We start from the raw sequence: 72,089 nt of genomic DNA on the forward strand, positions 1-72,089 counted from the left end.
TATACAAATTGACTAGCCGCGACGAACAGCATTTTGTGCGTATTTCCGTCAATAATTAAATAAAATAAACGAAGGAATTAGCAGACAAGATAACAAGGTTTGTACAAACAGCTTTTTAAAAATAATTCCTGGTTCCAACTGGCTAAAGTAGAATATAAATGTAATGTTTACTCCACAAAGGGGAGGGGGCTGGCGACTGTCCCTCCTCGCCCCACCCCCTAACCGCCGCTACTCTTTGTAGACACGCCAAGGATGCAGAAAAGGAAATGTAATAACTTATTAATTTATACAGGTGTAAACATTCCACTTGATGGAAGAGTTGCTTGTATGAAACAAAAACTAATACTGTTCGGTGAAGTACGTGTGTAGAAGGCATACGTCTGTTTGGAGCTTTTGTTGCATTCCGACCAGATTCTCCAGATGAAAATAATGTCTGTGTATTCACCGCTGCTGATCACACTATCCATTGCCGATATGCAGACAGCAAATATAGTGCGGCTGTACCATACACCAGCCTAGAACTATGCGGTCGAAAACGATGTTTACTAATGCAAGGAGTAACCTGCCCGCTGGCAGTAGTGTCCCTGTGAAAATCAGTTGGTAGACATCCCATTCACCATTTGTGCATGCGGGACATTTATAAGTAGAAAGTACGGCGTTCGAGAGCCACCTGGTATATAAGAAAACATAAAGGTCCAATAATACTGCTGGCCTTCAGCCTACCAAGCGAAGTTCTGTAGACTACGGGATGACATGTTGTGAGCACTACAAATCTTCTCGACCGTTATTTTTGGCTTTCTAGATCAAAGCCGTTATCTCACCGTCAGATAGCTCCTCAATTGTTACCACATATTTGTAGGCCGAGTGGATATCGAACCATCTCTCAAGCCCAGGTAAATATCCCTAACCTTGCCGGGAATTGATCCGGTGCCTTCATTCGAGGGGTAGTCTCGCTTGTGGGAATGGCTATGATACAACAGATATAATCTGATTAATTGAGTATGTCAACACAAGTTCTCTCCTGGTCTTAGTTGTGGTTGGAATTATTTTTAAAGAACAATGGGATTATGAGCATCTCATAACATTAAGGGTTAAGTAAGAGTTAAAGTTCCTCTTAGAAGGAGGTTATAGCATAAATACATTGAAGATTCATTGAAGGAGGGAAGTAAGGAGCTTAGGACAAGTTACTCATCTGAAGTTACGTTACTGCCGAACTGTTTCATATCTTGCGAGGCCCTGTGGTATGTTATTTGATCTGTTTATGATATTCCTGATATTTCTCTTTGCAAACACATTTAAAAAGTCCTTCATTATTTATTAAAGGTACAATACTCAAAAGTATATTTAAATAGAGTCAGATGATAATCGGATTCACAGTACGAATAAACCCCTGCTGATCACTCAACTTAAAATTGTAACGCCTTACTAAATGCATTATTGTGTGTGAAAGTTATCAAATAAAACAGATTATAAAAAATCAATGTTATTTGGAGATTTTCAGACCACATTCAGTACTGATTTTAAATATATTTTAAGTATATTAGTTTACATTGCAGGGTGCTGTTCCACATTTTTAATATACTGCTTAAGTTGTATAGTCGCTTTCCTACTGCTTTTCTCAACAGAAGGCACCATTAGTTTTATAATAATAATAATAATAATAATAATAATAATAATATTGAAGATATGACATCTTATTATTTTTTACAATTGACTTTACGTCGCACCGACACAGATAGGTCTTATGGCAACGATGGGACAGGAAAGGCCTGGAAAAGAAGCGGCCGTAACCTTAATTAAGGTACAGCTCCAGCATTTTCCTGGCGTGAAAATGGAAAACCACGGAAAATCATCTAAAGGACTGCCAACAATGAGGTTTGAACCCACTATCTCCCGAATATTGGATACTAGCCGCACTTACGCGACTGCAGCTATCGAGCTCGGTGATATAACATCTATAGTCGATCTGACGTCAGACACAATGGTTAGTCCTCGACCCTCACACGCTGACCGAAAGCTGACTTACCGTAAGGTAGATCCATCGCGGCAACATTATATTGAATTCAACACCAGAGAGTATGTTGTCACTTCATGAAGTTGCCGCAGCTCTCAATAAGATTGCCGACTTACTTGATGCTATTGAATATTCTTAGGGCCTTCCATAGTACGATCAGATCTGGCACTTAATGCTTGTGTTCAACTCATGCGATTACCACAGAGCATCCCACTGACAAGGGAACTGTTTGGATTTAACCTGACATATTTCAGTGATACTTGGGTGAATGGTTAATTAACATATTCCAGTTTTGTTTTTTTGTTTTTGCTAGGGGCTTTACGTCGCACCGACACAGATAGGTCTTATGGCGACGATGGGATAGGAAAGGCCTAGGAGTTGGAGGGAAGCGGCCGTGGCCTTAATTAAGATACAGCCCCAGCATTTGCATGGTGTGAAAATGGGAAACCACGGAAAACCATCTTCAGGGCTGCCGATAGTGGGATTCGAACCTACTATCTCCCGGATGCAAGCTCACAGCCGCTTGCCTCTACGCGCACGGCCAACTCGCCCGGTATCCCAGCTTTAATGGTAATAAGTATGTTGTAATTTTGGCGGTGGTCTTATAAGTAATTGCTTAAAAAAAACTGTTTGTTTCGGAGCAGTTAGCTGAAGACCTAGTGACCCTACGTATATACTGTAGAAATATATCAATACTTACATTAAACACGTCGTAAAACAATTGAAATTTTGACAAAACGATCAAAATTTCACACCCTAGACACCGATTCTGCTAACGGGAATATTAAAGTAATATATTAAAATATTAGGGTTTTAATATTTCTTTATCATTTATAGTGGAAGGCAAAATATTATGTATCATAAAATTTTGGTATGCCTTTTCTGGCGAGATTTAGTATTTACAGTGCACTATGTCTTCTGGTATGGGCCAGAATAAACTTGTTACTTTCATTGATCTGTCTCAGTTTCATCCGACCGAGGTATGAGCGATGCTAGTAATACCATTCCTTATGCAACCGGTTCCTGTTATGAATGGTGTGAATATATCGCTCAAAGGGTTTGTTGGTGCATACATTTCAGTGGGACTGGCAGACTGATATGTAATAGGAACGTCCGGCTCGGTGAGGAAAGCAACGGGAAACTACCTCACTCCTCATTTACCTAGTATCTATGACAGCTGTTGGAGTAGCTATGGAGGATCAAACCAGCCTTCGGGCTGAATAGCCAACATACACACAAGATCTTGGTCATCTACTGTATACGTACTTGATATTAATACAGTATTTTATCAGCACTAATGACTAAACTGCCGGCCCCGTTGTGTACAGGTAGCGTGCCTGCCTCTTACCCGGGTTCGATTCCCGGCCAGGTCAGGGATTTTTACCTGGACCTGAGGGCTGGTTCGAGGTCCACTCAGCCTACGTGATTAGAATTGAGGAGCTATCTGACGGTGAGGTAGCGGCCCCGGTCTAGAAAGCCAAGAATAACGGCCGGGAGGATTCGTCGTGCTGACCACATGACACCTCGTAATCTGCAGGCCTTAGGGCTGAGCAGCGGTCGCTTGGTAGGCCAAGGCCCTTCAAGGGCTGTAGTCCCATGGGTTTTTTATGACTAAACTGATGGATTCAGAATTACACATTTTGTCACACTGTGAGTAGAATATCTAACAATGGCAGGCGTGCAGCGATGCTCTGATGTCTTATTCCTACCACGTTTCATTGCGTCCGATGTCTCGATACACTGCGTTCCATTTAAAACTGAAGCAGGAAAACAAACTATTGCTTAAGTGCGTAAATATTATTTTATGGCAGAAAATTTATTATTATTAAGTTTATGACATTTAAATAATCGTTACCAAGTTTAATTAAAATCCGCCAGCCCAAACTATTCCGTTGTCAGCACCAGTGTCAGCTATAATGTTTCTAAGATTACCGCCCTCGGCGTCACAGTTTGTTTGCCGTCTTTCTGTTCCGAAGATATTACAATCGATACCGGCTGAAATCGATGTTACTTGAGGAACACAATTCTGTATAGTTCGCTTCCGGGCAATGAAAGTAATCGTTCAGGATATAATTGCGACAACTCAACGTCTCTTAAAGTCTATAGCAATTGAATGTATATTAATATCAACATCACGGGCTGACTAGCCGAACCGGAGGTAGGCTTACCAGGAAAGACGTGGTTTTGATTCCCTGTCAGGAATTCAATATTTTAGAAACGATATTTCTACTCCTCGATATGCACGTACACTGATGGCGCGGGATCGATTTCTGGGCAGGTCAAGGGTTTATACATGGATCTGAGGGCTGGATAGAGGTCCACTCAGCATAGGTGGGAACAACGAGGCGGTGTCTGAAGGTGGGAAAGCGCGCTCGGTGCAGAAAGCTAAGAATAATGGCTGAAAAGATTCGTCACGCTCATCATGCGTTAGTTCATAATCTGGAGGCGTTCAGGCTGAGCAGCGGTCACATGGTAGGCCAAGACCATCAAGCCTGCAGCGCCATTGACTTGAATTTTGTTTTGCTTGTTTTGTGTTGTTTTGTTTTGTTTGGTAGTGTAGCCCTTGTAGGAATAACTCTCTCCGATGAGGGTAGGTGGTATATGTCCTGGGAAGTAAACTGATGATGATTTCAGTTTTGATTAAGAGGTGAACTTTGGGGAGTAAACAGTGTGTTACTGAAGAGTAGGGAAGCGTAATGTGTGTGAGTTGCAAGAAGGTTAGATACAAAACAAATACTCACATGAATTAACTATACATGGCTAAAATTCCTCAACTGGTCTCGGAAGCGAACACGGTACTCTGTAGTCTGAAGTTCGGAACCTTGACACAGAAGCAATTGATCGAATTACTTGTTATTCAAAGGAGTGAAAATGAAAGCAGTCTGCTTGGAATGAGAAGGTCTGACTTTGAATGAGTCGTTGATATTGAATATTATTTATTCGTCCCCCACCATACTGATGTAAGAATCACAATGACAGAGAGGAAATATCAGGAACAAAGGATTGGTAAATATTACTAACCAAGATTGCATTGGAGTTCCTAAGGCATCACAAATGATTGGGGAGGGAAAAGAGTGAGGAAGGGCGTACGAAAAATATGTGCCAGTATTGTTAAACATTTTGAAAACAGAACATTCAATAGATTGTTGAACTCGAGGACGTTACTCATGGCCTATCGGCTACCTACAATCTGTTGTACCACGTCTCACCATTTCATAAGGTAAAATACTCTAGTCAGGTAGCCCAGAAAGCTGTCCGTAAACCATTATTCATTCTCAATCGGATCTGAAGATCAGAACACTAAGAATATCTTTAGTATCTGGAGGATTCGTACACTCAATACATGTCTTCAATTTGGAACATGAATGGGAAAAGGAATGGTCAAGCAAGGCACTTTTACAAAGGCATACTACAAAACAGAAAAATACTATTTTTACAAAGGCATCCTACAAAACAGAAAAATACTACACTTCCGAGATTCTATCTAAAAACTCCATTATGGACACTGCACTGCCTCAGCATCATATGGACAGTCATATACTCTTGGCTAAAGAACCTTGACTGTCAATTACAAGAACTGATGGGCCAGTGATTATCATGAACTGCTTTTCTATAATACATCAATAGTGGCACTCATTTCCATTTTAACGTGCATAGCATTATCATAGGCACATCCTAAATAATGAATAATACTTTATCTACCACATAATAGCACTGCAAAATATTCTACTTTCTAAATATATCATTATCGGTATTGAAAGATTTTCTGGCTATATTATATTTTATACCTAGATCTAGGTCTAAATTTTGCAGAAAAAAGAATTTTATTGTACCATATAAAGCCATTTTTCTCATATCAAGTGAGGTTTTGATTATAATTTATACACACTTCTGCATACACTAGTTCATTATAAGGGATTCCTTCAAAATTAGCACTTTTGACATAATAACGAGCAGTTCGAACTAACATCACTATGTAGTGATGGTAGAAGTCGGTTTTGGCTCCACCTGTATGACGACCGGTGCTAGCTGTACTTCCTCCTTATCTTGTGGTGTTGAGGTGAGCTCCTCCCCCTCGTTGGCTCTACCCTCCTTGGCTGACGAGTGCTCTTCAGTGTCATCGTAGTCTCGGTCCATGGACGACTGGATCTCTTGATAGTCCTCGTACTTTGTTACATTCTCCGATTCATCCACGTCGTAGTTGATGGTGTCCGGAATGTACCTAGAAAAGATGACAATTTGTATAATTTTGAGGCATACTTTCAGCAACTTAAGATTTTACGATTGGAAAGTCACTCGAAAGTCAAACCAACTCGAGGTAGATTAACCTCCTTTAAGGACTCTTATATAGAAGATATTAACACGTATTGTTAAACATTTCTGCCGCTAGGACATTTGCAGGTAATTAATGGCGTGTGACCTCCGAAGAGTCCTGGTGCAGGTCTTTCGAGTTGACGCCGTACAGGCGACCTGCGCGTCTGTTAGAGTGGGGTCCCACCTGTAATGAATTCTAATACTGAACACTGCACATGCACCCAGCCTCCGAGCAATTGGAATTACCCAATGAAGGTTAAGATACCCGACCCCACCGAGAGTCGAATCCATGACCCTCTGGACCAAAGGCCAGTAGACTAACCAGTTAGGCATGGAGCCAGACGTTTGCAAGTGAAAGTCAAGTACAAACAATTTAGATGATTTTTAGATATTTCATGCTCTGTATTTAAATGTTCGAAGGATGAAATATTTGGAGCTAAAAGGTTACATTCATTGCAGCTAAATATGACTAATGGCCCATGTCCTCACAACATTGTTTATTTTTTGTTAAGATCTCAAGTTTATTACAGAGAACATCATCGCAAACTCTGTAGCTATCATCCACCATCACATTTATGTGAATAAATAAGTTGGGGAAAACAATTTAGCATGTTTTATCAAATACGGTATAAAACAACAGATGTTCAATGCAGACTGAATATTAGTATACTGTGTTTTTTGCCAACTAGATGAAAATCTAGCAGTACGTTTGTAAATAAAAGTTCTCCCTCTCTTAGCTGTTAGTGATGAACCGTTAAATGTTAGTGCTCTCAACGTATATAATAAGGCATTCTTTGTTTGAATTGCCGATGATAGATTATTTTCTCTCAGAGATCACGCTTGGATAGAGAAATAACCTACATGGACACAGGAAATCATTACAAAAGTGGATAAAGTAAGAAAGACCATCTCTATGCAGGCCATGAAGGGCCTTAGAGGAATGAAAGGTACACTAACGTAACCTCGGCAAGGGAAGGGATAGAGTGGTCTGGTCTATGGCCAGTCGCCTTTGCTCCAAACATATCCATTGCAGACTGAGTGAATATTAGGGCTATGTCTGTCTCCAGAAGTGAAACTATAGTTTTAACATTTTTCAACTTCCTGTCGGAGAATCAAACCTACCTTTAGGCAGCCTCAATACAGTGAAGAAGAAGGGAAATATTGCTGTTGTTATCGTTTTGACACCTTGATTATCAGCCCTTTGTATTCATTGTATGTAGCTGCCTCCATGGGTCTGAGATGGACAGTTTGGCTTATGATCTGAACTTCGCGGATTCGATCCCAGTCAAGGTATTCGATATTTGAATGCAAAACTATTGACATCTTACGTCAAATGGCAAGTGATGTACATCTCCATCTCTCCAACCCTCCATCACAGATCCATGGAGGCATGGGCTGCATAGAGAGGGCCTTTCTTACTTTACCACTTTTGTAATGATTTCCTGTGTCCGTGTAGGTTATTTCTCTATCCAAGCGTGATCTCTGAGAGAAAATAATCTATCATCGACAATTCAAACAAAGAATGCATTATGTACGTGTGAATACGTTCGTGAGAGGATGTGTGCTTTCTTATTCATAACTAATAATATTTGTTTAAACGAGGTTCAAAAAATGTTTTACTCAAAAGAGACGCTTGCAAATATTGTTTGCACTTTTAAGCGCGTAATTATAACTCCTCCTGTATTATTTTCTGTTTGAATGTCCAGAAAAATATGTAAGAGTGTAATACAGTAGTATAAAAATCACTATTTCTTTCTTCGTTTAGTTGTGCTTGCTTGTTTTATACATTTAATTCAATTTTCTACATTTGTTTCATATTTTGAGAGGTAATAAACGTGTTGTTGTTACTTTATATTAAGAGCTCAGTGACGGAAATATCTGTCTGATAACGTTTATGACCGTGGTGTTCGTAATATTCATGACAGATGTATATACCTTTATTAACTATGGATGGGTTTGGAAAGAATGAGCTCTAGTATTTTCGTTGGAGATTATCTTCGAATTCACCTAGAATTAAAGTTAGGAAAGATAAAAGAAAGCTTTAGGGTGTGGAGCAGTTGGACTCAAACCCACATTTCTTCTCCGTTGTCTTCATTAGACTGGAGATAGAATCATGTTTCAGCCCGCAGTACCTCATGACAGTACCAGGTTTTGGACTTTGGTCAATTAGATGGAGAACGAATGTCATAACCTCAAGACTTCCAATTATACTTACACGTGTGAATACGTTCGTGAGAGGATGTGTGTTTTCTTCTTCATAACTAATAATACTTGTTTCAACGAGGTTCAGAAAATGTTTTATTCAAAAGAGTCGCATGCAAATATTGTTTGCACTTTCTAGCGCGTAATTATAACTTCTCCTGTATTATTTTCTGTTTGGCATAAAGGACTTTCCGACGGATAAGTATTTCTGAAATCCTTTCTCAGTTTAAAGTTAATTAGCATGCATGCTGTTTACTTACACACGTTCTCTTAGGCTAGTTTTACACACAAACCACTGATAAATGCCACTTTACATTACAGGAAGCATAATTACAAATAATTCACACCTACTTATTCACCTGCTGCTCTGGAGTTCCACGCAATTTAAAAAAAAACTAGTCAGCTATTAACTCATTACCATCACGTAAATGGTTTCCTTAAAATTATATAAATTACATTACAAACATTGGTCCAGGACAGTGAAAGAAAATATGTTGCATGAAGGGTGAAACGATAATAGGCATAAAGTCAATAACATTTTTCAAATTTAATTCCCGTGAATCACTTTTCCACGTGTTTTATAACATTTTAAGTTGCCTAAATAATAATAATAAGAAGAAGAAGAAGAGAAGAAGAAGAAAATTTGCAACTACTATCGGCCTCAAGAGACGCCTCACTGGCAGAATGTAGTTCTCATTAAGAAGTTATTTAACATAAAAAGTGTAAGAATTAGAATACAAGTAATTATTTTATTAACGTCCCTTCAGATGTTGTAGATTTTAGGAGACGTCGCAGTGGCACGAAGCTTTAACGAGCAGTAAAACAGTGACTTGGAGGTGCCGATTTAAAAATACTTAAATAATATCTAACTCAGCCGGCATCGAACCCGCTTCTTGGGAACATTCAATGTATCGGTTTATTCTCATGTGTACACTTTATTATCATCCGGGAGATAGTGAGTTCAAACCCCATTGTTGGCAGGACTGAAGATGATTTTCCGTGGTTTCCCATTTTCATATCAGGCAAATGCTGGGGCTGTACTTTAAACTAACACCATGGCCAATTCCTTCCCATCCCTATACCATCGTTACCATTAGACTAATCTGTGTCGGCGTGACGTAAAGCAAATTGTATAAAATATTGTCATTCGACTGCGGCATGATTTCACCTCGTAGCCTGCAGTACAGAAGTTGTAAGCCGATGTAGCTATGTGTGTAAAATAAGATACCTTTGACTGTTGATACTGAAAAAATTAAGGCCATCTCTCTGCATCCATCCAAATTCGTTGGGAATGCGAACTCCTGGACTTGGAGGTTGAAAGTTCTGTACAAGCGTTTCTGAAGGTTTTCTAACTGTATTTGTAAAGGATAATCTCTTGGGCCGGAAGAAACTACAATTGTAAGACTTAGTATCTGGAATACATGTCTAATTTCTGGATTTCTGAAATGTGAAATGAACACTTGAGAAATTGTATCAAGCCGACAGCATCACCTTTTTCCCAAAACAACTTTAGTATTCTGGTAATTGAGGTTTTCTCCCACGAGATACCCAGTATTTCCCTTACTCAGGATGTGTGGGTGGTTATCTCGTACTTCGCTTTAAAACCCAGTCACCACCACCGCCACCACATTTCTCATGATTACTCGAGGAGTACCATTTTCCATTGCATGTCTCACTGTGCTTTTGCGGTCATTTTAGAACATGTTTGAGAAATAATTACGAGCAGTTATGAGCTCATCGCATGACCTGCGCTCTAATCATCTTGTACAGAGTGTTATGGAGTTAAGTACAAATATTTTTCCTGCTGGTTATTTGTAGGGCCTTATTTTATTTGTTTAGCGTATGGCCCATACAACCAAGCTGAGTACAGAAATAAATTATATACATATTTACATACAAGAAAACAACGAACAAGAAAAGACTCCTTACAAGTGAATGCCAAGATCATTGATCTCCTGTATTGCTTCTAGAGTTGGCATCAGAAAATCCACTTTGCTTGCTGTGTATGCCCGCGTTTCACACTCTCTGACAATATGGTGTATGGGTTGTCGTGCAGCTCCGCAGTCACACGCGGGTGTCGGCAACTTGTTCCATTTAAAACAACATGTCTCTGCTTCTGCCATGGCCTGTTCTTACTCTGTTCAGAGCAGACCATGTTTTACGTGGTAGCTGGAATCCATTTGGAAGTTGATGTTGCTCACGTCCGTAGGTTTAACCTCAAAATACCCTACACCTGACACCTGGGTGGTGCTAAACGAGCAACAATATATTTGGCAGCCAGTGAAATGAAATGTCGTATGGCTTTTTTAGTATCGGGATATCCCAAAACGGGTTTGGCTCGCCAGGTGCAGGACTTTCTATTTGACGCCCATAGGCTACCTGCTCGTCGTGATGAGGATGAAATGATGATGAAGACAACACATACACCCAGCCCCTTGCCATTGGAATTAACCAATTAAGGTTAAAATCCCCGACCCGGCCGGGAATCGAACCCGGGAACCCCTGAACCGAAGGCCAGTGCGCTGACCGTTCAGCCAACGAGTCCGACTTTGGCAGCCAGTCTATCACTGCGATCTCCTGGCAATTACATACAATGACATATCAAACACGTCACAAGATCTCTTCTAATAGCTCCCTAACAAGAAACATTGGACCAACCATTCGACTTCTCCAACTAAATGTCGAAAGTGTCCGCAAAGCAAAGTGTGACTATCTATATAAACTTTTATTGGAAAACAACATTGATATCTCATAATTTTATTTATGATTTTGATTAGTATGTGGTTAAGTGGAAGAGAGGGCCTCGAGCCCTAACTTCGCCACTGAACAAAGGCATTAATAAATAAATAAATCAATAAATATTGTCACCATTCAGGAAACGCATGTAGAGCCTTGAATACACATGACATGAAAATAATATAATAATAATGATAATAATAATAATAATAATAATAATAATAATAATAATAATAATAATAATCGTATGGCCTCAGCTACCGTGCGCAGACATTTCAATTTGACGCCATCTGGCTGTCTGCTCGTCAATTTTGACGTTCCGTTTTACTCCAAGCCCACTAGACGGCAGACCGAGTAAACCGAAACCCTCTTGGGCGTCTATGACTGAGATTTAATGAATTTTGTCGGGTAAACACCAAATGTGTCACCAGAGATCTTTTACATGCCGACATCGTACGAAATGAAGTGTCGAATGGACTTGTTTCCGCCCTTCAAATATCCGACTACCTATGCCGGGTTTGAACCCGTTATCTTGGGATCCGGAGGCCGACAATCTACCACTGATCCCCAGAGGCAGCTGACATGAAAATAATGTCCTAGTTCAAAAATTTAAAAAAATATTGATTTAATGTTTGTAATCAGGTAGTATTTAATAATGAATGCCTTGTTGCCATGCATTAGGTCTACAGTATTTTCCAGTGTAAACCGTTCGCTTCTTGCATGTAGAACGTTTTCATATAACTTACGCATGCATTCTACGTGAAAATGCAATGCCGTGATGTACTTAGAATTACTTCTTGCACATTACGTATGCATACAACCTGAAACCGCACTAAAGCGATGTGTACAGTTGCAGTGCAGTGTTGTACTCACAATTAATTGCTTCTTACATGTTACTGGTGAATACAGCTTGGCATGACGGGTCGTATAAACTGAGGGGCAAACCAACATCGGACTCTACTCTAAGATCCTCCTTCGGACAATCCATTCACTATTAAAAAAAATAGTTTACGAACTGCGAACATTCAGTCATCTTATGTTCAACTATCATCATTTATCTGCGTTTAGGGCTGTCACTCACATGCCAGATTCTCTATCAGTTGTTTATCTGACCTTTTCTTAAATTATTTCGAAGAACTTGGAAATTCGTCGAACATTTCCCTTAATAAATCATTTCAGTCCCTAATTCCTCTTCCTGTGAATGAGTATTTTCCCCAATTTGTCCCCTTGAATTCCAGTTTTATCTTCATATCGTGATCTTTCAAACACTACCTTCCGTAAGGTTATTTGCACTTATCTCCTAAACACTCTGTATAGCTCAACTCGTCGAATTTTGTACGCTTTGTTTAATGGTTGGAGTCGTGCAGCAACTAGAGGCCTGCATAAACTGATTTAGACTCGCTTCGAGTTCGACCGATCAGCAAACAAATGCAACAGTTGTACTCAGCCAAACATTTCATAGCGGACCGGTCTTGCCTCTGAGTATACTATCGGTTAAGAAACAACACCGTGCAGCTAACAAAATGCAGGCAAAATTCAGTGGTTTATAGTCACGTAACTAGCATGGACAAATACGTACAGATTGCGATCGATTTTTCTCTTACTTAGAAATTATAAGAAAATCAATACACCATATTTTACAGCTGTATATCGTCGTTTCCGGGACAAAACCTCATATGTGAAATATTTTAGCTTAGAACTTTGGCTGGTAAGGTTCTGTCATTTAAGGTGCAATATTGTGTGACTATTGTCAAGGCATTCTCGCTCTTCAAAATGTATGTGCTGCGGGACAGTATATCTTCAAAAATATTATCACATAGGTTTTGCCCCGGCAACGACGATATGTTTCTTTTCTTGTGGTGTAAAATCAACTTGTTGTCATTTTGGTTCTTAAGAGACGATACATGAATCTGCCATTAGCAACTCTTTACTGTAAGATTAATGCTTTGACTGGCGGAATCCATTCTTGTTCTAATCAGTGGTTCTCAAACTGTGGCGGGTGTATCGCTAGGGATATACCTGAGACTTAACGGGATACGCGAGCACCATTCAAGGGAAAATTTGAAGAAAACTTAAAATGGCCCATGGAAATAAATTCAAAGAAAGTTAAATATGTTACTTTATCGTGATCGTGCCGTCAATTTTGTGATCTGTTTTTCAATAACGTATCTATGTAAGAGAGGGGTTTCATCCATGATGTAACTAAAAACTAGGTACGGTACCACAGAAAGTTAAATTTGGAACTATACCTCGCTCGGACTACTACACATCAGAGAACTGTGTTACACCATGCAGGAACACCCATCCCACTGAAATGTTGATGATTCGTAATTTTTGAATTCATGAATTAAGATTGAAAACTATTCATTTCTATTGTTTTTGATATCGAGGCTAACATGTAGTGTTTTGTCGAAATTCTCTGTGAGATTTTGTCATTGCATAAAACTTGATAGGGCCGATGACCTCGATGTTAGGCCCCTTTAAACAACAAGCATCATCATCATCAGCATCAAAACTTGATACTGCCACAATATCTTAAATTTATCGTGATCTGTTATAAAAGTGAATTTCGTTGCAGATTCTTGTATTATTTACGATGTGAATTCAATAGAACGGTTTTTAATCAAGTAAAGCTGCCTTGAAATTCGATAGGTATTCATAATTTTTAAACCTATCAGTTAGGGATTCCCATTTTCGTGGAGGTACATTAAATTTTTTGTCATGAGTAAGGGGCACATACTTATACGTAGCAGATTCGGAGCCGCTGTTCTAAATGATTCAAATAATTTAATTCTCTATTATTATTATTATTATTATTATTATTATTATTATTATTATTATTATTATTATTATTATTATTATTATTATTATTATTATTATTATTACAATTTCAAATTGTGGACATGGGGTGTTTTGGTTAACCGTGCACATAGTGCAGGAGAGGGTTGTAATAACCTGCGTCATTGTAATGTCTGTTCTGACGTACATATTTGTGATATTAATTTCAGTTCGAATTAGAAAGACAATTATGTCTGTTTGTTAGGCACATACTGGCCGACTTTTCTTTTAAATTATATTAAAGAACTTAAACCAGTTCTGGGACATCAATATTATGCCCAGTGAATGAGAAATTATCATATTAGACCATGGTGGTGACCATTTACAGAATAACGTACACTGACTGACAGAGCAAATGCAACACCAAGAAGGAGTGGTCAGAACTTTATGCCAATTGCAGGGTAGACTGACGTCACTGTGGTATGCTCATGATGTGAAATGCGCCGCTGTGCTGCGCACGTAGCGAACGATAAATGGGACACGGCGTTGGCGAATGGCCCACTTCGTACCGTGATTTCTCAGCCGACAGTCATTGTAGAACGTGCTGTCGTGTGCCACAGGACACGGGTATAGCTAAGAATGCCAGGCCGCCGTAAACGGAGGCATTTCCAGCAGATAGACGACTTTACGAGGGGTATGGTGATCGGGCTGAGAAGAGCAGGTTGGTCGCTTCGTCAAATCGCAGCCGATACCCATAGGGATGTGTCCACGGTGCAGCGCCTGTGGCGAAGATGGTTGGCGCAGGGACATGTGGCACGTGCGAGGGGTCCAGGCGCAGCCCGAGTGACGTCAGCACGCGAGGATCGGCGCATCCGCCGCCAAGCGGTGGCAGCCCCGCACGCCACGTCAACCGCCATTCTTCAGCATGTGCAAGACACCCTGGCTGTTCCAATATCGACCAGAACAATTTCCCGTCGATTGGTTGAAGGAGGCCTGCACTCCCGGCGTCCGCTCATCCGCTCAGAAGACTACCATTGACTCCACAGCATAGACGTGCACGCCTGGCATGGTGCCGGGCTAGAGCGACTTGGATGAGGGAATGGCGCAACGTCGTGTTCTCCGATGAGTCACGCTTCTGTTCTGTCAGTGATAGTCACCGCAGACGAGTGTGGCGTCGGCGTGGAGAAAGGTCAAATCCGGCAGTAACTGTGGAGCGCCGTACCGCTAGACAACGCGGCATCATGGTTTGGGGCGCTATTGCGTATGATTCCACCTCACCTCTAGTGCGTATTCAAGGCACGTTAAATGCCCACCGCTACGTGCAGCATGTGCTGCGGCCGGTGGCACTCTCGTACCTTCTGGGGCTGCCCAATGCTCTGTTTCAGCAGGATAAGGCCCGCCCACACACTGCTCGCATCTCCCAACAGGCTCTACGAGGTGTACAGATGCTTCCGTGGCCAGCGTACTCTCCGGATCTCTCACCAATCGAACACGTGTGGGATCTCGTTGGACGCCGTTTGCAAACTCTGCCCCAGCCTCGTACGGACGACCAACTGTGGCAAATGGTTGACAGAGAATGGAGAACCATCCCCCAGGACACCATCCGCACTCTTATTGACTCTGTACCTCGACGTGTTTCTGCGTGCATCACCGCTCGCGGTGGTCCTACATCCTACTGAGTCGATGCCGTGCGCATTGTGTAACCTGCATATCGGTTTGAAATAAACATCAACTATTCGTCCGTGCCGTCTCTGTTTTTTCCCCAACTTTCACCCCCTTTCGAACCACTCCTCCTTGGTGTTGCATTGTCACTGTCAGTCAGTGTACAAAAACAAAAATAGATAGAACACTTTGTAGAGTAGACGAGCTTAATATTAAGCAAATCTGAAATTAGCCATAAATGTTAGAGCTAGAGGTTATAGGATCAGATTAAAAAGTAGAGTTTTGAATTTTTTATGTGACTCAAATCAGATATTCTATTAGTTCATAGAAATCTGACCGCATGGCCTAGGATTTACATACTTGTTTCCCAACTGGATGGTCCTTGGTTTGAGGGACTAGAACGGTGTCCATTCAGGGAACAAATGGAAATAGCCTAAAAATTACTCTCTCCCAATCGCTCTTTACTAGAGCTCCTGATTAATGTCCCGTCCTTCTCAATCTTAAACCGAATTAATTATAAATCTACTCATCAGCGAACACATTCTAACCACACGCGATATCAGAAAGGTTTCGCAGAAATTTAGCTGACCGGAATGTCAATGTGCCATGCGTGGAATAACATAAGAAATCTTTCATAAAACATTGTACTGAAACTCTTGTTAGTGTTTGTACCATCTAGAAAACTAGCGAATCTGCAGTTAAGATCGAGATTTTACTATCTGTAGAAAATTTATCTTATGGAATATTCTTTCACCAGCAGCTCGTTCTGAATGGCTAACACATAAAAAAATTATTAAATGTAAAAGTGACAATTTGGATTTTCGCTAGCTTGCCAAAAGGGGCAATGATATATGGCATTTGACATGCGTATACCTCAGAAATGTTACTGAACAGGTTATCTCAGTACGTTTCGGTACTGGCAGTTATAGTCTGTTCTCGGCAGACAGGGTTCGAATCCTCAATCGGCCATCATGGAAATAGTTTTCCGTGGTTTTCAATTTCAACTCCAACCAAATTCCGGGATGGTACCTTTCTAAAGGCCACAGCTGTTTCCGTCCCATTCCTATCCAGTACAATTGTACCTACACCCACAGACAATACCCTCACACAGCGGTACATGTAGCTCGTCCCCATGAAGTGTACCGGGGAAAGCAGCTGTAGATGTGGCGAGCCGAACATGTCCTCGGACACTCCCGGCACTAAGGCCCGGTTTCGTCAACACATGTTAAATATATACTAACAAGTAGTTAGTTAATACGGAGTTAAAAATGTAACATCTTGTTAGGTTTCTTGCGTTTCATCAAACTTTTCTTGTGAAATGTTAACTAATTGACTGTTAACTCTCCCAATATTGCTAACTGGTGCGAATGAAGGAGGCAATGGTTCGAACATGTTTTACAGCGCGCTCCGATGCGCTTTTGTTTGAGTACAGCTGTAAAATATGGCGCGTGAAGTGAAACGGAATCGTAGTTCTAATTTTTCCTCCTTCGAAAAAGAGTTGTTAATTGAATTAGTTAGTAAATATTTATAAGTTATTGAGTGCAAGCGCACAGATGGCTTGACGATAAAAGAAAAGGACGAGGTGGGGGAGAGAAAGTCCGCGAGGGTCTCAATGGGGTTAACAGATACTTTCTTAGCGGGTATCCACTGTCACCTAACAAAATCACTTCGTTAATTGTCCCCACTTCAAATTGTGCTCCGATATGGGAGTTATTAAATATTGTATTGTCGTGTGCAGAACCAGACCACCTAGCAAGTATATCCCTGATTTGGAGTTTAGACTCACTAATCACCTGAACATTAGCAGAGAAATATCCCTTCCGATTACGATATATTTCGGCCCAATTGCCTCCAGGTGATTGGATTCTTGCATAAGTGCAATCTATTGCATCTAGAACAAACACCAGGAAAACGGCTTATTTCATAGAAGTCGCGGATAATTTGCTGATGCTCTTCTACTGAAGGGAATGTTATATACCACCTTCTCATGGATGCAATTGCTGCAGACACTCGACAAACAACTCTACTAAGTGGCTTTATAAATTTCAGCATTGTCTCCGACCATAATGTGAAAAGAAAACAGTAGCAAAAAAATCGTAATATTATCAGTACCTGCAACATTGGAGAAAGAGGTAAGTTTCTCTTCGTAGGATATTTCAACCTCACTCGAATTTCGTCAACAATCTTAGCAACGACTATTTTCGACAACCTGTATCTATGAAGAAATTCTGCATCCGTCAAATTTTCAAAGTCATTACGTCGCTGAACTCTTCTTGGATCAGGACTATTGTGTAAATATCTAAATAGAGCAATTCCGCATCTAAAGGGAGATTCACAGCAGCCATTTTGGAAGAGGTTACTAAATGCTAATGTTAGCCATTTAACATAGGAAAAAGGTGATGTTAACTTTAATACGCAGTTTAACATATGTTAACGTAACAGTTGTTGATGAAACGCAAATTTTCTTAAATCGTATGTTAAAATGATTTAACACCTTGTTAAGTATTAAAATGTGTTGGTGAAACCGGGCCTAAAAACCATATAGTATATATACCACCAGTTTCCAACCATGATCGCGTCTCCTTTCCCATATGCCCTTCCTCTTTCATCCGATCATGGTTGCCGTTTCACAGACACCCTCCAGTCCTTCTAGATTTTCGTTTTCTTGTTCAATACACCTTGTTATCACTTACCACCCTAATCTTTGAAACTTCAATTACACATTCCTCTCATCTGGGCGTGCCCTTGAGCTCGCAAGTTCGTAGAATGAAGGAATCGGCAAAAGAAAAAAGAAGGGCCACGAAGGCATGAAAATGAAAGACTCCCTCGGTCTCTTAAACCTAATACCGACTGGGTTGGAAGAGAAAAACAGTGACCAAGAGAGGACAGACATGAAAGATGAAAGCGAGGATTCTGACACAAACTGGTCACTCAGCTTGCCAACTCACGTTTCCCAGCTGAAAGCCCCTGGTCCCACTTTAAGCCACCTCTTACGACAGTCAGGGAATATCGTGGATGTATTCTACCGCCCCTACCCACACAGGGTCATTTAGAACATGTGGCCGAAAAGTCAGCCTTCCTTTCCTAATGGCATCCGTTATATTTCTCGCCTTGTTAGAACGTTATCGTTCATTCTGAGCTTGCATGTTCCTTCCGTTTTAATTTTGTCCCAAAATATTTCTCGCCATCGTTCATTCCAGCTTCTCGAGTCCTCGCATGGGGTCTTATTTCTCAAGCTCAGTGTTTCTGACCCTCGGTCTTACAACGGACTGATAGGGACTGATTGGCTCACCAGGATAGTGATTTCTTGTTGTACACCACGAGAAGCTTAATGTAAGCTAATTTCCGTTTAGCTGGTCGCTCAACCACACCTTGTTTCTCACGTTCAGCCGGCCTCCTCGATCCTTTGAATATCACCCTTGTTGTTATTACCTATTTATATTAAATTTAGTTATTTTATATTTTAACTGTACATGAACCCACGTCGAGAAGTCAGAGGAAAACGCCCCTATCTTAACAACAGGTAAATATCAATCAATCAATCAATCAATCAATCAATCAATCAATCAATCAATCAATCAATCAATCAATCAATCAATCAATCAATCAATCAATCAATCAATCAATCGATCAATCAATCAATCAATCAATCAATCAATCAATCAATCAATCAATATTGTTCTGCATTTAGGGCAGTCGCCCAGGTGGCAGATTCCCTATCTGTTGTTTTCCTAGCCTTTTCTTAAATGATCTCAAAGAAATTGAAAATTTATTAAACATCTTCCTTGGTAAGTTATTCCAATCCCTAACTCTCCTACCTATAAACGAATATTTGCCCCACCTTTATCTGCATATTGTGATCTTTCCTACTTTTAAAGACATCACTCAAACATATTCGTCTACTGATGTCATTCCTCGCCATCTCTCCACTGACAGGTCGGAACATACCACTTAGTCGAGCAGCTCGTCTCCTTTCTCCCAAGTCTTCCCAGCCCAAACTTTGCAACATTTTTGTAACGCTACTGTTTTGTCAGAAAACACCCAGAACAAATCGAGCTGCTTTTCTTTGGATTTTTTCCAGTTCTTGAATCAAGTAATCCTGGTAAGGGTCCCATACACTGGAACCATACTCTATTTGGGATTTTCCCAGACACTTATATGCCCTCTCCTTTACATCCTTACTACAACTCCTAAATACCCTCATAACCATGTGCAGAGATCTGTACCCTTTATTAACAATCATATTTATGTAATCACCCCAATGAAGATCTTTCCTTATATTAACATCCAGGTACTTACAATGATCCCCAAAAGGAACTTTCACCACATCAACGCATTAATTAAAACTGAGAGGAGTTTTCCTATTTGTGAAACTCACAACCTGACTTTTAACCTCGTTTATCACCATACCATTGCCTGCTGTCCATCTCACAACATTATCGAGGTCATTTTGCAGTTGCTCACAATCGTCTAACTTATTATTATTATTATACTTTATACAGAATAACATCACCTGCAAACAGCCTTATCTCTGATACCACTTCTTTACACATATCATTGATATATATAAGAAACCATAAAGGTCCAATAATAGACTCCACCCAATTAAAATTAAACAAATCTAAATAAAGGTCGAGTACAAAGCATGCTTATTGAGTGGAATAAATATTTCTAACTAACGTGTGTTTTTGCCCTTCCATGTTTCATTAAGCATCCAACTTATCCCGCGATCTTTCGAGAACTATAAAGTAAACTACAATGACTCCATAAAATTTATCGAATTGGGCTGGTTTAATATTTAATAAATTTCTTTCCATAGCTATATAGAAAATTTGTCAAGAAATTTTAATCTGATCACCTACAATCCATCGCCCTTACTTTTTAACTGTACCACAGTCAGTGTATGTACAGTATGTATGCCTACCCCATAGACCCCTTTCTCGAACGGGGTCAGGGATTGTACCGTACTCAGCGAATTCAATCAATAATTGGCTTGTACTCAAAGGAAGCTTTATTAATGTATACCTTCCATCATTACCACCGTCATCATGATAGTCCTCAACAGCTTCTGTGCCTTCTTCCGTTTCTTCCACACCCTCGTCATCCTGCAGCGCCAATTGGTTCCTTGCGGTGGGTGGCAAAACCGCTAGGTTGGTTTGAATGTGCTGCGGCGTGGTGATGAGCAGCAGAACTGTTTCGTGAGGCGCTGCGGTAGTTGCGGGAAGGAGATTAACCAACAACAGCAAGCCTGTCACCTGGATAAAGTTTAAGATATTGTCAATAGATGTCAGAAGTCAACGTTCATGCTACAGACAAGTTGTGATCAAGCGGGAAGATTGTTATCATGGGCAGATAATAAGACAATACTCATCCAAATCTAAGTTAAATTCTCCTTACTGTGGATTTTGCCGGAGTTATTTTCCTATAGCCAACACTAGCCTTCAAGTAGGTTATGCAAGTGGTATAACAATCCCAGGCCTACGGATTTGAACTGCCAGCAATTAATAACTTACATCCTCGTTCACTTATTCTTGCATTCTTGAACTACTGTTGTGGCTATCGGTTTATATAATATCGCTATTAACCTCATATTTCATTTTATTTTATTTATTAACGTATTTCATATAACGTATGGTATTTCACATTCATCATCATCATCATCTGTTTACCCTCCAGGTTCGGTTTTTCCCTCGGACTCAGCGAGGGATCTCACCTCTATCGCCTCAAGGGCAGTGTCCTGGAGCTTCAGACTCTTGGTCGTGGGATACAACTGGGGAGAATGACTAGTACCTCGCCCAGGCGGCCTCACCTGCTATGCTGAACACGGACCTTGTGGAGGGATGGGAAGAGCGGATGGGATAGGCAAGGAAGAGGGAAGGAAGCGACCGTGGCCTTAAGTTAGGTACCATCCCGGCATTCGCCTGGAGGAGAAGTGGGAAACGACGGAAAACCACTTCCAGGATGGCTGAGGTGGGAATCGAACCCACCTCTACTCAGTTGACCTCCCGAGGCTGAGTGGACCCCGTTCCAGAACTCGTACCACTTTTCAAATTTCGTGGCAGAGCCGGGAATCGAACCCGGACCTCCGGGGGTGGCAGCTAATCACGCTAACCACTACACCACAGAGGCGGACGTATTTCACATTACTAAATTTATTTCAATGAAATTTAACTGGGTGATGAATTAAACAATACTCCGTTCTCATTTCATTTTTTTTAACGTAAAAGAAGTCTGGGTTCACACAGATCATGGTAGTCTACTTATTTCATTGTAACATCAAAGTTTTAAATCTGCTTGATTATGATGTCCGCCTCTGTGGTGTAGTGGTTAGCGTGATTAGCTGCCACCCCCCGGAGGCCCGGGTTCGATTCCCGGCTCTGCCACGAAATTTGAAAAGTGGTATGAGGGCTGGAACGGGGTCCACTCAGCCTCGGGAGGTCAACTGAGTAGAGGTGGGTTCGATTCCCACCTCGGCCATCCTGGAAGTGGTTTTCCGTGGTTTCCCACTTCTCCTCCAGGCGAATGCCGGGATGGTACCTAACTTAAGGCCACGGCCGCTTCCTTCCCCTTTCCTTGCCTATACCTTCCAATCTTCCCATCCCTCCACAAGACCCCTGTTCAGCATAGGAGGTGAGGCAGCCTGGGCGAGTTACTGGTCATTCTCCCCAATTGTATCCCCCGACCAAGAGTCTGAAGCTCCAGGACACTGCCCTTGAGGCGGTAGAGGTGGGATCCCTCGCTGAGTCCGAGGGAAAAGCCGAACCTGGAGGGTAAACAGATGATGATGATGATAATGATGATGATGATGATGATGATGATGATGATGATGATACCGAGAAAAAAGTAATCTACAGCCAGAAATCATAATAAGCTGGGCGTATGCAGGCCTTATTGGATACGAATAATTTCTAAAGTTTGAGTAAGGGAACAAGTTGCCTTTGCTGGCGAGATATAGTGTTTGCAGTGCACTATGTCTTCTGGTATGGTCCAGAATAAATTCGTTACTTTCATTGACCGGTCTCAGTCTCATCCTTGGCTTTGACAATATGACAGTGACCGAACTATGAGCGATGCTAGTAATACCATTCCTTATGCAGCCCGGTGAGGAAAGCAACGGGAAATTACTTCACTCCTCATTTCCCTAGTATTCCTCTTCAGTGACGCCTAGGCTATCTATGACAGCCTTTGGTGGAGCTGTCTAGGATCAAACCAGCCTTCAGGCTGAATACCCAACATACATACACAAGAGCACAAGTTCACATAAAACTGTAAAATTCAGTGTCCGGCTCCATGGCTAAATGGTTAGCGTATTGGCCTTTGGTCAAAGGAGTCCTGGGTTCGATGCCCGGCGAGGTCGGGAATTTTTACCATAATTCGTTCATTTCTCATCATCACGACACGCAGGTCGCCTACGAGCCAAACTTGTCCTCGGACACTCCCGGCACTAGAATCCATACGCCATTTAATTGTAGCATTCAGCATTGTAGATATAAAAGGTTCAATTTCTCACTGTTTGATTTGTGCAACAAATACGATAGTTGTCCACTGAGGACTAAGGTAGTGGTTGTAGTGGTGTATGTTAAGGATAATATCAAGAAAAATACTATGTAAGAAATCGGTCTGTAACAAATAGAACACAGGAAAAAATCTCAAATGGGTGAAATGGTAAAAAGAAAACTCAGTTTTGAGACTTAGGATTTGTAGCGTTTTGATCTGAATCTGGATTCTCAGTAAGTCGATGCAAGACGGAAAAAATAAGGACTGCATCGGTTATACAGTCCATCAAGTTTTATCAGAGAGCAAAGTATTAAACTTCACATTGAAAGTAATTTTCTAAAATATGGTGATAAAACTCAAAGTAATGTCGTTCGTTCTGTAATAAAAGGTGAAGTTTTCAAAATATAAGTGATTAATTTTCAACGTAAACATATAGGCCTTGTGGCTTTTATCAAGGTAATAATTTCCACGTAAAACTATAGCTAATTGTGATGAAATCTTGACAAGAGGAAATTTCAGAAGAGTAAGAAGAAATATGATATTCCGCATTCGCTTGAAACTACAGGGGATACGGAAGAAATTAGAAAATTCCTATTTTAATTTTGTCTTATTAATTTAAAAGTGTTGTTCTTCTAGAATAGTTGTATTTTAATCGTAACTTTATAGAGGTAGATTTATGACTTACGAACTTCTCGTACGGGCCGCCAGAAACATGTAAACAACGCTGAAGTGACCATCTATCTCAATTTAGTCCAGATAGCCCTCGATCTCACTTCCGACATATTTATCGAAACTATACCGGGACGCCAAAAGTCCCGATCTTTGTATTAAATATATCCTTTCCCGTTTAATAAATTTGTATTGTTATCATCTTCAATTAAGGTGACCAACCTCCTGGTAAACACGGGACAGTCCCGATTTCGAGAGTAAAGTCCCGTGTACAGAGTATCCCTTTCCAGGGGTGCTTAAAGTCCAAATGATTAGTTTTCATAAGAGTTTTATCATTTGCTGGGGTAAGCTATTAACACTTTAGGACCAGCTGACGAAGCCTGTCATCGCAACTGACGATATATCGCCCCCACTAACCTAGGACGTGTTTTAAAGTAAATAATTTATCAAAATATCTTGTTTTTCGTATCATGTGAAAAGAGATATTTGCCTCAACATTTTGTAAAAGAAAAGTCGTATCGAAATCTTGATGACAATCGAGGAGTGTCTGCTCAAAAGGTGCTATTTCCACCTTAAGAAAGTTGTGGAAAGAGCGCAAGAGACGTAAAAAATTGGAATATGGAACGTACCTATAATCGGGTTTGCCATAACTTTTAAGGAATTACAACTTCCTGGTCTGGATTGCTCACTGCAATGGATGATATTCAACTAATAAATTATGGACAAAATACTGATTTTTGGAAGTGGAAATAGCACCTTTTGAGCAAACACTCCTCGGTCTATATTATGGATTTATGAAAGGAGAACCACAAAATATGCCTTGGTCTTTTTCACCACACTATTTGGTAAATAGCTGATCATTCCTTTTAAATATATCAGTGTTATCTCCATCGCAAATCCCGGTCTTCACGTAAAAGGGAAGTCGGCAAAAGAGTGGAATGGGGAGGGGCGGGATTAATCAGTCATTGGCCGGGCTGAGTGGCTCAGACGGTTAAGGCGCTGGCCTTCTAAATCCAACTTGGCATGTTCCATCCTGGCTCAGTCCGGTGGTATTTGAAGGTGCTCAAATACGACAGCCTCGTGTCGGTAGATTTACTGGCACGTAAAAGAACTCCTGCGAGACTAAATTCCGGCACCTCGGCGTCTCGGAAGACCGTAAAAGTAGTTAGTGGGACGTAAAGCAAATAACATTATTATTATTATTATTATTATTATTATTATTATTATTATTATTATTATTAATATTAATCAGTCATTGTTGCCTCGCTCTCTATCCTTATAATTTTAAATTAGACCCTAATACTTCGTGTCGAAGTCTGCATATTGTAGCAAGTGATAAGTATGAAACTATGCTAATTTTATTTGATATGGCTAAAATAAACCACAATTTAAATCTATGAATTAGCAAAGATTATTATTATTATTATTATTATTATTATTGTTATTATTATTATTATTATTATTATCCTTGATTTGTTTTCTGAATACTAATGACAGGCCGTTGTCCCGGGTTGGCCTTTGGAAAAGTTGGTCATCGTACCCTGAATATTTTGTCATACTTCATTACTTTTAGTAATGTTTGCTATTATACTTACATGTGCACCTATTCAGTGTCAACGTTGAATCTTAAACATTCGCTTATTATATCATAGTAGGGTTATTATTTCTGCCACTGAAGATTGGCAGTGGACACAATTGTACTTCATGTGCTTAACAATATTGATACAATGAAAATAAAAATCAAAGTCACCTCCGTATAGGCCATGAAGGCCCTTGGAGGAATGGAAGGTAAAGGCTTCCACCATTGTTAACGTCGGCACGAGATGGGGTAGAGTGGTTAGCTCTACGCTCGGCCGCCTTTGCCCCGTGGAATTAACCTGGTACTCACTTTTTGGTGTAGGCTGAGTGAACCTCAGGGCCATATGCACCTCCGGTAGTGGAAATCTCATTTCTTAAATTTTACGACTTCCTGACGGGGATTTGAACCCACGTCTTTCCGGGCGGGCCGAGCGCGCCTTTACCGCCTCGGCCAGGCAGCCCCTGATACAATGATCGAACTCAATACAATAACAATAAAAATATGGAAAAATAATAGTTCTTACCAACACATTAGTAGCCTCCGTGGCTCAGACGGCAGCGCGTCGCCTTCTCACCGCTGGATACCGTGGTTCAAATCCCGGTCACTCCATGTGAGATTTGTGCTGGACAAAGCGGAGGCGGGACAGGTTTTTCTCCGGGTACTCCGGTTTTTCCTGTCATCTTTCATTCCAGCAACACTCTCCATTATCATTTCATTGCATCTATCAGTCATTAATAATCACCTTGGGAGTGGCGACCCCATTGTAATAATAGCCTATATATGTTTCATTCATTACATCCCTGACCCGGTCTAAGACTGGAAAACAGGTTGTAGGTTTTCATTTTCATCAACACATTACTTCTACTGAAAACGCTTCGTGGTATTTGCATGGAACTCTTCAGGGAGACACTTCCTGACACCCTGAACAACGTTTTGTAACAGCGAGTAGTATTGGTTTTTAAAATGTGTACCATGGAGGTAAATGGAACTATGTCACAAACATGGAATTTTATAGTGGAGCTGGAAGGAAGTTTCTTTTCTTTGTTTTATTTATTTGCATTTTTAATGCAAGGATTTCCAAATTTCTTCCACATAATAACACAAATAGTTTACCTACGTCCTTTTAACACCCACTTCTTAAATTTTGATTTTGATCTTCACACTGAAAATAATCGAGAAATTGGAGAATGAAACAAAACAATCACAGAACACAACGTTATAAAATATATTATAAAATGTATAAAATCATATATCGGTAATATAATGCAGTTGGTGAATTTTAACTCTGATATAAACAGTAGAAAACAAAATTATCAAAGCACCATATCTATATTTGGCTAGAATTATGAAAATGATTGAAGTACAATAGATATACAATTGATCAAGTTTTAGTCACTTATTTTTTAGCATAAACGTGCTGAGTTTCATTACAAAGGTCCATGGGTGCCCGCAGGATCTTTTCCAGGGGGGGGGGGGGCACATTAACAATTTTCTTGAATATAAAAACCAATATAACGTCAGCAAAATTAAATTGTTTATAGAAACTTCCAGTTATAACATATGCTAGATGACTGTCAGTAATTTCAATTTATGAAATAATCTGGTATGATATTAAACAATTGAACATCAACATCTTTAGAATTCCAGGGGGGGTCAAGTGCCCCCCTTGCCCCCCCTTGCGGGCGCCCATGCAAAGGTCGCTGTTATTGCGGATGTTATTTCTATTATGGACAAAAAAAGAATGTTTTATAAAAAATAATGCAAACAGATGAAAAAACGTTCCTCGCACTGAAAATCGTCGAGAAAGTGGACAGTGAAATAAAACAGTCACAGAATATAAGATTACAAACATTATATAAAACAATAAAACATCATGACATATGGCCTCCGAGGAGGCCTGGTACAGGTCCAACACAGGAGACCTGCGCGACTGTGAGGACGTGGCCCTACTTATGACGAATTATAGGCTAATGCCGAAGACGGCCCCCGCGCCATTGGAATTAACCAATGAAGATTAACATCCCAAACGACTCAGCACGGTTCTTCGACTTATCTTCATAGGTTTCCAAGAAGTAGATTTACGAAGACAAGTGAGAAAAGCTGTTACATTTACACATATTCGGGGTGCAATGTCTGAGGAATACAGTCCTACTTCTTCACCAAGATACCACCCAATTTACAGAAGCCTACAAAATACAAACTTCGTGACAGATTTTTCAGCTGAAGATGGCGAACGTTGAAATGTTCAATTTTGTGCAATGTGCCATCAAGTACAGTATTAAAATCTGACATAGTAAGACAACAAAGATGTTTAAGTTTCATTGTCAAATCGTGTAGTCTATTATCCATATTTGATTGCATGAATAGTTCCGTAGAAATTAAGGGATTCGCGCAGGACAGGGTGACATGGACAGCTGCATGAAACCAGTCTATGTATTGATGACCCAATCAACGAGGAACTTTGCTGCTTGGTTTCCATTTGGTCGTAATTTTAAAACTGACACGTCTTGCTTTGTCTTTCAGTATTCTATTGTAATTAACTAGCATGTGCCTGCGGCTTTGCCCGCGCTTATTAATTCAACCTTTAGATGTTTCTAAACCATTGATTTAAAAGCAAAATTTTTTAAAAAAATTATTCACATCGTTTTGACGTAAATTGCATGAAGTACATTGATGGAAGGTACAAATAATATTAAAACAATATAAAATGCCATGTTACATAATAAAAAATCTATTTTCTCCTTATAGAGCTTCCGAATAAACTCTATTAGTGTACTTCCATTTGGAGCTAAGATGTGTAGTGTGTTTCCCTTTCTAACTCTTGACCAACTCACGTACAGTTGACCGCGGGAGAAGTACAGTGCCCGAAGATGGAGTCCTAAAGCTGTACGCCATTGTTCTTGTGCCTTATTGATGCATAACGAAACTCAAACAAATGGGGAACTGCAGACACCTAAACTGAAACGATATATCCGAAGGAATGATTTGCATCCCAGGAATGAATGCTCCTTCGCTCGTGCCATGTCCAGTCAATAATATTGGGCATCAGTTTCTTGACTGAGAGTCGTGTTCCGTTGCAGTGGGAAGCAGGATTTATATTCCTGAGAAAGATAATCGGTGCCACAATCATCCGCTCCAAGGTGTTCGAGGGTACTCCAGGTCACTCCAACTTTTTAGTGATAGATTTACACCCTAGTGCTGAAGCGGTCGACCTCGGCAATCTTCGAGATTCGTCCTGGCAATCTTTGAAACACAAACTATGAATCGCTTATTCATCGCTGTGCGACGTCTGGCGTACACTTTACGTACTGGTACTGTTGTTATTTACACAGCAAAGCCAAACTATAGAATTCATTCTAGGAATAAAATTCGCATCGAGAAATGTTATATAATGTGTGCGTGACACAGTTGTTAGCTTAAAATAACAAAGGTTTAAAAAATTCATATCGATCGATCATACTATCGATTCAATTCAGATTTCATTTCCATTCATTTGGCAGTACTAACTGAACCGGATGTGCTCCCTCCTTACTCCTCAAACCCGTACCAAAATCTGTCGCTAAAAAGTGCGCAGATAGTACATCGTTCGGTAGACTTGTAAATTTTTAGGAATCAATAATTCTTGTAAAAGTTGCATGTTGCTGACGTTGACAGCTTCACTTCTTGGTGCAAGAGTTGCTCTTTGACACAGCCATGCGTATTTGGTGAAATGCTGCAGCCACGAATGTTAAAATTTCAGATCTGTGCGTGTTTATTATTATCTATCTTGTGTACTATAAGTTTCCTCTAAATAAATGATGAAATATGAGAATGAGTTAGTTGAAAAAAATATGGTTCACGTTTTACTTCTGTTGTAGTAAATCCTCGTATAGCCTAAAATTTGAAGTGAATGAGATGAATATCGGGTAAATATGAAATAATTAAAACGATTACAAGTAATATAAATAATTAATGAAAGCAGGTGTTTACCTGCATAAAGATTCATCTTACGCCTATGTTAGAAATTTAAGATCTCTGCGTGATTTGACTGGGCATAGCACAGGTACAACAAACACTTCCGAATATTACGGGCTGATTACCATGCGTTTTCGTTGAAATGTTGTGCCCAGCTATGACAAAAATTTCAAATCTTTGCGTGCCGAAGATTTGGCTGGGCATCGTACTCATGCACACAGCCAGACATACATCACGTACTGAACGAAAATGACTTCCTGTGCTACGGACTTAAAATAACACCTTGATTGATATATGTATTATTCCTTGTTTATTATTATCTATTTTCTGTCTTATATGTTTCTTCTCAATGCATGTATGTCTAACCCTTGTCCTATTTCTCTGCGGGGTTTGATGCAGTCAGATGAATCTTAGTAGCGAGTTTTTACGTGATTTTTAATGACTTTCATGACGTCAACCTCACCAGAAGTGTTAATAAGATGAATGAATGACGTGTTATGATAGTAAGAATAAAGAGGATGAAACCCGGTACCGGCACATAGGCTACTCCTCTCGAATAGCTCATGACTTTACGTTCCCATCCGACGGACGAATCACCATCAATAGCGTCATATGCCCTCACTCCATATGAGAACGAAAATGGCTTCCTGCGCCATGGACTTAAAATGGCTCCTTGGCTTGCATTACCTACTATCGTATGTTCATTGCCTAGCGACAGTGAATCTATGCATTTAATCCTGGATTGTTACATCCCACCACACGTTTTCCACCAGTTTTTCGCTCATAACTCAACAACGAAAGCGATAATTAAAAATCCAACTTCGAGGTGCATTCGGAACCCCTTACATCTACCTATGTTAAAAATTTCAGATCTCTGCGTGCCGTAGATTTGCCTGGGCATCGGACACACACACATATACACACACACATTTCCTTTTATTATTATAGGTTAAAAATATCGTCACCTTAGGTTACTACACACGTAATATCTTCAGCTGAACCTAATCTACTGTTCTTCATATCATACTCGAAAACATAATCTTTCTTAACATAACTTCACAGTCTCTTTAAGACGGGATAATTCAACCTAACCTATTCTTCAGCAGTTATCTTTTCCTTTGTGGCATCTGGATCGGAAACACAACTAAAGCCGGGAATACAAGGTGAAAAATTTTTGTTCCATTCCCAGACTACTGTACGAATATTCTTCCAGCCAATATGCAAAGTTCTCGAGTTGTTTAAATATGAACCGAACCGATCCGAACTATGTTATTTCTATTCCTACCACCAAAACAGTGGCTCTTGGGCCATTGTAAGTGGAGTATGTTAGCTTGTTGATTTTGAATGTTTGGCTGTATGTTTGTACATTTACTTTTCTCCTCTAGTGTAGAGATCACCACCAACAACGGAGGGCCAACCCAAGGTGAAACCGCGTAACACCGTACCCGCCATAGCATACCCTCGTTTATTGAGCAAAACATTTTTACAATATATTTATATTTACAGGCAAGTATACATTTCTATGTATCATTTTGTTTTTTTTCTAAGAATGTTTTTTTCTCTTCTTAGCTATTTTCACACTTATAAATATTTACATATAGGCCTATACACACTGGTTATTGAATTATATGCATTGTTATACTTGAATAGATAATCTGAAGATGATTTTCTAGTGCCTCTTCTTCGGCATTGTTATTTGTCCAACACTTGAATTTGGCAAACATTTGATTTGTATTACAATTATATACATTTTTTACATTAAAATCAGTGAGGGCTACCAAGGCTATCGGTGAAGCCCAAACCACAATTGAGAACGATGGAAGTATAAAGCACATTATAATGTAAGCATCTGACACATTGTTTCATTTTCAATACTTGAAAGCAGTGAGAATAAACGTCGGACGTATTTCTGAGAGCTAAGCATCGGAAACTGATATCGCAGCCCAGACTCTCGTCTCTCTCCACTCTACTCACCTATAGCGCCATGCTTTGGTATATCAGACAGGAGCGGGGACCGGAGGGATAGGTGTGCTAAGCTTCGGTCCGTCAGATCGCCACTACTATCAACCATGCGTTACTCATCGTATATACTTCCTCATCTCATACTTCTGACTTAATCATATAGATAACAGAGTGCTGGTATTTCATTCCCGTTTCCTTCTACATCCTCGTAGGAGGACACTGCAGGGCTGCTGTTATAGGAGCAATACAGTTTTATTTTTATAGGTACAACTGCTAAAATGAAATGCAATCTTTCAGGTTCTCTTTTGTTGGTTGGAATCGAACCCGTGATCATGGGTCAGACACCACCACGGATCTTCCAAGGAAGCTAATAAACCAGTGAACGATGGGCACGACCGCTGTAAAAATTCAGCATTTGTACTTAATAATAATAATAATAATAATAATAATAATAATAATAATAATAATAATAATAATAATGGTGCATGGTGTCTGTGTAGGGTTGGTGGTGTCCTAATGGGGATAACATGAATGGCGAAGACGTCATAAACACCCAGTCCGCAAGCCAGGGAATTTAACAGTATGAGGGGGTTGGTTCTGAAAATTGATCCGGGGCCATCGGAACAAAGACAAGCATTTTATCCATTTAGCCACTGAGCCCCGACATTGCTTGTGCCAGGCTCCTCACTTGCATCTGTCCTACCCGATCTGAGTTGATGAACTCTTGTTCATTTCAGACCCCGACGGTATTAGGTCACGAGGCCTAGGGAGTCTTTCATTTTCTTGCTCGTAGTGGACTTTGTGTTTCTTTGGCCTTTACCTTCATTTTCCTAATTGTCGGATCCCCTCTACTCCCCCCTCCCCCTGCCCACTGATTAGTGTTATCGGAGGATGATTGCCCAGTTGTACGTCCTCAAACAATATTCACCACCACCGCTGTGATAACAATGGTGCGGCACCACATTCTCTATGCGGTCCGTCCTTAATGTTATAAGTGGTGGCTGCAATAATATTCTAATTTGAAGGGGGTATGCGAAGTAGCTCCTTTGGGAAGACCTTTCGCATTACTGGCCATCCGCATGGTCGTTTGCAAGACTACTTTTTATTTCTTTATTCTCTCTCGACCGCGCGTCAAAATTTCTTTTTTATTTTATTATATTCTCCATTTTCTACCTTGAAAGCCTTGCAGGCGGCCGTGGACCGGGGGTGACAGTGGCTCTTGAGCGGCAGTGGTCTAGCGCCGGGGATGTCTTGGTATGACCGCGACAGAGTAACCAGTGCCGAAAGGAGATATGGGATTGCCTGGTGGGTTTAGGGAGGTTTCTCATAACTTCTCCTTTACGGAGGGGTGGAAGTAGCTGGCAGAAGACTAGCCTTTGCACCTCAAGTTATTCTGTACTCTTGTACTAGGCTATGTTCCTGCGTTAGTACTCGCTTGTCGGTCATTTGTCCAAACAGGTAGGTCACCACGGGCTGTGAGGCGGGGCGGAGCCTCACGGCACCCCCCCCCCCAAAGAAAACACACATTCTATTTATCTCACCTAGAAAAAGGTCAACCTTGTCGAGCTAGGCTGAGCGATGACCGTCCGCCCAGGCCTCCAGTGATTTTCATCTTTCCGGATCGTTGATGAAGCACGAGGATGAACGTCATTACGTGGCTTCAGAAACTGCAAGCAGATTTCTGTCTTGCCATCATCGATGTCTTGATGTAGAGGAACAAGAGCTTGGGTAAGAATAGTGAGTGTTTTGGATAGCAATGTGTACTACTATGTATTCTTTCATCTGACTGTAAAATAAAGTTTCTCCGTGCAAGATCTTGTTTCCTGATTTTTTAAAGGTACATCGTACTTATAACACAAGGTGCCCGTCATCCTTGAAGGGTCTGCCTTACATAGGCTGCACCACTCTTAGAAACAAGCCATACAAAATACACCCTGGGGTGTACAAAATTCTCTGTACTTGAGGAGAGGTATACATTGGCCGAAAATTCCGGTTCCATTGGTACTCGTATCAAGGAAGACCAACGTAATATCCGTCTCAACCAGCCAGACAGATCAGCAATAGCTGAGCACGCCCTATCTATGTCGCATTCCAAGATGTTCGACTACTACTAACATGTTTTCATTCCCTCCTTTAAGGTGGTGGTGAGCCTCTTGGACGGTGACGCCGTCTCTCAGACCAGGAGATGCTTGGTGAAAGTGAGGGGGTAGACGTTGGTTGCTTATTCTAGGAACTGTCTCGGCATTCACCTTAGTGCAGGAGAATGGAAAACCACGAAAAACAATTTTCAAGGCAGCCGAAGGTGGGGACCAGTCCCTCTCCGTCTCCCGAATTCAGAGGCGTAGTGCCGTGGCCATCCCTCCTCTGCTCGGTTGGCCGGTCAGAGTGCAGAGCTGTTGGATCACGGACCAGCCGTGACCACTTGTAGGCCCAGACTCACCCTGCATCCGCCGACCCGATGTTCGAGCTCTTACCCACACTAAACACTACAGGTCTGGGATTATACGGGAAGCTGTGGAAGTACGTACTTCAACAGGGACACCCTTTGTCACTTAAATAATACGTGGTTGCCAGCCATGAAGGATTTATATAGATGTCCTTTCACTATTATTATTTCTTTCCGATTTATGAATATTGAATTTTCACGACCGCATTGTAATCGAAACAGACTTTCAACGTATTAGGTCGTGTTACGTACATGTCATACGTGTTGAAGAGATGTTAAGTACAGAACAAAAATGGCCAGCCGGACACCAGTGGGATCCGAACCCACAACCTCCCGATTTCGCGTCGGTTGCTCTACCAATTGAGCTATGGTGGCCTAGGCCATCTTAGTTCTGTTTGAAGGGATCTGAGCTACAGGTCTGACACTGCTGCTAGCACACTGTAGAGTGCGTTTAAGTCGCCCGTTGGGGCATGTAATGAATAATGAATTTTCACGACCGCATTGTGGTTGTGGGTTCGGGTCCCAGTGGTGTCCGGCTGGCCATTTTTGTTCTGTACTTAACATCTCTTCAACACGTATGACATGTACGTAACACGACCTAATACGTTGAAAGTCTGTTTCGATCTTTCCGATTTTTTACAAATTCGTATTCTCCTCATCACGAAATGGTTCGCACTGCGCATGGGGAGCCATCTAGTGGCGAACGAGAGTACAACTTGCTATAGACAACGGTAAAGCATTCTTAAGTTCAAATCATTCAAACCTTCATTCATTTTTAGAGGTCTCGTGAACAAACGAGATTTTCTTTCGAAGAGGGAGAGCAAAGTTCTCTGTGGAAAAAAAACCTAAAAGCTTATTATCGTATCTACATACAAACTATTATTATCTATGTAATGTCATCATCATTCATTGTGCAACATTTGAATCACTAGTATACTGTATTTCAAGGAAAGTGTGTGTTTGGTGGTTACTTACACTAATGCCTGTATTTCATGTACATCATCCTTCAGTTGGTCAGTTTCGTTTGTAAATGGTCTGAAGGAATGCAGTTTATCAAGTTTCCATTGACTCAAGGAGAAGTATAACTGGTCAACCATCCTACGCAAAATTTGAAAAGTTCCAACAATGCTTAGAATGAATGTATTGTCCAAAGACATACAAGCACTATAAAGGGCATGAAACTGAAAGACGCCCCAGGCCTCGGAAACCTAACACCGTCGGAATATAAGAAGAATAGCAGTTGACCAAGGGAGGTCGGATAAGAAATATGAAAGCGAGTAGCCTGACACAAATATCTGGAAGCAATATCAGGCTCAAAAATGCTACAAAAATTAAAGCCTCTGGGACCCCTTTTAGTCTCCTTTTACAACAGGCTTGCGATACCGTGAGTGTATTCTACCGGCCCCACTCAGAGAGGGAAAGTAACATTATTACTGCTATTATTATTCCTGTCCTATTACTAAATTCATTAGTCAGCCCTTACCGTATTCAGGTCTACTTTTACGGCTGAATATTTTTTCTTACACCAACGCTGTGTGGTGGGACGTCATCAGTATTATGTGTTTCTGTAGGATGATGTGTTTAGTGTGTATGATGATAGTAATAATAATAATAATAATAATAATAATAATAATAATAATAATAATAATAATAATAATAATAATAATAATAATAATAATACCAGCTGTTCCCTGGCTATTTAAACTGCACGGACCAACGGACTTGAACTTGTAAACTTCCAAAGAATTTCGTCTTCAACAGTTAGATGGCTCTAACATCGATTTGCTAGCTTACTCTCACGCACCAAAAACAAAACTAGAACTTAAGAAATTTCATTTATGTTATTGGTAACCTTTTTCTGAAGACTTTTGTTTTAAATGTAACGAAGTTGTCAACACTTCAGCTGGTTCCTCCTCTGCTGTAATATATCAGATGCTTGTAAATATGTTCTCTAGCCAATCAAAACCGGGGTTGTGAACAGGAATCCAGCCTACCAACAAAGTGTGGTTCAATTTAATAAGGCCGTCTTGTCTGAATTGCTCCAGTGCTTGGGAGTGTAACTTGACGGAGGCCTAGGAGGCAGGGGCGCGGCCTGCTTGAAGAATATCCAGTGATACAAGGCAATGGCAGAATTTTCCTATACATGTTATAGCGCCTGCGGGTAGTTTAAAGGGAAGATTTTAGCCGTTTTCTTTTAATATAATTTTGTAAACTGGTGGTTTAAATGTAGGATTTTCGGGGAAGTCTGAGGACTCTATTTCTATTCCCTACCGAAAAATATGTAATGTTAGGGAAAGAAGAGTGCTGACCATCTGCCGTCTCCCATTCAACCTTGCAGTTGCGTGACAAATTTTTCAAACACTAAATTTTGTAAATCTCGTCTTGGCTTTAAAGGTTCCTCCTTTAGTCACCCTGTTGTAGTATGGGATTAACCTCTGTATCTTTGGGTCATAAGCCCACTTAGGTTTTTAGTAATTTCTATAAGGAGTGTTGGAGTTTCGCCTCCTTGCCTTTTGTTAAATGGCCAGTTATGTGCAACATTTTCTCTTTTACTCTTAAGGCCATGTAGTATGGGTAATTACGCCCCTGTTTATCCTGTATTATCCATAAGACAACTGCTCTTCGTTGCAGCTCAAAACGCTTAAAAGGCCTGTCATTCACTAAACCAACCATCGCAAAGGGGTAACCTAAGTGTAATGGTAGCCCACATCTTGGACTCATCGTACGCCACTGATTATATTATTAAAACAGAATTTGAAAACAGGAGGATGGAAGAAGAATATGAATAAAGAGAAAGAAAGAAAGAAAGAAAGGAAGAAAAAAATGAAAGAATTTCAGTCTGAGTTTAAAGGGGATTTTGTCAATTAATGTCTTTACATGTGTTTTCTTGAAGGGAAATCGAGATTTACTGCTGCATATTAGACGAATTATTTTTCATTAAATTGTTATATAAAATAAAATATTGGCACTGTTATGTAGATATTATCACTGAATTTATTGCTTACTATTGAGGTATTGCGGGTAGTGTCACCTCACTTCACTTGTAAATACGTACCTATGACAGCTTGGCCGGTACAGTAAACAGTAAACCATGTAATGAAAAATAATTCGTTTAATATACAGCAATCATAAAATCTCAATATTCCTTCAAGTAAAGCCATGTGAAGAAATTAATTATCAAACTCCCTATTACACCCTTATTACACAACTATGACTTGGCCTTGTGGTTTGGTTCACTATCGGGAACCCTAAAGATAGTTTTTTACGGTTTGTTATCCTCACATCATGCTGTACACCTGAGCAATGGGCATTACCACTTCCGTCCCAGTCCCAGCGCTTTCCTATTTCAACGTCCCTGAAAACCTGCCTGTGTTAGATCGACGTTAAAATCGCTTAAGAAAGGAAATAAACAACCAAAATTAGCCAAAATAATATGATCTGAACAATTTTTTTGAGCTTTCTTGTACACTTTATGCTGCTCTACCACTTTTATTGGGTATGGTCTATGAAGATAAGGCGAAGAACCGTACTGAAACTTAATCATGACATATGGAGAACAATGAATAGACCACAAATAAGACAACCAGAAGCACGAGCATTTTCCGGACGAGATATAACAAAATGTTCAATAATTTTTTTTTTCCAAAATAGCCTGTATCAGTTTTTCTGATATGTCAATACCCACGATGTAATTTGGTGTAGTTGACATTCATTATGAATTTCACAAATTTCTGGGAGCAAGATATACTTTAGAAATGCTTGATTTTCACCCATCAGGTGTACATCATTTGTAAATAAGAGACAAAAGAGAAACGAGGGTACATGCTTTCCACATTATGACTAAAACTAGCTGACGTACCCGTGCTTAGCTACGGAATTCAACATCGTATACAGAGTTCTAGGTGAAGTAGTGCACATTTATAATATTTTATTAAATCGCATAGCTCTTGGCGTTACCGCAGAAACACGACGGGCAGGTCACCATACATTGTTTCTCATATGAAGACCGAGTTAGGGAATTTTCATCGTAATGGCAGGCCCCCTTCCCTACTGCCAGTCACAATCGAATTCATCACTTCTCATTATAATGGAAGACACTCACTCTCCACCTGCCATTTTATATGCTCAGAAAAACTGTCTCTGTGGTTTTTCGAAAGTTTTAAAGGATCTACCAATGGTCAGAAAACCACCATGACAGAATATTAATGCAATAAAGTGGTTTACAAGTACAAATTCAGAGACAAGTTATTGATTAATATTAATGTTTTGTTATTGGAATATTACATATCGATTTTTATGCACACACGCTGACTTCATTATTTAATAGGACTAACGGTTTAGGCAAGTTATTCACTTTTAAGGGTCCCAGGAGTACATTTTCCTATGGTTTCGTTCATACTTTATTTCCCCGCACCTCCCCCTTAGGATATACAGTAATAGTAAGTAGGCTGTATGTTGAATGAATGAATGACGTGTGGCCTCCGGAGAGGCCTGGTGCAGGTCTATTGATTTGACTCCCGTAGGCGACCTGCGCGTCTTGATGAGGATGAAGTGATGATGAAGACTACACATACACGCAGTCCACGTTCCAGGGGAATTAACCAGTTATGGTTAAAATTCCCGACCCTGCCGGGAATCGAATCCGGGATCCCTGTGACCAAAGGCCAGCACGCTAACCATTTAGCCATGGAGCCGGATGGCTCCAGAGGTTACAGTTGTAAGCTTGCCAAATTTGACCACAGGTCGTCAGGTAGTTTTGTCGTGAAAGAAACCAAGGATAAAGAATGCGCCAGAACATAGCAAAACTTTTTTCTCGAAAGCTAATCATAATAATGTTATTTGCTTTACGTCCCACTAAATACTTTTACGCTTTTCGGAGACGCCAAGATGCCGGAAATTAGTCCCGTACTAGTTCTTTTACGTACGGTATCAGTAAATCTACCGCCATGAGGCTGATGTATTTAAGACCTTCAATTAACATCAGACTGAGTCTGGATCAAACCTGCCAAGTTGGTGTCAGAAGGCCAGCGCCTCAACAGTCTTAGCGACTCAGCCCGGCTCTCGAAAACTGTTAAAGATACGAAGAAAATATAAACTTTTCTGGAAAATCGAATTTCAAATACACTTGGTGCGCTCCATTGTTCACTAAGGCTAGCCGTTTAGGCAGCGTATATAATATTAATGGTACCAAGCGTACGTTTTCCTTTGACTTGCTTCGCATTTTCTTTCACTACATTGCTCACTTAAAAGAAAATGTGATAGTAAGTCGTCTATGTGTTAACCAAAAATGTCTGTTATAAGCTTGCCAAACTTCAGCTTCAAAAGTCAAGTAGTTTTACGTAAATAAAACAACAACAACAACAACAACAAAACAGACAGGCAAACATACAAACTTTCAGCTTTAATATTGCTGCCATTTTTCCTTCAATCACTGTTCTCGCGGGAACCCTTTGACATTCCGTGGTGGTACATAGCCTACGTTACCCAGAAGAGTATTACTATATCTTTCAAATGGTGAATGAAATTTCAAAAATAGTCCACTAGTTTCTGAGATTATCTGTTATATACAAACAAACTCGCAGTCTCTCCTTTTATATTAGTGTAGATTACGAAAATTTGACAGAGACTTTTTAGAGCATAATTTTCCCGAAATTAGGTAAACTTACGTCACATGAAGCGAGAGAATGATGTAATGACTTACCCATAATATTGTCGTTGACAGCATCGTCGTATCTTCTGGGTTCTTTCAGTGGCCAACTTAGCACAAGAATGCGTTCGGTATCAATGGTCTCGCTGTACAAATCGACGATTTTATCCTCTCGTTCAGTTTTTAATCGTTTTTGTTACGGATGTTTCCTTATATGTGGGTAACCTTGCGGGCCGACAAGTAGGCCGGCTGAGTGAGATGACATTTAAGGCGAACAGAAGGTCTAGAGCGAACTGCAAGTCTCTACCCACCTAACTGTGTCATACTCCACAATTATCAATGCCACTTGCAGTCAACCACGTGGTAACTCAGATAACCTCCATGCCATGGAATTTTACATTCCTCTTCCTCTTTCTCTCCATATGATTATAGTTCATTCTGAAGGCATCTCTGTGGTTTAGCGACAGCGAAGGCTATCATGGGAGCTCGTCGTGGTGTTTGACAGGAGAATTAATGACTTGCACACTCCGTGGAGGAACAGTATTTTTTTGTTTGTTTGATTGCGTGTGGTCTCCGCAGAGGCCTGGTGCAGGACTTTATAATTGACTCCCATGGGCGACCTGCGCGTCTGGGTGTGTGACGGTGAATCCCAGGGATGAACAGAGAGCGGAAAATCGTTCTCAAGGTAATGAATCATCTTAATTCACAATGACCAAATGGCGTCAGAATCTTGAAAGAGCAAGAGAAGGTTAAAGGCAAGCTATTTTTTGTGACATCCTTAAATTATGAATATCACATGAGCACTAAAATCTTCAATGTAACACGCATTTATAAAGTAAGCAATTTGGAAACGCTAGCAATATATACCAAAAATTTCAAATTGTTGTAAATAATAAAGTAAGATATAATGTGAACTTCTTACAATAATAGGATGTATTTTGAATTATGTCGTGTGAAATGAGACGAAACATTTTGGATGTCTCGACATTTCACGAAGACATTTACCTTACTTCCTCGGAGGAAACCGCTGTTGTTGTTAGAACAGTGGATTGTTCCAATAATGTTATAGGTTTATATCGAACCAAACAATTAAACAAACTTTTCATCATTATTACAAAAATCAACTCTTTCAATAATGCCGAATACTGTATCAAACCAAACAATGAAATCAGCTTTCTGAAATTATGCGAAGAATCGCCTGTTCTAACAATGGCGAATTGTTGGCATCAAACTAAACATTTAAACGTAATTGTTGGCATTATTAGAAGAGTCGTCTGTTCTGCAGAAGTAAAGTAAAACATTCGTAAAGAGTCAAAATGTACAACCAACTTACAAATTTATCAAGGCACATATCCTGAAGACTATCATGGTCAGTTCTTGGAGTGTGAATGAACAACTCAAAACTGGTACGTGATGTTATAAAATAGGAGAATAGTCCTCTTTTGTATATCGTGATTAGTGTTGGGGACGTGCCGGTGAAGTGCTATAACTCCCCAATGGCGGATTAGAATCCTTAGCCTTTGGATGGTATTTTCAATTTGACCCTGTGTGGTGATACAAGAACATCCAGTCTTAAATCCCTGGCCAATTCCCAAACTTCACCTCGGAGCTCCGTCGTTTCCTGCGTGTTGCCCATAGGGTCGGTTGATGCATGCATTTCAATGGGCTTGGTAGACTGATATGAAATAGCAAATTCTGGCTCGGCGAGGAAATCAACGGGAAACTACCTCACTCCACATTTCCCTAGTATGCCTCTTCAGTGATGCCTAGGCCATCTATGGCAGCTGATGGTACAGCTGTTGAGGATCCAATCAGCCTTCGGGCTGAGGAGTGAACATAGATACATACAATCATCTACATGTGAAAATATTGTTGAATCAGCATTTTTTGTTGTTGTTGTTTTTAATTAAGGTGTTGTTGTTCATAAGCCCATAGACTGGATTGATGCAGATCTCCATGCCATCCTACACTGTGCTAACCTTTTAATTTCTACATAACTACTACAGCCTACATCTACTCTAATCCGCTTGTTATATTCGTTCTTCGGTCTACCTCCAACGTTCTTACCACATAACACTTCCCTCAAATCCCAACTGAACAAGTCCTGAGTGCCTTAAGATGTATCCTATCATTCTCTCTCTTCTTCTTGTCAAATTTAACGATATCGATCTCCTCTCACCAGTTCGATTCATTATGTCTTCATTGGTGATTCGATGTACCCACTTCACCTTCAGAATCTTTTTGTAACATCACATTTCCAAAGTTTCCTTATTTTCTGAAGAAAGGACTCCCTTGCTTGTGCTAGTCTGAATTTTATGTCCTCCTTACTTCTGCCATCGTTAGTTATTTTACTATCCAAGTAACTATATTCATCTATTTCCTTTAAAACTTCATTTCTTAATCTAATACTTCCTTCACCACCAAACTTCGATCTACTGCATACTTTCGTTTTGGACGTATTTATTTTCATCCTGTACTCCTTCCTCAAGACTCTTTCCATACCATTCGGCAATTTCTCCAGATCTTCTGAAGACTCAGATAAAATAACAATATCATCGGCAAATCTCAGGGTTTTGATTTCCTCTCCTTGAATTCCGATTCCCTTTCCAAATTCCTCTTTGATTTCCTTTGCCTCCTGATCTATATGAACATTGAAAAGGAAGGGGGCGGGGGACAAACTGCAGTCTTGTCTCACTCCTTTTCGGATTGCTACCATTATAAAATCTGTTCCCAAAACGTCCTCACCTCTACTTATAACAGATTAACGACCTGTCTGCATGATTTCGTCCCTCTCTAAGCCTCTTAAACTCACAGTACGCGTGCAATTAACTATTTAAATAAATACTCACAATTTTGCCCGTCACAGTCGGGTTTGGAAAAGAGACACAGTACAGCCACTGGCCTATTGGAAGTTACAGACGACATGGGATGTGCTATGAACGATGGACAGGTGACGTTATTTGCACTTCTTGATTTTAGTAGCGCCTTTCACACAGTAAATACCAGTACAGGAATACTGGTTGTTATATTGATATCACTTTATCTTGGACAGACAGCTCTACAATTCTTTCTCTCGTAGCATACCGAACGAAGACAATGCGTAATTCTTCGTAATAGGTTATCTGACTTGATAATGAAATATTCAGGTGTGCCATAGGGCTCAATACTTGGAGCACATAACTTTGTAATCTATATTAATGACATATAGCCGCGGCTAAGATATTGAATTGTGCTGGCAATATACAAATATTCTATCATTATAAAACTTCTGACTTCAATCAAACAATTGGTTGTATAAACTCTGACATAATATCTGCGCCTACGCCCATGAATTCTCCATTTTAATTAATCCATCACAATCCACAGGTATTATTTTGAACACATGAAGCAAATTAGCGCGGTAAGGAGCAAAACATTCCTCCGCTCGCATTATCTCCTAAAATTATTCCGTATGAAAACTCGGTAAGGAATCTTGGTGTAATTATAAACGTGATCCTTAACTGGGGAGAGTACATTACCAATGTGTGTAGAAACGTGTACGCATCACTCCACCCACTAAAATATCATTAAAATACACTGACTGACAGAGCAAATGCAACACCAAGAAGGAGTGGTTCGAAAGGGATGAAAGTTGGGGAAAAAACAGAGACGGCACGGACGAATAATTGATGTTTATTTCAAACCGATATGCAGGTTACACAATGCGCACGGCATCGACTCAGTAGGATGTAGGACCACCGCGAGCGGCGATGCACGCAGAAACACGTCGAGGTACAGAGTCAATAAGAGTGCGGATGGTGTCCTGAGGGATGGTTCTCCATTCTCTGTCAACCATTTGCCACAGTTGGTCGTCCGTACGAGGCTGGGGCAGAGTTTGCAAACGGCGTCCAATGAGATCCCACACGTGTTCGATTGGTGAGAGATCCGGAGAGTACGCTGGCCACGGAAGCATCTGTACACCTCGTAGAGCCTGTTGGGAGATGCGAGCAGTGTGTGGGCGGGCATTATCCTGCTGAAACAGAGCATTGGGCAGCCCCTGAAGGTACGGGAGTGCCACCGGCCGCAGCGCATGCTGCACGTAGCGGTGGGCATTTAACGTGCCTTGAATACGCACTAGAGGTGACGTGGAATCATACGCAATAGCGTTGTCTAGCGGTAGGGCGCTCCACAGTTACTGCCGGATTTGACCTTTCTCCACGCCGACGCCACACTCGTCTGCGGTGACTATCACTGACAGAACAGAAGCGTGACTCATCGGAGAACACGACGTTCCGCCATTCCCTCATCCAAGTCGCTCTAGCCCGGCACCATGCCAGGCGTGCACGTCTATGCTGTGGAGTCAATGGTAGTCTTCTGAACAGACGCCGGGAGTGCAGGCCTCCTTCAACCAATCGACGGGAAATTGTTCTGGTCGATATTGGAACAGCCAGGGTGTCTTGCACATGCTGAAGAATGGCGGTTGACGTGGCGTGCGGGGCTGCCACCGCTTGGCGGCGGATGCGCCGATCCTCGCGTGCTGACGTCACTCGGGCTGCGCCTGGACCCCTCGCACGTGCCACAAGTCCCTGCGCCAACCATCTTCGCCACAGGCGCTGCACCGTGGACACATCCCTATGGGTTTCGGCTGCGATTTGACGAAGCGACCAACCTGCCCTTCTCAGCCGATCACCATACCCCTCGTAAAGTCGTCTGTCTGCTGGAAATGCCTCCGTTGACGGCGGCCTGGCATTCTTAGCTATACACGTGTCCTGTGGCATACGACAACACGTTCTACAATGACTGTCGGCTGAGAAATCACGGTACGAAGTGGGCCATTCGCCAACGCCGTGTCCCATTTATCGTTCGCTACGTGCGCAGCACAGCGGCGCATTTCACATCATGAGCATACCTCAGTGATGTCAGTCTACCCTGCAATTGGCATAAAGTTCTGACCACTCCTTCTTGGTGTTGCATTTGCTCTGTCAGTCAGTGTATATTGCCAGTAAACATGAGAATTAAACTTATGAATACTCTGATCTTTCCTATATAAGCTCACCGGACAACAAATTAGACATCCTAGCGCGCACGCACTGAAAGATCGTTAAGCCTTTGCAGATGGCGCAAACGAGTCCCGTGTTCGACCACACGCGCACTGCCTCTACGCGAGCACAAGGCAGTAGCAATCAGTGAGACATTGAGGTGTAAACACAACATAAAAACCGTGTTTGTCCCCACTTTTACATCCTGGAGTATATGAAATTCCCTGTACTTACGGTAAGGTATACATCGGCCAAACATGCCGGTCCATTGGTACCCTTATCAAAGAACACAAACGAAATATTCGTCTCAAGCAACCAGAAAAATCAGCAATAGCTGAGCACGCTCTATCGTCGGGTCATGATGTCATGTTTCAAGATGCTCGATCTCTTTCTCATACTAGACACTACAGGTCCAGGATTATACGAGAAGCTGTGGAAATACGTAGAAATCCTAACAATTTCAACAGGGCACCGGCTATTAATTAAGTAATACCTGATTGCCAGCCTATAAGAGTTTACGTAGGTAGTTCCCTTCCCTGTCCTTTCACTATTGTTATTTCGTCTCGGTGCTTTCCAAATTTGTTCATTCCTCGTCGCCAGATGTTTAATTCGAGGCTTGTGTATACATCATACACCTGTCAATGTTATATGTTACGTACACACGTTTATGTGAACCACTTAGACTGATTATATGGCTCGATCAGCTTCCGCTTCGAAAGCTAGCGTTGTGCCACGTCCTGGGAGCCATCTAGTGGCGAATGAACGTACCATTTCTATTATATATTATTATTCTAACGTCTAAATTTTAAAAAGTCATTGTTTAAGAGACCTTTCTCGTGGACAGCCGATATTTCTTCTGAGGACGCAGAAGACAGTTCTCTGCGAAACGTAAAGAATTTCACCTTATTTCCTTGACACGGCATAAGCCCAAAAGCCTATACAGCACCATATCTATAAGAACGGGCCGTGAAAGCATCAATGGCAACAGATTAAGAATATGTTTCTTATATAGCCTATACACTCTTAAAGAAGTGTGGTTAAGTGTAAGAGAAGACCATGACTCGTCATTTCAACACCACGAATAACGAAAAATGTAATAATAATAATAATAATAGTAATAATAATAATAATAATAATAATAATAATAATAGTCGCAAAGAGTTCTAAAATATATTTCGCCATCATCACGCGAATAATCAGGCTTAAATGTTTTAAAAATGAATATTTTAAAGCAAATCTTACAGCTATTGCAATACATTGATATTATTAAGGTAATAATTCCAAAACAAAAGGTAAGATCCTAAAAGAAATCCTAAGTAAATGTTTAAACCTAAAAGTCCGGGGCTTAGTAATAACTAATGTTTAGTTAACATGTCGATCCATAACATCTCTAATAAGCGAGCCGTTCATTTTGTTTTTATTTTGGTTATTTGTTCTCTCCACTTAAGTTCCGTCCATCCCAGTTTGGATTACATCTCATAGCCTGAAGTAGTTTCTTCAGGGTTGAGAGGTTGCAACATTAGCATAGTTATGAATGCACCCACTGACAAACTGACCGGTCTTGGCTTCAAATGCCAACCAGCAGATTTGTTTGGCTGTGTGTTTTGTAGTATATTTGGGTGGGGTTGAGACATTGTCCTGCCAGGTGATGTAAGAGAAACGGAAATAGCGAGGACAGCTACACCGAGATACTGCCCCGCCCTCTCCCACGCTGTACGGCAGGCCAATGTGCGGTAGCAAATATAGTCTGCATAAAATGAGGATAACACCATTTGTTTAAAGACCATTCAATTTCTATTAACTTTAAGTGAGTCGTGAATGTCAGAATTTCATCATGTAGGAGTTCTGGAATGTGCCAGACACCAACGATAGAACTGGCGGATTTAAACATCCACAAATGCCGTCAAACTCAACTCGGACCAAACTCTACCTTCAGAACACAAGGATAACGACTAACTCACGGAACCAGTGAGGACAGCTTTAATAATAATAATAATGTGTAACACTGGTAATAGGCATTAACTGGGACTGTGGTTTATTCGAATGGGTAAACGTTCGTATTACCCTAAATAACACGTAATACTATATTAGATAGTGATGAGACAGAGAAGTGAGCGTAGTGTATTTTTGAGTGGAAGTTACTGTATTATCACACAAATGTGAAAGGAACCTAATTTTGAAAGAAATTTTCAGTAGGCACTATTATTAGACAGTACATTTCAAAACACAGTAATGTGGTTCTTATGCAAGGAACCTGTTTTGTAAGTACAAAACAGAATAAAATACACAATTACTTGCGGTGTTTGTCATTTCTATGTTATAGCCTGACTTTCGTTGGAGATTAATTTAATTAACAATTTACTGTTTTTAATTATATTCCATTAAATACTGGCTTAAATATTCGTTTTAAATACAGGGTAATGGTTAAATTCTTTCTTCACACAGCAAGTGAGATTTTCTTTATCTTTCCTCTATCATGAATTATGTTCAGACTATGCTAGTTTTGAATTCGCGAGGAGCTGAAACCTGGGTTCTGTAATAATAATAATAATAATAATAATAATAATAATAATAATAATAATAATAATAATAATAATAATAATAATTCGATTCCAGACTCTGCCACGAAATTTGAAAAGTGGTGCGAGGACTGGAACGAGGTCCACTCAGCCTCGGGAGGTCAACTGAGTAGAGGTGGGTTCGATTCCCACCTCAGCCATCCTGGAAGTGGTTTTCCGTGGTTTCCCACTTCTCCTCCAGGCAACTTAAGGCCACGGCCGCTTCCTTCCATCCTCCTTGTCTATCCCTGCCAATCTTCCCATCCCCCCCCCCCACAAGGCCCCTGTTCAGCACAGCAGGTGAGGCCGCCCTTGATGTGGTAGAGGTGGGATCCCTCGCTGAGTCCGAGGGAAAACCTTACCCTGGAGGGTAAACAGATAAAGCAGAAGAAGAAGATTATTTATTAATTATGTGTGAAGTGAATTTTTGTAGATTTATGTATTTATTGTGACGCTGATTTATATTTTACGAAATATTTTGTAGTATTACAGTTATTGTTGTGAGTTTAATTTAAATTTTTAGGTTTAGATTATTTTGTTTCGCGTTGAACTTCCTCCTTGTGGAAGTCCAGACTGTCTTGGGAGTCGGTGATTCTTTCAAATAAGTAATGAAAATAAGTGGCAACTGTATGTATTTACACTTCGTGCTATAGATATGATGTACACGATTCCAACTTACTGTCATTGCCATTGTCACCAAACAACCTAGCAAACTCGAAAACTATGGATTCAACACTAATCTCGGTCATTTAGGTCATTTTCTTCTCACCCCTTCTCACACCCCACGCCGATGGTGCTGAACGTTAACTTAAACGGCTTCCAGAGTGTCACAATTTGTCTCTGTGACCCACAAAAAATGTGGATTCGATACTAATACTGGTTGCTTTTGATGAATTTTACATGTCACTCCCTCCCAACCCTCAACCGTAGGGGTTCTAGAGATGTCTTAGTCCTACGGTACTTTTCTATAGATAGTAAGTGATATGTGGGGCTGAAATTTGACTTAAACGGCATCCAGATTGTCACAACTCATTTAAGGGACCCCAAAAAGTGTTTATTCGGCAGTAATATTGACCGTTTTTTATGATTTTTACACGTCACTCCCTCTTGCACCCACCGTACTTTTCTCTACATAGCAAGTCATACATTATGTGTACCATGTTTGGTACAGAGCTATGTTGGGACGTAAACACATACATCCTTAATCTCGGTCGTTTGGGACATCTCCTCTTTCACCCCTTCTCACCCCTAGGCCGATAGAGAATTAAACGGCATTCGCATTGTCAGTGTTCATGTCAGCGACTGCCGAAAGTATGGATTCTACACTAATATTGGGCGTTTTCGATTATTTTTCCATTTTTCCCTCCCATACTCCAACCACAAGGGAGCTAGCGGCTTCATACACCCAAGGATTTTATTTTCAGATGGTAAGTTATATGGGCACCATGGTTTAGAGCTATGCTGGAACATACACTCATACATCCATAAGCTCGGCCATTTTGGACTTTTTTCACTCCTTCTCACCCCATGCCGACGGTGGTTGCACTTCGACTCATATGACATCCGGAGTGTCACTATTCCTGTCAGCGACCCAAGTCAACTCTAATATAATTCGTTTCCGATTATTTTTACATGTCACTCCCTCCCCACCCTTAGGGATGCTAGGGGTGTCTTACCACCACAGTATTTTTCTCCAGATATTATTAAGTCATATGTGTACTAAGTTTGGTTGAAATTGCAGGTTTGCCTATAGTAGCCTGTCATTTTACCCTCGCCGATATCTTGACGTAAAGATTGCTCCTAATCTATACGCAACCCGCTAAGTACAGAATGAATCATGGGATAAGGCAAGCCTTCAGCAGCAATTTCGCTGGAGTGGTCATTTAATTATTTTATTTTAGGATTACTTAAATTTGACTGAACTTCGAGACCTGTCAATGCCTGATGATTAACCGGCAGGTAATTCAGGAGAGGATAAAAAAAAATAACCAAATCGGGACAGTAAAACGGCCGAAGGAACTGGACATAGATGTTTTAAGCAATTTTTAAAATACACTGACTGACAGAGCAAATGCAACACCAAGGAGGAGTGGTTCGAAAGGGATGAAAGTTGGGGAAAAAACAGAGTCGGCACGGAAGAATAATTGATGTTTATTTCAAACCGATATGCAGGTTACACAATGCGCACGGCATCGACTCAGTAGAATGTAGGACCACCGCGAGTGGCGATGCACGCAGAAACACGTCGAGGTACAGAGTCAATAAGAGTGCGGATGGTGTCCTGAGGGATGATTCTCCATTCTCTGTCAACCATTTGCCACAGTTGGTCGTCCGTACGAGGCTGGGGCAGAGTTTGCAAACGGCGTCCAATGAGATCCCACACGTGTTCGATTGGTGAGAGATCCGGAGAGTACGCTGGCCACGGAAGCATCTGTACACCTCGTAGAGCCTGTTGGGAGATGCGAGCAGTGTGTGGGCGGGCATTATCCTGCTGAAACAGAGCATTGGGCAGCCCCTGAAGGTACGGGAGTGCCACCGGCCGCAGCACATGCTGAACGTAGCGGTGGGCATTTAACGTGCCTTGAATACGCACTAGAGGTGACGTGGAATCATACGCAATAGCGCCCCAAACCATGATGCCGCGTTGTCTAGCGGTAGGGCGCTCCACAGTTACTGCCGGATTTGACCTTTCTCCACGCCGACGCCACACTCGTCTGCGGTGACTATCACTGACAGAACAGAAGCGTGACTCATCGGAGAACACGACGTTCCGCCATTCCCTCATCCAAGTCGCTCTAGCCCGGCACCATGCCAGGCGTGCACGTCTATGCTGTGGAGTCAATGGTAGTCTTCTGAGCGGACGCCGGGAGTGCAGGCCTCCTAGGCCTCCTTCAACCAATCGACGGGAAATTGTTCTGGTCGATATTGGAACAGCCAGGGTGTCTTGCACATGCTGAAGAATGGCGGTTGACGTGGCGTGCGGGGCTGCCACCGCTTGGCGGCGGATGCGCCGATCCTCGCGTGCTGACGTCACTCGGGCTGCGCCTGGACCCCTCGCACGTGCCACATGTCCCTGCGCCAACCATCTTCGCCACAGGCGCTGCACCGTGGACACATCCCTATGGGTATCGGCTGCGATTTGACGAAGCGACCAACCTGCCCTTCTCAGCCGATCACCATACCCCTCGTAAAGTCGTCTGTCTGCTGGAAATGCCTCCGTTGACGGCGGCCTGGCATTCTTAGCTATACACGTGTCCTGTGGCACACGACAACACGTTCTACAATGACTGTCGGCTGAGAAATCACGGTACGAAGTGGGCCATTCGCCAACGCCGTGTTCCATTTATCGTTCGCTACGTGCGCAGCACAGCGGCGCATTTCACATCATGAGCATACCTCAGTGACGTCAGTCTACCCTGCAATTGGCATAAAGTTCTGACCACTCCTTCTTGGTGTTGCATTTGCTCTGTCAGTCAGTGTATATTGATGCTAATAATAAAACTGATACTATCTCCTCACAGAAAGATGGCGACAGTCTTGGAGTATGTACTGTATTCCTATTGTGCGTTGTCCGTACCAGAGTTGCTATATCGTGGATGTCAAATCAGAGGATTTACACACAGGACACAAATCTTCTTCTACCAAACTAATGTTTTTCTTATATTGCCTTCCATGATCAGGTGTATTAGGTAGACTGTATATCGGAAGACGTGACTGAAGTAACTTATGCCTCTTTCCTCCAGTTTTTGAGGGTATTTATCATGATTTGTCCGGCTCTTTGGCTGAATGTTCGCTGTACTGTCCTTCGGCTCAGAGAGGCCAGAGTTTAATTCCCGGTTGTGCTGAAGATGCATGTCTTTATGGTTAATCTCTTTGTCTTGGGGACTGGGTGTTTGTGTGCATCTTGATACACCTGCCATCATCGGCATATCGCACGTCACACTACCTGCCCCTCTGGGTGGTATCATGCCCTTTTCTTGTTTCTTGTTAAAATTTGCTTTACGTTGCACCGACGATGGATAGGAAGGGCCTAGGAGTGGAAAGGAAGCGACCGTGGCATTAATTAAGTTACAACACCAGCATTTTCTTGGTGTGAAAATGGAAAACCACGGAAAACCATCTTCAGGGCTGCTGATAGTGGGGTTCGAACCCACTACCATCCGAAGGCAAGCTGATTGCCACCTGACCCAAGCCGCGTTCAGTGGTGGTATCTCCTACCTGTCGTAAGAGGCGACTAAATGTGGCCCCAGGGGAACCGAACTTGGGAGCGTATGTTTGTGACCACGGGCCCGTTAGCTGAGTCCTGGCATTGCTTCCACTTACTTGTCTCAGGCTCCTCACTTTCATCTATCTTATCCGATCTCGCTTGGTCAACTCTTGTTCTTTTCCGACCCCGACGGTATTAGAATATTCGAGACCTAGGGAGTCTTTCATTTTGATGACTTTTTTTAGCCCTTGTCTTTCTTTGGCCGATACGTTGAGTTTTCGAATCGTCCGATCCCTTCCATTTTGTCTTATGACTACAGTAATGTTTCTTTTATGCTAGTTGTTTTACGTCGCACCGACACAGATAGGTCTTACGGCGACGATGGGACAGGAAAGGGCTAGGAGTGTGAAGGAAGCGGCCGTGGCCTTAATTAAGGTACAGCCCCAGCATTTGCCTGGTGTGAAAATGGGAAACCACGGAAAACCATTTTCAGGGCTGCCGACAGTGGGGTTCGAACCTACTATCTCCCGAATACTGGATACTCTCCGTTCTTCAGCGACTGCAGCTATCGAGCTCGATACAGTAATGTTAATAGAGATGGTTGTCCAGTTGAACTTCCTCTAAAAACAATAACCTCCACCACCACATCACACAACCAACCACCGCAGAAACACGCAGTAGTAAATACATCCATCCACATAGGGTTAACGCCAGGAAGGGTATCCACCCGTAAAACTGGGCCATCAATTGCCGACTTCAAGAAATTGGGGTAAAGTTCAGGAAGAAGAGGAAGACGTAAAATGAATGCCTCAAGACTTATGTTAACAGATAAGAAATATTGTAAACGCTCAATTTATTTTTCAGCACGCGATCGAGTACGCAGATGGTTCATAGACGAAACTCTTACTGTCCAGCCTTAGGCATCGTCGAGCACTCGTCTGAACAGCAGAGGATTTGGGTTTTTATCGGAATGGCAGTCCTCATTTCTCTCTTCCACGTTCGGTAAGGACCACTTCCATAGATGTTACCTATTCCACTTCTAAGTTCTATTATAATGTATACGAGTTCTCTGTAAATCATCAGTCCTACATTAGACCAAATGAGAGTTAAATTTCTTCGTTGTGTCCTACGTTATGTTTTAAATATATATATTTTAACTTCATGCACTCACTTCTGTATAAGTATACATTCTGTCAATTGGCCATATCTATGTATCTTCAACTCTCTTAGATTCTTTTCTTGACAAGGGGTCGGAGATGTGGTGAAATTAATTTACATGACATGTTTTACGGCTGGATACCCTTCCTGACGTCAACCTCAGTTGAGGAGGTAATAATTGAGCGTGAATGAAATTGGATAAGGTCGTGGAAGGAATCGGCTGTGGCCTACGAATTGTCGCGGCGTTTGCCTGGAAGTGAAAATGAGACACCACAGAACATCATTCTCAGGAGAGCCGACGGTGGGGCTCAAACCCACGCGTCTCCCGAATGCAGCGCTTGGCTCCGTAGCCGTAGGGCATTAACACGCGTGGCCACTCCGCTCGATTGACTGTAATCTGTACCGCATCTAAAATTTGAAAATGAATAAAAATGACAAAGGTAAACTCAGGTAAGTTGCCCCATCCGCTCACTAAATTTACAATTCCAAATTTCCGCCATTTCTTTAACCATCTCCCTCTATCATCACCTCTTCAACAACACTGCGGAATCATCTGACCAAAGAGAGGGTATTTCCGTTTTAGGTGGCCACTCCATCCATAGTGTAGGCCTAATTCCATTTAAGGAAACTTAGTTCTGAAAGTTCAAATGTCAGTTATAAGAAATGTCGATACTTTTAACCGTTTTTGAGTTATTTGCATCCACGGTGTCAACCAGGTGGAACACGAATTTTGCAGTCTTAACAGGACTGTACCATGCCAATAAAAATTTAAGCAAGGGATGACATAACCGATTTCAAACTGCCGTAGGGAAAGACCTTCCCTCACTTTATTCGACGATTTATGAGTTTCAAAAATATTTCTCTTTTTGGCTAGTGGCTTTACGTCGCACCGACACAGATAAATCTTATGGCGACGATGGGATAAGAAAGGCCTAGGAGTTGGAAGAAATCGACCGTGGCCTTAATTAAGGTACAGGCCCAGCATTTGCCTGGTGTGAAAATGGGAAACCATGGAAAACCATCTTTAGGGCATGTTTCAAAAAGAACTGAGAGTTATTTTAGGTGAACATCTTAGTTGACTCACCCTGTCTACGAATACAATAACCCTATTAACAAACATGGAGCAAGTAAAATCATACATTAAAGACATTTACGTTAATAAGAAAGTAAATTAGCACTTATACTCTACTATATTTTTCTACAGACATTTGTTATTTACTTCAGTTCCCTACGTTTTTTAAAAAAAATAGGATATTTGCGGCGTTTCCGGTCATTTTCCCAATTAATATTTCCAAAAATAGCGGTTCTCAAAGGTTTACCCACTTTTCCCCTTAGTCAAAATTCCCTATGGAATTTCTATCATATATGTATCAATCTAATTGATTTCCTTTGAGAACAAATGCAACGAAATGCAACTCTATGTAAACCGTACACAGTTAAATCGTAAACATGGATCATAGAATCATAGAGTATTGATCATATCAAAAAGTTCAGTGGAAATGTCTAACGAACCAGTAATCATAAGGCCTATTCTCAGAAAGGGAAGGGAAAAAGCTTGTTTTGAGTAGGCAGTTGTTTAATCGAAGAGTTACCAACGGAGAGAAAACTTGCTTCGTGAAAAAAACCACCTGAGTGAACTACAACTGCAATTACAAGAATCATTATATATATAATCTAAATGTTGAAGGAGAGACAGCATGCACGTATACCGAATGTAGGAAAAGTACGAACAGTGATTATTATGAACAGAATGAAAAGAACGGCAGGTGGCCATTTTAAATTACCCTCCCTGTTTATTCGTAATGGGCATTATGGACTTCTGTCTGGGATAATGAATCATATCCCAGACATTGTTTCCACTTACTTTTGCCATGCTCCTCAATTCCGACTTTTCTATCTGACCTCCCTTGGTCAATTCTGGTTCTCTACCGACGCCCGGGAGCCTTTCGAAGCCTTTCATTTTCACTTCCTTCATGGTCCTGCTCTTTGTTTTGTGGATACCTTCCACCTTTGAAGTGTCGAACCTCTTCCCTTTTCCTTCTGATTTGTGTTAATAGAGAATGACTGCCCAGTTGTGTTTCCTCTTAAAACAATAATCACCTCCACTACCAAACATATACCAGACAGAGAATTTTAAAAAAAGTGTAAAAAGAAATTATTGGACATTATGTCGATTAAATATAGTGGAACCTCGATATCTCGAATCACCTCGAGAGCTAAATTTCATTCCGAGTTATCTAAATTTCGACTATAGAGAATACCGTTTTTGAGCATGTATAGCACATAATTTCCCACGGACTTATAAAAAAACCAAAAAGCCAAACCCCATGGCACTACAGCCCTTGAAGGGCCTTGGCCTGCCAAGCGACCGCTGCTCAGCCCGCAGGCCTGCAGATTACGAGGTGTCGTGTGGTCAGCACGACGAATCCTCTCGGCCGTTATTCTTGGCTTCCTAGAACGGGGCCGCTATCTCATCGTCAGATAGCTTCTCAATTCTAATCACGTAGGCTGAGTGGACTTTGAACCAGCCCTCAGGTCCAGGTAAAAATCCCTGACCTGGCCGGGAATCGAAACCGAGGCCTCCGGGTAAGAGGCAGGTACGCTACCACTACACCTCGGGGCCGGCTAATACTGAATACATTATTTTTAAGAATATTTACAAATGCACAAACAAACTCTATTTTACGGCATCTCTGTTATTATAACCCTTATTACAGTAACATTTTAGAAAACAGGTTACAGTGCATACAGTAGTGGAACAAGAAACATTACCTCCTACTTCCTTCACGCTGAAACTTCTCGTCAATACCATGCAGCCGAGATTCGTAAATGGAGCTTGTCATCCGCAACTTCATGGGTTGCTTTCGTATGTCACCGCTAATTAATTCACACCCTAGAAACAGCGAGGCTTTTCCGATTTTCCGATTACTAGAAGTTATAGTTTTTCAGTTCCCGTCATATTATCTCCCAGCATCACTGTGACCATTTTCTTTACTTGTTCACTGTTCCTCACAAACCACAAATGCCGTATTGCACAGTTAATGTTGCACAAAATTCGAGCTATAGTTTTTTTTTTTTTCTTTTTGCTTCAATGGAGGAAATGTTTGATTCGAGATATTTGTGTAACCGAATTTCGAGTGTCCGCCTCTGTGGTGTAGTGGTTGGTGTGATTAGCTGACACCCTCGGAGGCTGCGGTTCGATTCCCGGCTCTGCCACGAAATTTGGAAAAATGGTACGAGGGCTGGAACGGGATCCACTCAGCTTCGAAGTAGAGTTGGGTTCGATTCCCACCTCAGCCATCCTGGAAGTGGTTTTCTGCGGTTTCCCACTTCTCCTCCAGGCAAATGCCGGGATGGTACCTAACTTAAGGACACGGTCGCTTCCTTCCCTCCTCCTTGTCTGTCCCTGCCGATCTTCCCAACCCCCCACAAGGCCCCTGTTCAGCATAGAAATGAGGCCGCCTGGGTGAGGTACTGGCCATCCTCTCGAGTTGTATCCCCCGACCCAGAGTCTGAAGCACCAGGACACTGCACTTGAGGCGGTAGGGGTGGGATTCCTCGCTGAGTCCGAGGGAAAAAAGCAACCCTGGAGGATAAACAGAATAAGAAAGAGAAAGAAAAGAGAAATACACGCGAACAATAGGAAAGAAGGCCGGGTTAATTAAGTTACTTCGAGATACTGAAAATTCAAGTAATAGAGGTTCCAGGTATCGAGGTTCGACTGTAACTTCCAGAAATCCCAGAACGTTATTAAGAGATATCAGATAATCAATTTCTGCTGTGTGATCGTTAGAACCAATGAGAAGAAGAAGAACAGCAGTCCATTCGATTTCTAGTACTTGACACAAGGATAAATGAGGAATTGCTGAAAATATCAGTAACTTGGTTCCTAGATGGAATGTTTAATTGCTCACCAGATATTTTTATACGGATGTATGAGCGATGCTAGTAATGCCATTCCTTACGCAGCCAGTCCCTGTTATGAATGGTGTGAAACTGTTGCTCATAGGGCCAGTTGGTGCATGTATTTCAGTGGGCTTGGCAGACTGATATGTAATAGCAACGGCTGGCTCGGTGAGGAAAGCAACGGGAAACTACCTCACTCCTCATTTCCCTAGTACGCCTCTTCAGTGATGCCTAGGCCATCTATGACAGCTCATGGCGGAACTGTTCAGGATCCAACCAGCCTTCGGGCTAATGACTAAACATACATACATACATTTTTGCTATTTTAAGAACCATTACAGCACTTAATGATGTTTGAAAAGTAGCGTTTTTGCCCCCGTGTTGGTGGGGTGGTAGAAAACTTCCACGGTATCCCCTATCTGTATTAAAAAAGGCGGCTAAAGAGGGACCTAGGGTCTTACATCTTGGGAGCGTGGGTTGGCAACCATTAGTCCCCTGGCTGGGTCTTTCATTGCTTCCACTTGGATGCCAGACTCCTCGCCTTCACATATCCTATACGACCTCTCTTGTTCAACGCTTGTTTTCTTACCGACCTCCGACAGCATTAATTTGCTAGTCGTAGGGAGCTGTTCATTTTCACGTCCTTCATGACCCTTCCGTGCCTTTTCCCGATACCTTCATTCTTCGAAGTGTCGGACTTCTTCCATTTTCCTTCTGTTAATAGAGGAAGGTTACCCAGTTGAACTTCTTCTTAAACAATATATATATATATATATATATTGCTAGTTGCTTTTCGTCGCACCGACACAGATAGGTCTTATGGCGACGATGGGACAGGAAAGGACTAGGAGTGGGAAGGGAGCGGCCGTGGCCTTAATTAAGGTACAGCCCCAGCATTTGCCTGGTGTGAAAATGGGAAACCACGGAAAACCACTTTCAGGGCTGCCGACAGTGGGATTCGAACCTAGTAGCCTATCTCCCGAATACTGGATACTGGCCGCACTTAAGCGACTGCAGCTATCGAGCTCGGTTTAAACAATAATAGACGCCACCACCATCACTTCCGTATTTGCTCTGTTATCACGGAAGACCAAAGCACTGTTATGTTCAAGTATTTGTATAGTAACTGTATAGAAAGTGGATCATCTACAATTACAGTTTACATGTCTGACTAAATTATTGCCTGATTTTCAGGTAGGGATAATCAACGCTGCACTAAGACCATTCCCTAAATAAATCAGTTCAGCTTTTTTTTTTTTTTCATCTATGCCGATCAATGTACCGTAAGATCCAATATTCTGGTTTACATGCTGATTCGAGCGATTCGAAATAGCGATAGCTTCTTGCTCTTACTTTATATCCGTTGCAGACTTATAGCAGTGTTTTGTCATTTTAAGGGAACACCTGCCATCAGATCTTCGTAAAATTGCGAAGCACTTTCGCATAAATTATATTTCAGGAGATTCAAATAGAGGACGAGGAAGTATGCGTCCGATGCAGCCATGGTATCCACCAGAGAGGCGGAACACATATGATGGAATCTTAACAGGACAGTACCGTATCGTCCAACTCGTTGGCTGAATGGTTAGCGTACTGGCCTTCGGTTCAGAAGGTGCCGGGTTCGATTCCCGGCCTAGTCGGGGCTTTTAACCTTCATTGGTTAACTCCAATGACTCGGGGGCTTGTGTTGTACTGTCCCGAACATCCCTGCCACTAGCATATAACACTATCCTCCACCACAATAACACGCAGTTACTTACACATGGCAGATACCGCCCACCCTCATCGGGGGGTCTGCTTTACAAGGGCTTCACTTGAATAGAAATAGATACACGAAATTATTATTATTATTATTATTATTATTATTATTATTATTATTATTATTATATTAGTACCGTACCAACAGTTTAAGTGAGGGGAGACAACCGATTTTGACTTCGTAGAGAAACACCGCCTCTCATTTTATTCAACGACCTAGCGAGTGGCTAAGCTGTTTGGATCATGCAGCTGTCAGCTTGCATTCGAGGGACAGTGGGTTCAAATCCCACTGTCGGCAGTCGTGGAGATGCTTTCCCGTCGTTTCCTATTTCCACACCAGGAAAATGCTGGTCCTGTACCTTAAATAAACCCATGGTCACTTCCTTTCAACTCCTAGCCGTTTCCTATCTCATCGTCACCATAAAACCTATCTGAGATCTTAGTCGATTAGCGCCTGAGAGACGGATTACCTCGGATCGAGTAAGGATATTTCAGTCGCCTTGGCAAAGCGTACTGCAATGTAGGTATTCGAAACTTCGGCAAAATGTAGGGAATGTACAGAAATCAACAACACGGTTAAACCCGTAAGAAGAACTAAATAAAAGCTATTTGTGTCGATGCGGTGTAAAACAATCTAAAAAATATTATTCAACAATCTGTTTCAAAAAGAAATACAGAAACGCTATTTCACTACTCTCGCTTGCCTAGGCTGTGATATCAATTACTAGGAACAAATTTGAAGACAGAATTCCCGTTTATTTAAGTTAAGTTTTGTTATGTGATAATGTCCATATGTATAAACTTGAGGACAGAAAATCACGGGAATTGAGGGCAGAATTCCCGATTATTTCAGAAGTTAAGTTTTGTCCTGTAATAATGTACATTTAATATAACCTGTTCCTGAGGAAATAATCAGATATTATAATTTCTTAGGATTTCTGTTATTTATCATTTTTGAAAAGTGAACATGTGTCACAGGAATAAAGCAGATTGGTAAACATTACAGCTGGAATAAAATACATTGGATTCAATTGGGATACTTTTGGGAATTCCTTCTTTGAGTGAAACGAAATGGGAAAAATATCCGAGAATCCTTTGCTGGATATAAGAGCCAGGTAGTGGTGACTAAGTTTGTAAGTCCTGCAGTCCGTGGTTCGAGCTAGGAAAGGTGAATTGAATATTTACATTGAATTAAGAATGATTCCATTCTTTGCTCAGATAACACAAATAAAGAAATCCTATTCTGTTTCTTCTGTTCAGTGAGGCAGCGTTAACAGAATATCTGAAAGAAAGAAATTATTTTCAGAAAAGTATTCTATTCGAAATCTTTAACCAATCCCTGCGTTTTGAGGTGGGTTCACAAATCTGTCCGTAAGTCCCTGCATCATGGAAAAATGAGCCGAAAGTCCTTATGCGTAGGAACAAACCTCTACTGTCGGCAATAATTTACTATTTACTATTACTACCTCTTCGGGTATTTAATTCCATTTCTTCAATCAGCGAACTCTGGGAGTATGTTATTCTTTTTACCACCATTCGACAAATGGATAAAATCAATTTCAAGGAACCTGTTCTATGTTTTTAGTGCAGAGGGATCTTTGCACTGCTGATGTCGTCCGCTTAATTTATCGCTTTGGATGAATTCAAATGTTTGAAGTTGGTTCGTTCTTGTACAGCCAGTCAGGCCGAGGCAGTTGGCCTTGGATATGGCGAACCAATAGGCGCCTGCCATCTGGTGGCTTGTTCTGATAATCTTTTGTCCTTGACTCCTCTTCCCCTTAGCTTTGCCAATCCAGTTTCTCACAGCGCTGTGACTTGATCGTCCATATACAACACAGATTTGAAAATTCTGAGACAAGTACGAAATTTATGCTGTACTTTAACTAAACTAAAAAAGATCAGTTCCTGTCTTCTACAGGCATTAACGTCTGAGTATTTATGCGAGAAAAATCAATTACTCCTTCAAGTTGTACTTCAGTAGTCTTACCGAAACCATTAATATGGTGAATAATTTTATCAAGTGTCATGTGGGAACGCTCGTTAGGAATAGCGATTATTCAAACTACCGCAGCTTAATATTATGTTGACATTCGATTTGTTTCTTCATGTTAAAAATGAATCGGTATCCCTAATTTTTTCACGAATTACTTTCATACAAAGCGAATTTTAATACTTCATCCATCGACACATCTTCATAGTTTAAAAGAAAGTATAGCAACAATAGAAAAGGAAATGGCGTATGGCTTTTAGTGCCGGGAGTGTCCGAGGATATGTTCGGCTTGCAAGTGCAGGTCTTTTGATTTGACTCCCGTAGGCGATCTGCGCATCGTGATGAGGATGAAATGATGATGAAGACGACACATACACCTAGCCCTCGTGTCTGCGAAATTAACCAATGATGGTTAAAATTCCCGACCCTGCCGCGAATCAAACCCGGGACCCCTGTGATCAAATGCCAGCACGCTAACCATTTACCCATGGAGCCGGACATAGCAACAATGCATAATTTAGTCTCATTGGATTGAATATATATCCATAAGAGAAATACTTTCTCAACAAGTAAGATTCATCTTTGTTCTAGGAGACATTAAAAATAAATAAACCAACTTCTTCTTCTCTGTTTTCTTTTTCTTCCTCCTAGTCTTTTACCAAGTACTTCCAGTTCACACCTGTGGATTAAGCCCAGTTTCACGGGATATGTTCACCACAGCTTGTTTCTGTGTTACCGTACATAATAATAATAATAATAATAATAATAATAATAATGATAATAATAATAATAATAATAATAATAATAATAATAATAATAATAATAATAATATTTGCTTTAAGTGACACTAACTACATTTTAACGGTTTTCAGAGACGCCGAGATGCGAGAATTTAGTCTCGCAGGAGTTCTTTTACTTGCCAGTAAATCTACCGACACGAGGCACCTTCAAATACCGCCGGACTGAGACAAGATCGAACTTGGCCTCAACCGTCTGAGCCACTGCGCCAAGTTTTCTGTGCTACAGCCCCGTAGTGTAGAATTTGCGTCCTTGCCTCTTACCTGGACGCTCTGGATTCAATTCGCGGCCAGTTTAAATATTTTAATTCTGGACTGTGGACTGGAACGAGGTTCACTCAGCCTCGAGAGATAAAGTGAAGAACTAGGCTATGAAATATGAGAGGTGGCGCACCCGATCGCGAATGCCAACCAATAGAGCTCAGCAGTTTGTCATGCTTACCACATGACGCTTTAGATTTTGCTGGCCACCTGGCTGGTCAGCAATCGTCTTAGCTGGCCAAGCCCACACGTTTGTTTGTTTCCGGCAGATGCAGTGTGGGTCTCGGCCCATATGTGGCCTACAGCTCGGCACTCTGACCGACCAACCGAGCAGAGGAGGGGTGGCTACGTCTCTACAGTGGTTCTACGCCTCTGCACTTGGGAGACGGGACAGGGCTGGACCTCGTGGCTGGCCCCAACCGTCGGCTGTCCTGAGAATGGTTTTCCGTGGTTTTCCATTCTTCTGCACTAAGGCGAATGCCGGGGCAGTTCCTAGTATAGGCCACGGCCGCCGAACCCCTCACCTTCTCCGAGCATCTCCTTTACCGTAACAAATCTCCCGGCCTGAGAGACGGCGTCATCGTTTAAGAGGCCCGCCTCCCCCTTCAGGGGAGGAATAAAAATATTTTAGTAGTAGTAGTAGTAGTTTGTTTACCTTTTTGTCCGTTTGTTCATGTTTCTGGGGTAGTTGGTAATGTACTGTGTTGTATGTACATATATTAAGATGTGTGTATTAAAAATAACACGCGGTAGAGGAATTAACCGGCCCCGGCCAAAATCCCCCGCCTGTCAAGGAACAGAATCCAAAGCCCTCTGAGCTTACGGCCACGACGCTTACCATTCAGCCGAAGATCCTCAAAAACAATATTAATGTTATTGGTTTTACTTCCCAGTAACTACCTTTACGGTTTTCGGAGAGGAGGTATTGAAATTCTGACCCGCTGGAGTTCTTCAACGTACCAGTAAATCTACCAATACGAGTATGGCGTATTTAAACACCTTCAAATACCACCGGACTGTGCCGGGATTGAACCAGCCAACTTAAGCTCAGAAGACAAGCGCTTAACCGCCTGAGCTACTCAGTCTAAACTCTCCACGGGCTTCTTTGATACTGAATTTATCTTTAGCTCCTTGTTCCAGTAACCCTTAAAATTAATTGATTCCTCCCTCTCGTCACTAGTTCTTGATATCTCTGGAAAAAAAAAATCCTTCTCATTCAATATACGAGTATTTTGTAGTCAACGAAGTAAATATTAAATGTATTAGGCCACGATAGCCCGCCTCTCTGGTGTAGTAGTTAGTATGATCAGCTGCCACCCCCGGAGGCCCGGGTTCGATTCCCGGCTCTGCCACGAAATTTTAAAAGTGGTACGAGGGCTTGAACGGGGTCCACTCAGCCTCGGGAGGTAAACTGAGTAGAGGTGGGTTCGATTCCCACCTCAACCATCCTGGAAGTGGTTTTCCGTGGTTTCCCACTTCTCCTCCAGGCAAATGCCGGGATGGTACCTAACTTAAGGCCAAGGCCGCTTCCTTCCCTCTTCATTGTCTATCCATTGCAATCTTCCCATCCCCCACCAAGGCCCCTGTTCAGCATTGCAGGTGAGGCCGCCTTGTCGAGGTACTGGTCATCCTCCCAAGTTGTATCCCCCGACCCAGAGTCTGAAGCTACAGGACACTGCCCTTGAGGCGGTAGAGGTGGGATCCCTCGCTTAGGCAGAGGAAAAAACCGACCCTGGATGGTAAACAGAAAAATAATAAGAAGAAACATATTAAACTCTTCAATAAATGTCCACGTGTGTTCATTGTAATGAATTTTCACAGCAACCTCTCTATCGTTATCATTCTTAATCGGCGAACTCTGTTGTCATATACATGTTCTCGTTTATAAAGTACATGAAATGAAAACCTACAACCTGTTTTGCAGTCAATGACCGGGTTAGGGAGCAATTGTGCCGGCTGCCGAGGCCTGTCACACTCCTCTGGGGCAATGATTAATGAATGACAGATGAAATGAAATGAAATGATAGTGGAGAGTGTTGCTGAAATGAAAGATGACATGGAAAACCGGAGTACCCGAATAAAACCTGTCCCGCCTCCGCTTTGTCCAGCACAAATCTCCCATGGAGTGACCGGGATTTGAACCACGGTATCCAGAGATGAGAGGCCGGTGCGCTGCCTCCTGAGCCATGGAGGCTTCTCCTTTAAAAAGTACATAAATGTTAATTTTAACAGTTTACCTGTAGTAAAATTCTGGGTCACTAGGAAATTGGTTACCATTACAAGCAAGTGAAAAGAAAAATGAAAGGATATCCATCGCAGCACAGAGCATGAAGTTCTACCACATGAGAGGGGAATGGAATACATCCTCGTTCTACCTTGCGTGCCGTAAGAAAAACTGAAATTATTTAAGATGGCAATTCAAAAAATAAAAACTTTCTCTGTTTTATGGGTAAGAAACCAAATAAAAGGAACTCATTCTAACTTATGTTTCCGATGGTACGTGCTCATCGATAGTAAACGTTCTACAGCGACAGGTGTGAACTGTGTCAAACATGGTGATTTGGCCATGTTTTACGGCTGAATGCCCTTCCTGAGGCCAACCCTATATGGACAGATGCAATTACTATTGCGTGTTTCTGTGGTGGTTGGTAGTGTAATGTGTTGTCTGAATGTGAAGAGGAAAGTGTTGGGACAAACACAAACACTCAGTCCCCGGGCCAGAATAATTAATCAGACGCGATTAAATTCCCCGATTCGGCTGCGAATCGAACCGGGGACCTCTGAACCGATGGCTTCAACGCTGAACATTCAGCCAATGAGTCGGACTGTAAGTATCTAGCGTTAATATTTTTTTAATATTTGCTTTACGTCGCACCGACACAGATAGGTTTTATGGCACCGATGGGATTGGAGTGGGAAGGAAGCGACGGTGGACTTAATTAATGAACATTGTCAGCATTCGCGTGGTGTGAAAATGGGAAACCACGGAAGACCATATACAAGGCTACCTTCTAGTGGAGTTCGAACCTACTGTCGCCCGAATGCAAGGTGATACCTAGTGCTAGCATAAGGAATGATCTTCATAGGGGAAATCGTATAAGGGAAATTGTAAATTAAGGTTATAGTTCGCTTCATATAGTTACGAGAGTTTTCAGGACTTCTGGTAAGGATGTAAATGGGAGGCATATAAGGCTCTATTAAGCCCCAATTAGAGTGTGGTTCCAGAGTACGGGACCCTCGTCAGGATTATTTGTTTCGAGAAGCGGAAAAAGTCCAAATAAAAGCAAAGCGTTTTCATCTGGGTGATTTTCGACAAAAGAGTATTGCTACCGAAATGTTGAAATCTTTGGGCTGGGAAGACTTAGGAGTAAGAAGACTAACTGCTCAACTAAGGAGTATGTTTTGAGCTGTTAGCGGAGAGATGGTATGACCCTTCTAGTACACAGCAACTGACAGTAGTCTGTCCTTCAGGTCTACAGTCTTAGTGAAGAAGGGGCAGCTTATTCCACTTATGACCCTGCTCATACACCATGACTGGTCCGAATTCTGATCCACTGAGACTTGATCCTCTGGATTGATCAACCCCAAGTACCATCAAGGAGGTGAATGAAATATTTCCTCTCTGTAAGGTGAAATTCTAATTTGTGTTTATATTTAAATTAATTGTGTTTTAAAAGGTAATGTGGAAGGTTTTTAGCCTGGGTGAATAGTTCAATAGATCAAGTTGGCGAGTTCGATGCTAGTTCAGTCTGGCGATATTTGAAGTTGGTCAAATACGTCAGCTTCATGTCGGTAGATTTACCAACGGGTAAAATAACTCCTGCGAGACAACATTATGTCACCAGTTATAGTTATTGGGATGAAAAAACCAAATAATATTATGAGAATATTAATATGCGTTCTTTACCTCCAGCACACTTTAAGTGAGGTAAAAAACAACATTGGTGTCGACAAGCACATTAACACAGTGCTGCGAAGGTTTAGTTCGGTCGATAACTAGCTCCCATTGTTCAGAATGACGTCACATCCCAATGTACAGTTATAACGGATCAGGAAGAATAGAACCAACGACATTCAGCGGATCAATGTTGTTTGTCTACCCCCTGTTCCCTTTTCTTGACACTGGCTCGGGGACGAGGTGAAAAGGCGTGTTTCTACGGCCGGACGACGTTCCTGACGCCAGCCTCAGTGAGGAACTATGAACATGAAATAATAAATGAAATTAGGTAAGGAGATGAAAAGGATCGGTCTATGCATTTGAACTGTCCAGTCTTTTGCCTGGAAGTGAAAATAGGAAAAAAGCATGGCTGAGATTAGTGGCATATAAAAGTGTTTAGGTGAAACAATTCCGTACCTCATTCTCTCAATCTCAATATCCACCTGCCATTGCTTTGACACGTTTGGATTATTATTATTATTATTATTATTATTATTATTATTATTATTATTATTATTATTATTATTATTATTATTATTATTGTTACCGTGTTTTAGTGGTAGGTAGAGGTGAAAGAAGGTGCGGGCGTGAACGGGTCTCAAACTACGGAATCAAAGTTAATGTAAAATTTAACAAGGTTATATTTTCTTTTTAAAATGACGAAATAACAAGCATTGCAGGTACAGAGTAGCAAGTCAACAAAATGTATGTACAATATTTACTAGATTTGGGCTCAGCGCCCTTGCTTCACAATTCGTGGGCAATCAGCCCAACCTTACTTCAAAATAAGTTTTACCAGAGGGGCAGAAAACCCCATTCATGTTCAGGAACATTTGCTCCAAATTACACTGAAAAGCCTCCACGAGGCATACAACACTCAATTTTCGAAAAAAGAGCCACTCGCTCTCAACTCTAAGCCTCTCAAAGGCCACACCAAACTCCACCTTCAAGTTGTCCTCACTGGACATAGACACAGGGGTAAAATACCCAACCTACTGAGGTCTATTAAATGAAAAGGGGTAATTACATGACCTCCAAAATAACAATTTGAGAGGAGGCGATCTGCACTCCTAATACACTTTGTTTCAAAACCTAATTTGGCTCTAGGCCACTGATGCAAGGGCTAATCCCATACTACAGAGGTGACTTTAGAAAAGAACAATTTATTTTATGTTAACTAAGAATAGGTTGAGAAAAATAAGTTCACCTCAAAACAATATGATTGGGAACTCGAGAGGGTTAAGCACTCTCTATCCCGACATGCAGTTTAAAAGATGGAATAGATACAAGTTCCTTTACATTTTAGGGAAGGTTACATAATGGAAAAACTTCGGACCCGCCCCGAGAGTTAAACTGCTGAGCAAGCAAGAAAAGAAGTAATTAATCGGCCATTACCTGGTTGTTGACTGTCGCCGAAGAAAGAGGCGCTTCCCGCCCCCTGCTATGTACATTACACACTGAAAGATGGAACAGAAGTGGCCCGGAGACCCTAAAATCAGCAGTTTATATCCTCTCGCGGAAGGTTCGAGGCGTTAGGGGAATGAAAACACCCTCCCACAAACTCTTTATTGGGTAGGATACAGCAACATATTCAAGTTGGGGGAAGATACCTCGGATTGGTCAGAAATTAATAAAAGAAATTCGGGATTGGTTAAGTACAAAACAAGGGGAAGGAGAGGGGTATACAGCCAACTTAAACAGTAACAGAAAGAAATTTAACAAGAAACAAACTTTTGAAATAAAAATTTCTCCAAAAAAAAAAAAAACAACAGTTCTTTCACTCCGCACTAGGGTGCACTATTGTTGATCTTCAGTAGTGTCCTCTAGAAGAGAAAGTTCACACTTCTTACTACAAGCAAAACAAAATACGTCGAAAATGACACAGTTCAAAAACTCTAAAATTTCCAGGTAGTGACATCTTCTGAGAAACTTGAAAATTAATACCGTCAATAAAGTTCAGACTTCCTCCAGCAGAGGAGTTTCAACTGGCGCTACTTTTAAATTAGCGGCGTGGAGGTGTACCGCCCGGTACAGACCTCCCCCTCCCCCAAAAGTTCCACCAGGGGTGACACATGAAATTTGTTAGAAAACAAGGTCCAAGTTTTGATGTAGATATGGAGATTAATTGCCGAAAAATTTATAAGATTCTCTTAATGTGGTTTGATTCAGTTTCAAAATTTTGTTGTTGCAGGTGAAGTAAAGTCTTTATGGTTGTAGAAGTGAAATTCAGAAGATAAACGTTTAATACTTGAAAGTGAAGAAAAATTTTGCAAGGTCCACCAAATATTGCTGTTGAATTCCCAAGTGTAGTCATTGCTTATAGTAACTGTTCATGTAGTTGATGTTGATTAAGTTGGATGGCCAGACCGGCCGTTTCAGCTTGCGTCCAAAGGAGGCCGCTCGGACCCCTCAAGTACCCTGAGATACCGCTCGCCCGCACTATGAGGGGAACAGTGGTGTTGAAGCACGCCGCGCCCGCGGTGAACATATACAGGCTGCGGGCAAGTAGCAGGTCGTGCGCCGCACATCAGCCTTGGCCGGGAGGAGAGCTCCGGCTCGCCGTGCACATGTCGTCCTCGCTGGGGTCGAGGGGGCCCTTCCTCTAGCCCAGTCGCGGCACGGCGCCACGCGGCTGCGGGGGCACTGAAACATTTAAACTAGGCGGCAGAATGTTGGACCATCATCATTTTTGAGGGCACAGGCTTGGTGGAGAGGTTGAGGGGCCAGCGGTGTGCAGATATCCATGGCATTTAATATAAGCAAGCCACAGTGTGTATAGCAGGAGACGGGAGCGTGGTAATGGCCGTGGTAAGGACAGAATGGCAGTTTAACGGTGCGGGGAGGGTTTACAAAAATACTTACATATGAAACTAAATTTTATAGAAGGGGCAGAAAGCCTTAAAAGTGAAACTCAAAAAAATATATAACCTTCATATTCCTTTCAAATTATATGAAGCAAGTTGACACAAAATTTACACTGGTTTCACCTGTGACAGGTGAACCCTAAATATCCTCTCGGTGGCTGGATTACTTAATAACAACGTAACCGGCGTAAGAAAATCGAGAATGATACAAGGCCCATGAAATCTGGGGGCAAGCTTGCCCGCGGGAACAAAGTTCTTGACCATAACTTGGTCACCTACCTTCAAAGGGGTGGGTCTCCGTCCACGATCATACCTTTCCCTAACCTTTTCATGAGACACTTTAAGATTGGCTTTAGCCTTCTTCCAAAGATCTTTAATGATGTCCGGATCTATTGTCTCGGGTAGAATGTCACTCAGAGACCAGAGGTTAGAGAGCGGCGTGTTGGGAACAAACTTGAACATCAAAGGGGCTGGAATAAATTTATGTGATTCATGAACCGCCGAATTCAAAGCAAAAGCTAACCAATGCAGGGACGTATCCCACCTGGAATGATCTTCATGATGATAGGCAATAAGCGCGGACCTGAGATTACGGTTAACCCGTTCAGCCAGAGATGGTTGAGGGTAATAAGCAGAAGTCGTCACATGAGAGATGGACAAGTCAAAACAGAATTTACGAAAAAGATTAGATGTGAACGCCTTAGCATTATCAGACACAATATATTGGCACGGACCGAAAGAGGCAAAAATAGAATTTAAGCAAGTAATGGTAGACTGAGCGGTAGCCAGCTTAGTCGGAAATAACCAGGAAAATCTAGTAAAGCCATCTACGCATACAAAGATAAACTTGTTAGCATTTCCCTTAGACTGGGGGAAGGGTCCTACATAATCAATATACAGGCGTTCCATGGGGCGCGACGCTTGATGAGAAGACAAAAGGCCTACCTTGGTGGACATGGTTGGTTTACTAAGCAAACAGGGTTTGCAAGCCTTCACTAGTTCACGGATTTCACCGTCCATACCTTTCCAGATGAACATTTCACGAATCTTCTCACGAGTTTTAAAGATTCCAAGATGCCCCCCTAATGGGGTCTCATGATAATACTTGAAGATCATAGGTACAAGAACAGCTGGAACGACAACTTTCATCATCTTATCATGCCTCGAGGGGCAACATAGAACACCATTCCTCAGAACATAAGGGACGACATGTTCCCCAGAAGAAAGGGTTTCCATTATCGGAGCCAGCGTCGGATCTTCACGTTGGTATTTCTCGATATCCCTAAAGAGCATGGGAGCATCTGTTAAGATGGCATTAACATCAGATAGCATGAACTCGGGAGGAGATGAACTATCGACCGGTTCATGGTTCTCAACGTCGTTGGAAAACATACGGCTGAGTCCATCAGCAACAACATTTTCGGTACCTCTGATATGCCGGACATCGAATTGGAAGGCAGAAATACGGATGGCCCAACGGGCTATACGACCAGTACGACGCGGCCTACCTAAGACCCAGCTTAAGGCTTGATTATCTGTCTCCAGGTCAAATTTGACGTGTTCCAGATAGAGACGGAACTTCTCTAAGGCGAATAAGACTGCCAAACCTTCGAGCTCATAGATGGAATACTTGGCTTCTTGAGCCGATAGAGTCCTAGATGCATAGGCGATGGGTCGCCTCCCTAGTTCAGTCTCTTGAAGAAGGACTGCCGCTACTGCTGACGACAACGCGTCGGTTTGGACGATGAATTTCTTCGAGAAATCAGGCATAGCAAGTACAGGGGCATTACAGAGAGCTAATTTAAGATCTTCAAAAGCGGCTTGTTGAGAAGGTCCCCACTCGAATTTGATGCCTTTCCTACGAAGAAGGTTTAAGGGTGCCGCTCTATGAGCGAAGTTAGGAATAAACTTCCTGAAGAAATTCACCATACCAATGAACCTGGTGATACCTTTAATGTCCTTGGGAGGTTTAAAATCACGGATGGCCTGTGTCCTAGAATGATCGACTGCTACACCATCAGGTGACACAATATGCCCTAGGAATGACATAGAGGGCTTAGCAAAGGCGACCTTGGACAACTTGACAGTTAACCCAGCCTTACGAAGGCGATCGAGGACTTCTCGCTGATGATCTAGATGTTCTTCAAAAGTCTCTGAAAATACGACGACATCATCCAAGTAGTGATATAAGTACTCAAATTTGATGTCGGAGAAGACCCTATCTAGCAGCCTAGTGAGTACAGCTGCTCCCGTGGGGAGCCCGAAAGGCACGCGGTTGTATTCGTATAAGTTCCAGTCCGTGACAAACGCTGTAAGGTGTTTAGACTCTTCGGCAAGGGGAATTTGATTATAGGCCTGATTCAAGTCCAAGATAGTAAAGAACTTGGCCTTACGAAACCATGAAAAACAAGAATGAAGGTCAGAAAGGGGCACAGATTGTAACACCACCTTCCGATTGAGAGCCCTATAATCAATGACAGGCCTGAAGCCTCCTTGGGGTTTCGGGACTAGAAAAATAGGCGAAGAATACGCCGACTTAGAGGGCCTAATAATACCATCCTTCAACATTTGATCGATGATTTCTTTCAATGCCTTCATTTTAGGTGGAGATAGCCTATATGGTGGAAAACGGACAGGAATCGAATCCGTGACCTCAATTTTGTATTCAATAAGGTCAGTAACACCAAGAGTATCAGAGAACACCTCTGGAAATGACTGACATAATTTACGAATACTATCAGCCTGCTCCTCAGGTAGATGTCTAAGGTCTAACAACATCTCATCCTGGGTAGGCGAAATAGATGAACATGATACAGAATTACACTTTAACAAGGGAATTTTACAATTGGGCGCAAACTTGAATGTGCACGACCTACTCTGGAGATCGAGCACAAGACCAGTGTGAGAAATGAAGTCCGCTCCCAGTATGATGGGGCAAGACAAGTGCTTAGCCACAAACAGTTTGAATCTCCATGTAAATTTAAAAATACGAATTTTGGCATTTACAGAACCTAGAATTTCTAATGGGGATGAATTAGCCGAAACATATTGAACAGGAGATGAATCATAGTCAGGTAATTTACAAACAGACCTAAATTTTGAATACCATAGGTCCGAAATAATTGAGCAAACACTGCCTGAATCTAATAGAGCTGTTATAGGCTCGTTATTTAACTCAATCTTAAGAAAAGGAACAGGTGCGAGGGTATCCGCCGCAATCCTAAGACATTCTTTAGGGCATTCAAAAGATGAATTTGAAGACTGATCGTTCCCTGAATTCACGACCTTTTTGTCAGGGGCTGAGCCTTGGGAAGCAGAATTAGTCGACTCAGCCGAAGCCGCTAGTCACATTTTATTATTGGCATTGGTGGAATTTGCACCAGAAGTTGAGCAGGAAGGGGTGCTATTTGAGTTTGGGCAATTCTTCGCGATATGTGAGAAAGCCCCACATTTAAAACAGCCTTGTGATGAACCAGCCCCATTCCTTGTCCCACTCGACTTGATCAGTGGACACTTATTGCGAAGATGGTCAGGCGACCCGCAAGCATAACATTTACGGGAATTGACTGGTCGGCGAGGTGGAGGCCGAGGATTACTAAAAGAAGGAGGGGGTTCTTTCGCGACACGCAAAGAATCGGCGTATCTAACTCCTTCCGCTGAGACGGCCAATGCTTCAAGTTCAGAGAAAGTTTGCGGGCACGCCGCGAAACACAAATATGACCTATAGGGAGGTGAAATTCCCTCTACAATGGCTTGTACATTCTGATCCTCAGGGAAGTGAAGAGCAAACACCCTAGTATAAAACTTAATGTCCTGTATGAAATCAGCCAAGTTTTCATCCAAGCGCTGTACACGGTAATAGTACTTCTGAATCAGAGATGACCTCGCGCGGGCGGGAATAAAATTTGCAAGCAACTGTGCATGAAAATCTTCAATAGATGACTGTTCAGCTATGGCTCTTACTATTTTGTCAGAGAGAATACCAATTGCATAAGGATAGATAATTTGCAAAATTTGACATGGAGAAAGAGAAAACACAAGGGCATGATCCTGAAATTCAACTAGAAATCTTAAAAATGAAATCACGTCACTGGTGGTATTAACGGAAAACTTAGAGATACCTCTGAGCAACATTGCCAATGGATGAGGCAAGCTGCTAAACCCTGGTGACATAG

At 41.6% G+C, this 72,089-nt stretch overlaps 1 protein-coding gene across 1 annotated transcript; it reads right to left on the reverse strand.

Moving 5' to 3' along the window:
- Window positions 1–5,819: 5,819 nt before the first annotated feature.
- Window positions 5,820–39,774, reverse strand: LOC136866461 (uncharacterized). The gene is made up of 3 exons (XM_067143444.2): window positions 39,515–39,774; window positions 20,732–20,961; window positions 5,820–6,236 (listed from the first exon to the last, which is right to left on the reverse strand). The coding sequence occupies exons 1-3, from the start codon at window positions 39,536–39,538 to the stop codon at window positions 5,987–5,989; spliced, it is 504 nt and encodes a 167-aa protein (XP_066999545.2). The 5' UTR covers window positions 39,539–39,774; the 3' UTR covers window positions 5,820–5,986.
- Window positions 39,775–72,089: the final 32,315 nt, after the last annotated feature.

Source organism: Anabrus simplex, chromosome 1 (genome assembly GCF_040414725.1).
Source record: "Anabrus simplex isolate iqAnaSimp1 chromosome 1, ASM4041472v1, whole genome shotgun sequence".
In the NCBI taxonomy this organism is placed as follows: domain Eukaryota; kingdom Metazoa; phylum Arthropoda; class Insecta; order Orthoptera; family Tettigoniidae; genus Anabrus; species Anabrus simplex.

What these genes read in the sequence shown, in the direction of transcription:
- LOC136866461 (XM_067143444.2), bottom strand. Translation starts at nt 39,538, where the DNA reads ATGCTGTCAACGACAATATTATGG. An exon ending in TGTCAACGACAATATTATGG is followed by an intron (nt 20,962 to 39,514) that starts GTAAGTCATTAC and finishes AACTTTATCCAG; the next exon opens with GTGACAGGCTTGCTGTTGTT. An exon ending in GACGGTGGTAATGATGGAAG is followed by an intron (nt 6,237 to 20,731) that starts GTATACATTAAT and finishes CATCTTTTCTAG; the next exon opens with GTACATTCCGGACACCATCA.